Here is a 72,089-nt window from a genome sequence, read left to right on the forward strand (position 1 = left end):
ATTTATCATAATGGCAACTACCATGGTAACAGGGCTCAGCAGCCAATCATAATCAAGGTTCATGTACAGCAAAATAATACACGAATTCTTTGGTTACAATCAAATGATAATTTTTTTTAATGTGACATCACAGATCTTGTTTGCAGTTGCTAATGGGATTAGTGATCTGAATATTCAAATGCTTATAACTTTCATATTGTGTGTCCAATTTTACTTTGACTTTAATTGATGTTACTGCATGTATTTTTTTTTCTTGTTTGCTTTCACACTTGTAAGCTAACTTTTGCATGGTTTCATTCTCACATAGGACAACAAATTTTAAATTAACATGATCCCGTAACTGCTGTGTTTCTTCAATTTTTTTCCATCCTTTTTCCGTCATTCAGATTCACCAAACACGAATCGATCTAACGTTAGACCTATATTATAAACACATCAGGGGTCCTGTTGCAGAAAGAGTTGCCATAAGACACAACTTGATTGATGTTCAACCAATCAAAAGCATCTGAGTATTAATTTCAATGCAACTCTCTCTTCAATGGGCAGCTGATCCTGATCATGATTGGAAAAAGAAGGCACCCCGGCCCAGAGGCAGAGATTAGACAAGAGAAGCGCCGCCTCAAATAATCCCAGCATGAATGATGACCTCTAAAATAACCTGGTCTATTGACAAAGGAGTGTATCCATTTTTTTTAATGCTACAAGCTCTGTACAGATATTTGCTTTAGTTTTAGTGCTAATGCATTTCATAGTTCTTCAAGTTCTTCTTCAAGCTACACTGACTGCCTCCTTCAATTCTGAAGATTCTTGCAGTATTGTAGTACAGGGGACTGGTACAGGTGAAATACACCAGGTGAACACCCTACTCTTTGATGAATAGTGTATTGGTTTTAACGTGGATAAGTTGTGACTCTCCTATGCACAGGACCTAAATTTGCGTCCTTTACGATGGACTGAGTGTTTTCCAACTGCATTCACACCCGCACTGAACACAGCACTGAGGCACGCTAACACACAATGCTAGCATCAGTTTTTTTTGTTAGACGTCTTCCGGCATGCTGCGGTAGTTGAACCCACACATGTAGAGATCTTATCTTATCTGGAACAGGCACTCTAACCAACTGAGCTACGCTGCCTCCTCCTTACTTCAAAGACTATTTCAAGGCCAAGTCGATCACCAGGGGGCTGTTTCATAAAGCTATTCGTAAGTTAAGAGTGACTTTATTAAACTTTAAGAATGACTGGTGAACATTTATTACTCACTAAAGCATCGCCAATGAACCTTTCGGTGTAATAACACAAGAAAGGATCACCAGTCGTTAAAGTTGCTCTCAACTTACAAATAGCTTTGTGAAACACAAAAGCTGTTCGTAAATTAAGAGCAACTTTAAGAACGACTGGTGATTATTTCTTGTGGTAAATGATATTTTGAATTGGCGATGGTTCAACTTTAGCATCTAAGAGTTCACCAGCCATTCTTGAACTTAAAGTCGCTCTTATTTAACTCACGAACAGCTTTATGAAACGACCCCCAGCCCCAGGGGCCTGTTGCAGAAAGAGTTGCGTTTGAACGCAAGTCAAAAATTTAAGCGCAAGTCCCGAATACAGGTGCTTCATTGGCTGAAAATCAAGTTGAGAAAGATATTTTGAGTTGCGTTTGATTTTGATCGCAACTCTCTCTCTCTGCAACGGGCCCCTGGTCAAGACCACTTGTTCACTGCTACCACCCTGCCTGTGGGGAATCTACAGGTAGGACTATGGTATGCCAATGTTGTACAGAGCACACACTTAAAAAATCATTAAAATATCACTTTTGTGACCAAAATTACTAATTTCCATACAGTTGAAATCTATTTTTCATTAGTAACTTGGGAATAATTTTTGTATTCACTAGAGCACTCAAAAACTTGAATTTGGGGCATATTTTTTGTACGCCCTCTATTGGTGGAAAGTAATATGTGAAGAAAATTTTCATTTTTTGATCTCTATTTTTAAATTTAAGAAAAAAATGATTTAAAGAATCAAATTTAAATAAGGGTCAAGTTGTATGAATAATAGGTGTGATGGAAATTGTCAGTGCAAAAAAATCAAGCATTCGGTGATTCGCCCCAAAGAAAAAGAGAAAATAAGCCAAACATTGCCACCCTTATTTTGCCACACATGGAAATGTAAGTGAGAACAAGGTTATATCATAAACTTGTTCATTGGATGAGTGGTCAAGACCAGTTTTCAATTCATGGCGCATCAGTACACGGAGAGGGTCACGCTTCACTATCTCCCCCGATCCGTCGGCATGGATAATCTGCAACCTCCGATAAAGTCTAAAGAGCTGGGCCTGACTGAAGTCACTGCGGTTAGCAATGTAACTGATCAGGTTCTCTGTTAATTTAACAGTTTTAAATGAAGCAAAAAAATCTTACCTTTCATCCAGTCCGCTACGTCTTTGGCTGACCATCGAGGGATATTTATGAACTCCATGATTCCTGATTATCAGACTCGATTCAAGCAGGAAGCTGCCGACACGACGACGACGGGTTTGGATGATCTATGATACGATTTAATTCGTGCGCGCTGCATGCCTCGCCTAGCGCTAGCTACTACTGTGTGTGCGCGCGCCGGCCGAGCGCGCGGTATGCGAGTACTGTCCAATTTCATTCAGTCCAGAGGCAGAGCCAGAGGGGAATTCTAGAAAAATAATCAGTTTTATACCATATCTAGTATTCATTTTTCAAGGAGAATTGAACAACACATTTTTATAATTCATGATATATCACATATGACTTTATCATATAACCCAACGTCTCCGGAGTTATACTATTTTCTGTGATCCAATTTTTATCTTCACTTCAGTCCCATTCGTAGGAATAGGATAGTGTGTACGGCCTACTGACGCCTTTATTGACTGGATCTGGACTTCACCTTCATCAACAAACTGAAAGCTTAACGCAGTTTTTTTTTCCTGAACCGACATGTCGAGACAAAGCAGTAGAGCAACAGACCCTCGTAAAATTGTGAGTAAATCTGAAGTAGACTAAATCTCGTTGGGTTTTTTCTCCCTAATTTAAGCCCATCTGAAAAAAGTGAAAAACATTTTCATGATTTTTATCCATTTTGTAGATCTAGGGCCTAGCTAGGCCCACTCACACATTTTACGAGGTTATGTACTAACCTCGTACAATAGAACGTGTTTGACCCTCATGACCCTGGATTTCGAAGTAGTCGGCAAACATCGCTTCATTGCTAGTTGCTGAAGTAATATTTGCCGAAACTCCTTCTCGCTACGCACCGGGGCTCTGAGTCTTACCGGTGAGTAGCAATAGTTTATTAAATATGAAAATAATAATAAAATAATAATCATTAAAAAAAAGGAAATTTCGCTTACCTCGGCCTCGAAAGTTACTTCGCTTGTCTCTTCCACGGAAATACAAGGAAGGCCGTTGGTGGCGCTAATAATTTCACAACCTTGATTCAGCTCCTCGGTAATTTTATAACTGTATCTAAATTCTTTGAATGCGCAATCCTTATGATTAATTTACTAATTATGGGCACCAATGAATGAAATACCTTCAAAAACATAATTAAAGATTATTATTGGTGATGATAACACTTATTTGCAATTAATTTAAAAAGATGACTGATAAAAAAAATGAAAATAACATATGTGCCTGGCAGTAGAGGCGCACGGCCAATATTGGAGACTGTCTCCCATGAGAGAGATTATCTCCAATATCAGAGACTTTCATAAAGAATTTTGGTATCCAATTTCAGAGACAGTCTCCAGTTTTGGAGACCAATTTTCTTTGTTTACATTTGCTTAAAAAGGATTACCTTGGCGGCAAATAAAAATGTGATAAGCAGATTCCTCATGAAATATTACCCCTTTTCACCGTCTACTTTAAAAATTCACCGTCTACTTTTGTTTTTGTAAGGATTTTTGTTGTCATCCACACACAAAACAAATGGGCTTCTGACCTCAGTGGGACAAAAGTTTGGGTGGAAAAAATCATACTTTTGTTGGTGTTGTTTCTTTTGTTCTTTTGCAAAGCAAGTTTCCAATATGGGAGATTGTCTCCCTTATTGGAGAGAGTCTCCCATATTGGCCGTGCGCCTCTACTGCCTGGAAAGAAACCAGCAGTACAAGCTTTGACGAACGTCAATAATACGTATACGGTATACCAAAGTCTATACAATGAAAAGATTGGACACTTCACGGACTTTGCGTAATGCCTTGCGTCGATATGCGTGTAAAATAGTGTAGGTGCCTATTCTTTCCCTTGTCCTGTCTTTGATATGAATATAAATCGCGCGCCCTCTTCAGGAGAAAATTGATATCAACGCTGACTGATTTCTATCTCCGTGAAATCTTCACTAAAGATCAAGAAAATATACATATTTTTAGAAAGAAACTTCAAGGAGAAGTCACAGAAGGATCTAAATGATTCGGTAAGTGTCATAGCAGAATGTGATACATAAAATTTTAACTTATATCTTATGTGGGCAAAAGCCCAGCAAAGTTGAACTGCGTCGTGTGTGTCGCGTGCATACGACTGATATTCCTTCGCACGCGAGATGCTTTGAACCCATGGGTGAGCTAGGCCTACTTCTTTTCTCACTGTGTTTTACTTATTAGGCTCCTCCTTTTTAGCATACTTCCCACTTGTAAAACTGTGTGTTCTTCAAGATTAAAGGGCATACAAACCAGCAGCCTTAAAATAAAGGGATGGTCTGGGCTGAAAATATAGATCTATCTAAAAAGAGTACAATTCACAGAGCAAAATGCTGAAATTTTCATCAAAATTGGATAACAAATAATTTAATTGTGAAGTTTATCAATATTTTTAGAAAAGTTATATGCACATTGTCATGAATATTCATTTGGTGGGCTGATGATATCACATCTCCACTTTCCTTTTTCTTATGTTATTACATGAAATCATAAAATGTTTAATTTTTTCATGCATGTGTAGATGATGCGTCTCCATAATGATGAAATAAGTTGCGGCAGTAAATAACTGATGCATACATCAGTTTTAGTTCTTGGTAGAAAAATGTTGAATAAACCTAATTTCATAATACAAAAGAACAAGTGGGGATATGATATCATCAGCCCACCCATATCATATAAACCTTGTTCATTGAATGAGTGAGCCAACCTAATGAATATTCATAAAGACATGTTTCATCGGAATAATGCAAATCTTTATAATTCAATCAGTATTTGTTATCCGACTTTGATCAAATTTTCAGCATTTTTATTTGTGAATTTTACTCTATTTATTGAGATATGAATATCCCCAGCCTGGACCATTCCTTTAATAGCCCCACCTCAAGTCTACTTTGGCCAGGTTCCCTAACCATAGTGCAACATTCTGAATTGTTGTTCTGAACATTCTGAACATTGAATTCTTGAAAGTTGTAATATACAGACCCACTTGAATGATAACACACTAATTCACCACATTTATATTGCAATGTCAATGTTACCAAGTACTAAAATTTACTCTTCCTCTCAAAAAAAAAACATTTTAATTTCTTCACAGAAATAAAATTATAGGCTATTTTATTATCTGTATTACTATTAAATAGTTATCTCAACTTATGTCCATACACACAGTCAGAGGCCACATTTTTGTCACAACTTTGATGTTAAAAAATATATTTTTAAGAATATTTGAACATTTTTGCTTTACATCTTTCTACATGGCTTAAGTTACAGTCAATCAATGAACAATCCATGGTTGTGGATGCCATTTTGCCCTTTTGATTGACCTTGCTTAATGCCCAGCCCCTATTGGTTTTCCAGGAGATATAAACTGCTCTTTTTAATTTATTTTTCCCTCATTTGTGCTGTAGTACACATTCACACTTAGAAAAGTTTCCTTGCTTGTGAAATATTGGAATTTTAAGATCTTTACTTATTTTGAATGATTTGTTGTTGGGGTTAACTTGAGTTTTGATCTTCAATTCTGTCCCTAGAGTCAAGAGCTGTTTACTCTCACGTATGGCGCCCTTGTGGCCCAACTTGTAAAAGACTACGAGAGCGATGAGGAAGTCAACAAACAGCTTGATAAAATGTAAGATTAGTGAAACTATATTCCATACTTTTCCCTGCTATTTTGTTCATAACCTTGTAAATGATGAGTTTTCTCAACAGAATACTCAATGGCGTGGGGTGGGAGAAATGTATTTTGTCTGTAAATACATAGTTTGGAAAACAGAAATTTGCTCAAAAAACCTTACCAGTTGAATACTTCAAGTGCATTTCATAATTTCATATTTGTTTTAGAAAATACATGTAGGCAATCATATTTCCATTTTTGACATTACATTTTTATGGTATTAGATTAAAAGAAGTGAATTATTAATATCAATAATTAGTTAATTACACTTTATTTAATTATTGAGAGATGTCATACTGGAATGAGAAGAGCAAGAATAACAAAACATGATTTTAGAATACATCATTTTGAAATTTGACATGAAGTGTAAACAGCATTTCAAGAAATTATTGACAATTGATGCTGGTCATGCAATAGCTGTACATTTTGAGGCTTCACTTATTCATCATCTTATTCATGCGTAAACCATAAATTCTTTTATTTGTGTAGGGGTTATAACATCGGCATTCGTCTTGTGGAGGATTTCTTAGCACGGTCCGGTATTGGTAGATGTAATGATTTCAGAGAAACAGCAGATATCATTGCCAAGGTAAAGTACATGTATGGATTACCAATGTATAAAAATCAAAGATATTTGAGATGTTGTTTTGTAAGAAACTTGGAAATAGACAAGACAAATTAAAATTTACTATTGAAACATGGATGTGAAGGTGAATTTGACATCAAGATGGTTTTGATTTAAAAACAAAAAACAAGAGGATTACATTAATGATGGTTTGTTGCAATGGTAAATATCCATTGATCAGAAAATAACTGATTTTTTTAAATATATTCTTTGATTTTTAAAACATCATATTTGGCAGCTTCCCAATCTGTTGCATAATGAATTAAGCAAATTGCTTTTTTATTGTTTATAATAATGGTGTTTTTCTTGGAATCATGTCATGTTCCTGATTATTTATCAAATCATTGTCCATATTCTGAGAAATTTTCTTTTGATTTATTGACATCTTGGACAGCATATCACATGTCATGTCACAAAATCCTTCACTCTGTTGTTCTTTGGTGGCTGTTGATCAAACCCTCAGGAAAACTTCATTTTCTGCTTTTATTGAAAACAAGATAAATTCCAGTTCCAGTAACGATCTCAAAATGACTTTTTACAGAATCTAATATAATGACCACCCAAGTGTCTGTCTGTACAAATAAAAAATATGTGCCAAAGGATTCTGGAAGAAATTGTGTACTTGCTGAGAAATATGCACAAATTCGGTCACTTCTGTCTGGTGTTTACTCCAGCAATAATAATACACTGTCCCACGTGTGCCTATCTGTGTTGGTGATCTTCAGTGTGAACATTTTTCAGCGTAGATTTCAAGATTTCACAAAGTTCAGTTCATGTAACTGTACCAGATCTAGATCCTCGATATACTGACAATTAAACCTGGTTTTACAGACTTTCTCATGAAATCAGTGTTTACTGCAACTACTGGCATTTCTCTGTAATAAGCCAGTTCGGAGTTCCATTCTGCACATGATCAGAAGAAGGTCATTTCTACTGTAGGGTTGAAAACTAAACACCTACTTGAGAATAAAATAATCAGTTTTAAAGCAACAGCATTATTCAGGAACTTAACTGCAAACACAACATATCAGGAACAGAGAATAACTAACAAAGAGACCGGATCTGTAGTGTCATATCTGTGCATCTGTGTCTGTGCATTCATTAAAAAACTCTCTATTTATACCTTTGGCCTTCCTCGGCCCCACATCAAAATTGTTGCGACAGAAACATAACATTATTTAACACTATTTAAACTAACTTAAATCTTACCAATGAAATTTAAGAAAATAGCAGAACCCAACTGAGATGTAGTAATCTAATTCATAATATAAACCAATGAGGAATAAGATGAAGGGGATAAATGATGTCTGGGTGATTATGTAATAATGGCATTAGAAACTATTAAGTGAGGGGTGGAATGAGTGGAACACCTGAATAGAGAAGGAATGAAGATGACAAAAGAGAATCAGAGGAAAAGAATCCAATCTGGAGAAGGATGAATGAAAACTGAATATAATTAAACTCAAATGACCTACATGTAAGTTCAGACTGCAAGGGCAGTGCTGAAAAGAAATGCCAATGAACTGAAGTCCAGAAGGAACAGAATCAAGGTTTCTATGGTAGTTGCCATAATGACAAAGTTACAACAGTTGCAAGTCCTTTATGAAACGGCCCCAGATCATGTGCAGAATGGAACTCCGAACTGGCTTATTAGAGAGAAATTCCAGTAGTTGCAGTAAACACTGATTTCATGAAGGCTTAATTGTCAGTATATCATCTGGCCCTGGTCTATGCAATTTCTGCATCCTGCTCTGTAAGGCATGCTTAATTACTTGCTTTGAAATCTGTCTATCATGATAAAAGAAATGAAAGGTTATTTAACTAATGTTGCCCATGATGTAACCTCGAACTGGTCTATTGTCAGGATGAACTTTTCAATACCCCATAAAAACAAAGAAGAATAAATATTTGCAATCTAATGAGCATTTAATAAATTTACTATACTCATTGCCAAGTGAAGTTATATTGTATCATTGGTTGATTAAGGAATGATTGCTTTTTAACTTATTTCCTGTGAGCTTTCCATGAACTACATGTACATGTAATAACATAATAAAAAGCTATGAAACAAATGATATCTACAATAACACAATAATAGAAAATAGAATATGTAGTAAAATTGCATCCAGGTTATTTTTCATTTTGCTGTTCAACGTTGGTTATTGTCCTCGTTTGTACTAAGACCACAAAAACATTTTTTCAATTGTAGATTGTAGGCCTACACAGTATAAAATACCAATACATGCAGAGATTAATGTTTCAGGGAATTAGACACATACCTGGATATAAACCTATTTCCATCTGAAAGACATACTTCCTGTAGGTCAGACTGGGCATCCTGAGTTTAATAGTACTGGTGATTACATTAAAATGTACGTTTGGTCTCGATACATGTTAATAATTGATAGGCCTGACAACCAGATATTTAATTCTCTTTGTAGAAGAAGTTGGTTTGATTGTAGAAAATAAAGGAAAATGGTGTCAGACATCAAAATTGGATGATGCATCATGTTGTGAAACAGCATGTCATTGGCCCTGTTTTGATATGTAGTCTTCATTCGTATGAAAATCTATCTGCAAGAATCTCAACCTTGTCTTAAAGGGATGGTCCAGGTTGAATATCTAAATACATAGAGAAAATTCACGAAGCAAAATGCTGAAAATTTCATCAAAATCGGATAACAAATAACAAAGTTATTGAATTATAAAATTTATCAATATTTTGTGAAAACAGTTGTATGCACATTATAATGTATATTCATTAGGTGGGCTTTCCTATTTCTTAATCAGTTGTCAATCCAATTGTTTTAGTTCTTGGTAGAAAATTTTGAATAAACCTAATTTTATAGAATAAAATACAAAAGAACAAGTGGGGATATGACATCATCAGCCCACCTAATGAATATTCAAAGACATTCCTAGAACTGTTTTACTGGAAAAATGCAAATCTTTAAAATTCACTAACTTTGTTAAATTTGTTATCCCATTTTGATCAAATTTGCATTTTGGTATGTGATTTTTACTATATTTATTGAGAAATATTTCCAGCCTGGACCATCCCTTTGAATAATTAAAAAATAAGGATTATTTTTACCCCCTTTGGTTGGCTGGCTGTGATATGTTAGTGCTTCATCTCTCTTTTTGTCATTCAAATAAATTCAAGCTCTCAGACAATAGACCTCTGATAGACTTACATGTAGATAAAAATTTGACTTTAAAAATACCACTTGCCAGGAAATAATTTTCCTGGTATCCCATCACAATTTGCTATGCATTTTTTAATGACTGCTACATGTACATGAATACAAAATTGCTTTTGTGAAGAATTTGTTTTCGTACATATTTGAAAGCTCTTCTCTCTCAACCGGGAATGATAAGTACATTTGAGAAGTAAAATCATTACCCACGTGCAAAGCATTTGTAATCTGGTCTGAAATTTTCTTCACCATGGATGTGATTATTCAACTTATGTAGACTCAACTTTTATTTATGTTTCATTTATTTCATTTGTATTTCAAAAAAAATAAAATATGTAATCCGGCTTGTTTACATTCCACAGGCCCTTTAACTTTCAAAAGATAAATATGACGTGCATCATGTAATAGGGAGAGTAAATGAATTATATATTAATATTTCCTTTTTTGTCTTTTCTTTTTCAATGATAAGTCTGGATTCCGCATGTTTCTTGGAGTGACTCCGAGTGTTTGTAACTGGAGTCCTGCTGGTGATGAGTTCTCTCTCCTGATGGATAATAATCCTTTGACTGACTTTGTAGAACTCCCAGATGATCATAGTAACCTAAACTACTCTAATGTCCTGTGTGGTGTCATAAGGGGTGCTTTGGAAACGGTAAGCTTTGAGATCCATATGTCATTATAGGTGCTTCAGGGGGCCCATCTTACAAAGAGTTGCGATTGATCCGACCAATTGCAAAGTATGGAAAGCCAGCAAAGTCAACATATAAAATGCATGTTCAAAAACCTGTCTAGACTATATGAATGTATATCCATAAATTCATTGTTTTCTTGACAATTTGGTGTCTTCTCCTTTGTTTACAAAGGACATTTTGCAAATTTCCTATATGAAAAATTATGACACTGATGGATTTCCATAGCGTTACTTCTGATTGGATCAGTCGTAACTTTTTGTAGGACGGGGCCCAGATATAGTGAATTATCTATCATATGACAGAGGGGTTGATGTATGAGGAATGCAGGATTGGTTTATTTTTAGGTGTTGTACATGTACAGGGTTGTGATTAATTAACATTGACTGAAGTACCATGTGTATATGTAGATGTAAGAGATTCTTTTATTATTGTTGTTGTTTCATTAGAAAAAAATTAAGGGATTCAATATGTTTTGTTTCATTGGAGGTTTTCTTAAGCTTTTTCAACTTATAACTCATGTACATATATGTAGATCACCTTTTAAAAAATGAGGAAATTAATTATCATCTGAATGAGAATGATCTTTGCTACAATTTTAATGCACTTCCAAAGAGGATGGAAATAGCCAGTTGTAATTGCCCTCCCTGCTTACGATTTGCAATATTTCCTGGATTTTAGATGATGCTACATGTATTAAACAAAATTGTTAAAACTGGGATAGATCTTTCATAGTATTTCATTTGAAGTTAATAAAGGACAACTTATGACTGTTATGTGTATTTTTCTATCAGGTTCAAATGGATGTGAGCGTGAGGTTCGTCCAGGATACACTTAAAGGGGACAATCAAACGGAGATTCGTGTTAAATTCATCCAGAGGTTAGAAGATGCTTTACCAGCTGGAGAGGAATGAACCCCAAACACATCTCTTGTGTATAAAAGACTGTGTAAATATATAAATATAACCATGAAGATATGATATCATTCCGTATTATGAGTGTAATACACACAGTGAGTATGAGACCCTGTTTAAAAATTGGAAAAGCTAATGTGTAATACACACACAACATAATAACCAACGTTTATAATCATGTAGAGTTTGTAAAGTGCTCAAAAGTGCCAATTGTTTTAGTCAGTTGGCCATCCAGCACACATGTATTTTTTCAAGTAATTTATACCTGGGAGACTTTTCATAACTTAGTCATTTGTATGTCCTTGGCTGCCAAGTCAGCCTCTTGATCATATTGGTTCCTGCAGCTGACATGGCTAAAGTTGAAATCCACAAGCATATGGATGCAGAGTTTATAATTTATCAAATATTTGATTTGCAGTAAAGCAAGGGCCGCGGAACCGGGGGGGGGGGGGGGGGGCTGTGGGGGCTTCAAAACCGTGTACAAAAACATAAACTTGACCATATGATAGTGATATTTAGTATGGTCAGCCCCCCCCCCCCCCACTTTGAAAACCATTCCGCTAACCAGGAATGCACTCTCTTAATGTTAAACAGGAAAAAGCCCAAATCTCATTGAGCAAGAGAACATCTCTCCCATCGTGCATGGCTTTTGTACTGCTTTATGGAACAAAACCTTGGGTAAAATGGAGCACAATTTGGATGTATTTGTTTCTGAAAGAAATATATGCTTGGTTGGTTCACCATCCCATGATGAATGACAGAGACAGAACCCCCATATTACGTAATGCTCTATACCCTTCATAGTGATAGAAAGGTGCAAAGGAAACAGACTCATACCAGTTTACCTTCTATACCCCCTCTATAGTCTTTACTTGTTAAGTTGCTGCTATGAATATTATATTGTATTGAATTGTAGTACATGTTATGTTTGAAGGAAAGAGAAAGATAAATACTAGTTTAGTATTTATTATTTTCAACCCTTTCTGCATCAGACCCTCAAGCTCCATGAATAGTCTTGTGTAGATATCTTACACATACCACATAATGTAATTCAATGTTTTATTCAAATCATTAAAGCATAAGGGCTGATTTACGGGCAGCCTGCGCCTGTAAGTGTGAAAGTGCCGTGATGAACCACCCTGCTATGAGGGGATTAGCGGTGCCGCGCATGGGGCAAAGCGTTCTCGAGAGTCAGTCCTCCTTCTGTAATAGCTCTATGATTAAAGGTACATTGGTGTGAAGCTGAGCACAAGCTCTGTTACCTTCACATTAGGCTTGCACAATGTATGGAACATGATACAGCCTTCTGTGTTCTTTCTCTAGCATAGAGGATAGTTTTGCTAATCATGAGAAATTGGTATCTTTATATTCTTGTAAGTTGATTTTATTATAGATTTATACATTTATTTGGTATAGCAGTAAAGAAATTAAAAAGTGCAATACTTTGTCCACTCTGTTAGATAAGTCAATCTCGATAAATGATTTTGATATTTTTAGGGGATACTACATGTAGTTTCAGGTGGTGATTGTCCGAATTCAGCGAACCTTTTAGAAGAACCATCCATTTTTCCTGCAGTCTATGATTCAGAATGTTTAAATTCCATTTTTTTTTCAAATTAAAAATAACTTCCATAACCACTTCCATAACCAAATTCACGACTGTTACCATGGTTAGATACGCTATTTTATTCATGAGTCCACTGTTTTTATTCATGAGTCCACTCTTCAAATAGCGTATCTAACCATGGTAACAGGCATCACTTTGGCACAATGTGGCAAAAAATTTTATACACTCGCTAGATACGCGCTGAATTATGCATAATTTATACAGGAAATCTGCATAAACCATGGACTCAACCATGGGTTTTCAAAACCACCTTTGTGAATTCGGGCCATTATGTTTCAGGTTGTATATTCGTCCCATTTTCATTCTTGCAATCACATTCAAAGCATTTCATGGATAAACTTTATATAATCACTGGTCAAGGCAGGGTCCACAGTTCTGGCCTCTTTTCGGGCTGTGAATCAAACTGTCCCACATCATTGGATACATGTCCATACATGTATATCTCAACACAAAATGACTTCAATCCAGATGCAAGCCTATTTTTAATTGGATGATTTTGCTTGTGTGTGTTTTACCTCGACACAAAAGTTTTCAACGCTTGAAATCACTCAATCTTTTCAGAGCAGGTAAGAAAGCCTCAGAGTCTTTGACACATGTTAGATTATTGTATACAACCTGAAACATATTGATTATATGGTTTTAATTGCTTGCCTTTTACAAATTTACTTCCTACAGTGAAATAATTGGATTTTAATGCATGAGTATTGTGTTGCACAGCTACCTGGTTTAAGTTCGCCCTTCATGTCTGATATTCACAAATTTTTGTGAATTGTCCAAAATGTGTAACTTGTAAATGTTATTTTCCCCCTTTTTCTACTTTATGTTAATAACATTTTAATTTTGAACATTCTTTATAATCGTAAATAAAATATAACACTAGTGAAAGTATTTAGAGTCTTGAAATTTATTACAAGTGATAATTCAAATTTACATAGTCATTTCAAATATTTACAAAACACATCAAAATACAAAATATCTTTACAAGAAATTCTTGACACAGAATTACAATTTTTTAACTCTATAATATAGAATAACATTCCATAATGTCTGTTATTTACAATTATACATATTATCTAAAATACAAAAATGATAAATATATCAATAACTCTGTTCAAAGTGACAAGAAATATTCACTTTACAAATAATTGTAGGCAACATTGGAGTGTACATGTATGTCTATTCAGGAAATATATGTCTTAAACATAAAACATCCTAATATACAATTACAGAGTGATGCTTGCTTAGGTTGCTTTTTGAGTAGAATTGTATCTTATTCATATAAAATAACCTCCACCTCTTTCCATTTTAGATTTTCTTGACATGTTTGATTTTATCTATCTGTTTGAATCATAGACAAGAATTTGGGGCCTGTTTCAGAAAGAGTTGTAATTAATCACAACTTGACTGACACCCAATCACAACCATGTATTTGGGACTTGTGCATTACAGGTATTGTTTAACTTTGTGAGCAGCCGATTTAAAAAATTCTCAAACCAAGATGAAACATGTGTACGAGTGCATGTATTAGAACTAATAAACCATGAAAAGAACTATTTTTGAGAATGAAAAGCTAAAACTACAAGGCAAACCCCGATTTTGTAAATAGGCGTCTTATAGACGCCTAAATAGTACACATAAGTGTTCGGGATGAAATTAAGATGGTGTTTCCGGTCACTTTATAATTCAATTTTTGAAGCACTAAATAATTATTTTCGAACACAGTTTTTTCTGGGCTTCATTTTTGTAACATATCACAGACACAGGTGACAAGTGTGACCTTCTAGCTCAGATTTTTTAAAAGTCAAACCAATGTTAACCAATCACTTTAATCTTTCAGTTGCAATTAAATACAGCTCTTTCTGCAACAAGCTCCTGGAAATTTCTAGTATAATAAATAAAAGCTGCACAGTATCAATTTCATTATTGAATATCAAAAAAATAATAAGTTCATATACACAGTATATCTATGGCACCTCTCATGGAAATCTTCAATAAAAGCACAAGATGAAATAAAAGTATATTGCAGTTGCATTTGTGGTGAAAACAGTTGGTACAATTTTGCATATAATGGAAAATGGACACACACATTTGTATAAGGTGGAAATGAGGACGGAATGATAGCTAGTCAAAATTTATGTGAATCATAAATCTTTTATTCAATTTGTAATAACATAATAGGATGAATTGTCCAAGAGAAATAAAGGCACCTCTATTAAAGATTTTTTTTTTTTTTCTTCAATAAATATGATGCATATCCTTTGCAAGACAGCCATGTTTCACAGTGGCAGAATATGAAAAAGTCTTTGCACTAAACATAAAATAAACCTTTCAGTCATTCTCTTCAAGCAATACCTAATACATTATAATCCCTTTGCCTGAAATTTCTTATCTATTAGGTAATTTCCATAATCCTGTCATGGATGTTACAAGTACAAGCTTGCATGTATGTTTACAGAGTAAGAATGAGCAGTGTGCACCTTTATTACATTGGAAGATGCCTTTTCGGTGGTAGATGCAAATAACATAAAATAGCAACATAAATGAAACATTGACAAGAGCCAATGTAAGCTACATGATTTTTCAATCCAGAGATCTTAAAGACAATAGAAATCAGTTTCGAATCTGTTAAGGTGTAGTTACAATCTGCAGAAGTCATGTTGCTTGTAAGTTTGAGTAAGCATACAGCGAAAACTATTATCAAGAATTTCTCATTTTTTCTAAATAGCTTTAAATCTTGCTTGACTATGGCTCAAAGAACATAAACCTTTTCTAAACTTCAGTTTATCAAAAGAAAATGTAAATATATACTAGAAAAGTAATTCTGCAACAGATCAAATTTAAGTGTCGAGTTGAGGCTGTTTTCATGATATCTAGCTTTTTTTCAGTATCTTTCAACTCAGTTTTAGACACTGTGTAAATGTCACCTCACAGGCAATTACAATTCAAACAATTGTAGAGATTGAGCCATTTTCAGGACATCTGCATTCAAAGGCTTTAAACTTGTTTGAATCAATCCTATTGGCAGACGTACATGGATCTGAGCATCTCTGAATACACATAGATGTGTCCCTTCAAAACGTGAACATTTACATAGCGACCAATGTTGATGGTGTGGGCTCTCTTCCTTTAAGATTGAGAAAGAGAAGCATCTTGTGATCAAAGTCAATAGGAAGCTCTTCGGGACTACGGGATCGTGGTCCCATCTGGTTGCCTAGGTAACGGATGAGTTCACAGTGCTCCTCAAATTGGTCCAGTTTCTTGCGGTACTTCTTGCGGACATAGTCGGAGCTCTTGGGGTTGTATGCTGGTGGGTAGAGAAGGGAAACAACAATGAACAGAAAGATTAGTACAATGAATATTACACAGAAAGATTAGTACAATGAAATATTACACAGACTGAGTGTTGGTGATGATGAAAGTGGATCATGAATGATGATGATCATCATATGGATAATGATGATGGCGACGATGATAATTGGCATGACGATGATGATGGTGGTGGCAATGGTTATGTGGGTGGTAATTATGACGACAATGATGAAGAAGGTGATGAACATAATCATAATGAAATAGAATAAAAACAATAAAATTGGGTTCTTCTATGATGATGTCTGCCATATTTCACACCCATTATCTTCCACCATACTAGTCACACATGGTTACACAAAATGTTGCGGGAAAAAAGAGTTCATCTGTTTCATATGATTTCTATTCAAAAGATAATGAGAAAGTATGTGTAAAACAAAAGCATTTTTAAGTAAAGAGCAAAATGCGATGGTTTGTAAATGCCTCCTTTGCAAAGACATCATTTAAGAAACCACTATACATGCATGAAAGAGATGGACAAAATGCAAATACAGTCCGGAGGGTAGTCTCACCTTTGAGATGGAATGCCAGATATAGCAACGCTGATCTTGAGGGTGAGACGAAGGGGAACTTTGGTTTGAAGCACCCTGTTGCAGTAAGAGCCTTGGTGATGGCCGTTGAGATTGTTTGTTCCATGTAACCTAACATAGGCAGTGAGGTAACTAGGAGAGGGTCCTTCCTGGGTGGTAACTTGTGAGGTAACTTCAGGTTGTAGTAACGTTCAGGATACCTGAGGAGGAGGGATAATAAGATTAGATTATGATTTCACTCATGCATTATGATCATTTGAAATTAAGGACATGCTAAATCCTTACCTATCATCTTTCATTGTATGGCATACTGGCAATTTAGTCGCCATCATTATCATCTAAAACAGCAATTTATAATCACCATCAACATATCATAATCATTTCCATCATCATCATCTTCATTAGTTTCTTCAATGTTATTGTCATTATTTTCAATATCATCATCATGATCATCGTCATCTTCATCATTTTCTTTAATATCAGCCTTATCATTATAACCATAATCTTTACCTTCACATTCATGATATGATCTACTATCACACAACTTAAAGTTACTTTTCAATATTATCTCTTTTCTTTTCCTTCAAATGTTTGATCATTTCAGGAAAAATATCAAGTATTTACGGTGTGACATACCTCATGAATTTCTGCAGTTTTTCTTCAGAATCAAAGCAGTACATCCTTTCCCTGTACTCTACAATAAGATCTGGGTTGCCTGGAAGGATCGCTTCATACCTGAATGCAAAAATAAAAATATTGAACAATGAAAATAAATACAATGCAATAAAACAACCGAGAGCTGGTGAACATTTTATGAGCATCATATTTGTCATTTCCACAAATAAATTTGCTATTAGCTGATAATCAACCATTATTAGTCCTAAATCACTGACAACAAGCTCTATGAAACATATGCCTGATAAAGAATACAATGTTTGACAAGATATTCCATCTTTTGAGGGAATTAAAGTTAAGTTTAACGAAAACATGATGATCCAAGATAATATAGCAGTACATACCAACAAATTGAATAGGCTTATTTTAGTATGCTCCATAAATTGTATAATTTATTAATCATTATGTATTATGCATGCAAGAACGAGGGTAAAAATCAGGGGAACATTTACTTGATCAATAAATAAAAAAACTCAAATCAAATCACAGGCAATGTGTCATGCCATAAAATCAAATTTTTCTTTAAAATATTTTTTATCCGACTGGGGCTAAGGAATGGCAGGACACTCACCTAAGCTTCCCATCCAGGTAGGTAACAGGACAGTATCCCTGAAGCTCAATCTGCATAGGAAACATCTTCTTAGCATCCATGGCTGTTCTCCTCTTAGGTAGCAGCTCTGGAGGAGGTAACGCCCTCGGAGCTTGAGGTGGCACATAGAGTTCTGGTCTGGCCAGGAACTCCTTGACCTTCTCAGGGTTCTCCATCTTATAGTAGCGACCACGGAACTCTGCAGCATTGTCCAGGTTGATCTGTCCAGCACAGTCCACCAGCTCACCATCTTTGGCCAGACTGACTGGACAGTACTGGCCAAAGTCACCAAGACGGGAGAAGAACTCCTTTGGAGTGATGCACATGTCAGCAATGGATGCTGCTTTGCCTGAAGAGATCAACAGAAAATGGAGTACATAAAGCAAACACGTATAACTTGGGCTAGATTGTTCCCCAACAATCAATGATTAATTTCTCCTCTCACATCATCTCCTTTTTTCCTATCTTTGTTTTGTTATCCAGTCCACCTACAACTCTAGAATTGTTAAGATCATTCTTAAAATCCTAAATTGCTTCTGAACAATGTCACTATACAAACTCTAAATTAATTAAAAGAAAAGAAGTATGCTTGGCAGAATCACTTCTCAGACGGAGGTATCAGAATTCAAAAATGGTACAAGCATATATTGGGTATAAGTTTTCTTTTGTCACCAACTCCATCTAGAGTTATGAGGAAAGATTCTGACCATGATGGTCTATGATTATTCAATCAATTACCCTGAAAGCCTTCCTAAAAACTACATTATACAAAGAAAGTAACAGACCAAACTGCAATCCTAAAATATGTGTTGCAGAGGTAGTAACAAGATGTGAATTGAAGTGAATGGATTACATCTTAAAAAGAAAACATGAAATCTGTCTTGAAAGATCAAAGGAATTTAAACTCTCATGAACTGGACATCGGTGGGTATGAGGAAAATGAAAATGATGATCAAAGTTTAATAGATAAGATGAATAGAAAATGTGTGAAGATTACTCCAGAAGAAGACATGAAATAAGAAAATGAATTAATAATGTATTGTCACAAACTTGTAAACCTCATAATAAAGGGACAATGCTGACGTAACAAAATTAACAATGATATCCTTACCTTCTGATATCCTCTGCAGATAGTCTTGTATCCTACGAACGCTGTCCTTAGAATGGTCAGCAGCTCTGTTCCAAACCCACCACTTTGACTTCTCCCCCGTCACACTGACCCAGTTCTTATGAGTCTCTTTGTAATACTCCCTCACAGATGTAATCTCTTTCTGCCAGGCAGCGATCTTCAGAGCCAAGATCTGGGCACTGTCATGGAGCGGTAACAACCTGAAAAGGAGAAAAATTTTATATTTAGCAAATTGGAGTGTTAATACTAATCACGCATGGTAAATCAATTGTGAATCAGCAATGTAGTTTTTTAAGGACTAAAGATGCGTATAGTTTTTTTTTCCTTGGTGTGTCTTGTGTGCTACTAAAATTAATAAAGATAATTATTTTCTACCATACCAGAGCCATAACCAAAAGGTTCAAAGCAATTGTACGAATGATTTCAATAATTCATTGCATATAGTGGCCAATGTAATCACTTGTTTTAGTCAGCCATATGTTGCATCATTAAGCTCCATGTTACAAGGCCCAATACTATTTGGTAAAAAATAAACAAACAAAAAACAAATACTGCAAATAAAGAATAATTATTTGACAACTATCAAAGTCTTTGTTAAATTAAATTACCTGATATATGATTTGGATTTGATCATTCAGGGGATATACTGCATGGCATGAATTTCTTCATGGCATCATATAAATAATGTTTTAAAATGTTAAATGATAATTATCATGATTATAATAATCATAACAATAGAGAATACATCAAAATAACTAGAGTGTGCCTTTATGTGCTGAAAGATATGTCCATATTTACCTTTCTGAAGAATGTCTATCTTTCATTCCTCTGACCATGAGTTCTCTGCTATCAACACTAAGCTCAAGAATAACCACTGGGATAATACCATGCTCTGTCATTAGATCAACCTGGTGTTTGGTGACTGGGTAACCATCAAGGACGTAGCTGTATAATAGGAACATGAAATGGGAATGGATGCCATAATTCTAAACAACAAAATATAGATCAGCTCTGCGAGAAAGAAATGATTTATTATTGTTTTATATGTTTACAATTATAATCTGATTTTGTGACAGATTTAAAATATTATCCAGAAAAAACTTTCATATTGTAATCTCTTCCCTCTCATTTCCATGTGTTTGTCTTTTTTCCTTTGTTTGTGAATCTTTTTTTTTTTTTTTGGGGGGGGGCAATCGCCTTCAAATCGCTCACTACATGCACCCCTTCCCCCCTCCTAAACTGCAAGCACAGACTCAAATTTGATACTTTTACCATTTATACCATGTCTAGAGTTAAGACTAGACTCAAAATTCTGTCTGTGTCAAGTAAGAGAGGAAGCCACAGTATAAAGTGAATCTAGTCTCACTTCTTCAGACTCTGCATTATACACTATGCAAATTTCACGAAAACCAAAGGTCTGGGTTTGCACAATACCCCCCCCCCCCCAGTACCTGGACTGTTCAAGTTCAAGTTCATTTAAGTTCAAGTTCAAGTTCATTTATTTCTTTCCACAACCAAAATACAATGCATACATGTACGATATCAATAAGGTTAAAAGAAAAAAAACACAACAGGAATAAAAGCTTATGGACAATGAGCTAAAAAGATATCGAAAATATGGGAAAGAGGTGGTCTGTATAGAAGCAACGCTTGTTAAGCACAGATCACCTTTGATACAACAACAAAATATGTATGATACAATATAAATAAACGTCTGCATTGAAAAAAAAAGCAGATAAGAAGCAAGAAAAAAAAAAGTATATATACATATATATACAGTAATAACATAAAAAAGAACAACTAACTAGAGTAGGGTAGAGGAAGGTAAGTACACACGACAAAACAGGGGCGGGGGGGGTACTAATCCAGTTGTCTGTAGTAAGTATAAATGAATAAATAACAGATCTAGCATTAATACTTAAATATCGCTATGAGGATTTTTTTAGTTAGACACTCAGAATCAAGAGTTGAAGAGGAGTTTAGGCCTACAGAGGTTATATATATAAGTCTAAAATTATACATTATTTACATTACATATATAAATCCAAGAAAAGAAAAAAAACAGTCTATAAATAATCCATATACTTGTAGTAGGATATAGAAACAGAAGAAAAGGAAAGTAATATCAATAATGCAGCATGACATGTAGCACGAAATGTAGCACGAAATGTTACCATCTGTTACCATCATCACAATTCCCAATAACGCTTTCCTTTCTCCCTCTACTCACCCTCTGGTCGATGACCTTGTATCCAGGAGATTGACCTCTAAGGCTCGTATGGCAAGTTCATCAGGGAGCGGGATACCCTTCTTGATCTGAGCATTGATTAGTTTAGCTAGCTGTGTCTTGGGTTGTTGGGTCAAGATAAACCTGACTGCTTCACCGATTGACAGTCTCATCATGCCGTAATCTGATGCAAACCGGTTAGCCACTGAACAGAATTGAAGTTGGAGGAATAGTGGTTTAATGGATGCTGATATTAAGCTAAATGATCAGTAAAGCAGTAAAGCAAAATTGTAAAGATATGCTCCTGACAAAGAGTCTTATAAGGGCTTGAATCATTAAGATCACCAATTCTTCTAAGAACTATCATCCATAACATCACCCAACAGTCTTCTTGAGGACCACGTTTCAAGGTGAAAACAAACATTCATCATCTAAAATTGCACCATGTTTCACAAAGCTTGGTACGAGTGACAAGTGCTATGATATTGTCTGAAATATGTTTTTTGTCAATAGGTTCATTTCAGTAGCTTATAACAATTATAACTTAGACATAACAACTCCTACTCACATGAAGTTTTTCCAGACTTTGGTGGTCCAATGATGGCCATCCTAACCGGTACTACAGGCTTGGGAGAGGGTTGCTTCAGATACTTCAATGGATGCATGACAAACTCCTCCCTAGCTTGAGGGGTTGACATGAAGTAAATGTGCTGACGGTATACCGCTGGGAACGTTGGGTAGGTGTGACCCTGCAATTCAAAACCATTCAACAAATGCCGATTTAGTTTGTACCACAACAATGAAATAACAAACATGATGAATAGAAATTAGATTTGTATTCATTCATTTCCAACAGAAAAATCATCAGCGTAAATTTGATAGCATAACTGAGAATTAACATTATACACATGTGTGCAAACCTTGATTTGTATGTTGCTATATAGACCAAAAATCTGAATACACGTTGTAAAAGAAATAGCTGTTACTGTCTGTGAAAATTTAAATGTCTAAATTTTGTAACATGGCTACATGTCTATTACAAAATGTCTACATTTTCTAGACTGAAATACTCAAACTTAGATTTATAAGTTTGTATGGTTTATTTTGAATTGACAAATTATTTTATCATGCTCACATTTTTGCAGTACTTCACGAAGCACCATCATTTCTCAATGACTTAATATACATAAGTTGTTATTACATCATGCCCCATACATCTATTTAATTCTTTTAACACTTTATAAAAGGGTAGGCACAACTTATACTGAGTAGCTGCTGGTGATGAGAAACTTGGATTTTACTGATTTTTTTAAAATATTTTTTCAAAAGTATTTTGAAATTTAGTTTTCCCAAGATATATACATTTCAACTATATGATCCAAGCCTACCTGCATTGGTTGTATACAGTCTCCTTCCAGCAGCTTAACAGGACACCATCTTCCAAACCTTGACTGATGTTTATAACCAATCTGAAGCATCTTCCTAGCTACCATCTCTCTGATGGGATACACCTTCTCAAAGAGACTCTCTCTGAACTCCTGGACGGGTCTCAGGCTCTGCTCAAGGGTGAAGCGGACAATGTGAGGCTTGCGACCTCCGTTCAGTTCCATCCGAGGGATCATGATCTCTTCAAGAGTTTCCTGTCCAAAACAAGAAGAAGAAAGAAAAGATGAGATAAAATCATTTTCATTGTTTCTGGTGGACAATTACAGTAACTCTACAACTCTCACCATAATGAATATCTGCATTAACATTTGAGTCATCCTCCCTCAATCTACAGACAAATTCTATCTCTACAGTTATTTCTTCAACCATTTTCTTTAAGAACATGACTCTACCCCAGCACAATGAAGCAGTCACCAATGTCCATTTGTATGTGTTCCTCAATTTCAAGTATATTCTGATTACACACGATCCTAATCAAAAGAAGTTCTCTTGGGCACAACGTTCATAAAAATGATGGGTATTTTATGAAAATTAATAGGACTGATTTAAGTGTGATCTGAAAGTTTCAGTGAAATCTGGTTTTGAATGAATGAGAAGCACTGATCTCTGTTACAATGATTTGCATCCTCTGGAAATGTTATATATACACGTGTATCCAATTATTATTTATCATTGATGTTATTATTACTATGGTAACTGTCGGAGAATGACAACTTGTCAGTGCTGTCAAGCTTCATAAAGTGGTCCCAAAACAGGCATGTCAAATCAAAGGATTCATCGTTGTGTGATAAAGATGTATAAGGGGTATTATCAAAACAGGTATGCTTAGTGTTTTCTGCATCCAAATATTGAAAATGAAAATGAAGAAAGCATACTTAAAAATAAGGACAGCAATATCATGAAGGGATCACCACACTTTCCATTTTGTAAGAAAATCTTTTTTTTTTACTTACCTGTAAACCTGAGATGCGACTTGTATCATCATCATACACCTCGCCAATCTCATTCTTCAGTCTCTCAATGGCGTCTTCTTCCAACTCCTCCTCCTCTTCCTCTTCTTCCTCCTCCTCTTCAAACTCTTCAGCCAGCATAGCCTCGATATCTTCCTCTTCCTCATCATCAAACCCTTCTTCATCTGATGGTTCGGAGTCATCGCTGTCTCTATCTGCTGCTCTCTGAGCCTGATCAAATGCAAGCAAAAATTAATGCATTGATATACTTACAAGGAAAAAAAATATGAAAGTATACAGATCTGTCATCAGTACGCTATTTTGATTCATACATTTCCAAATTCATTGGTGTGTTTTTTTTCATAAAACACAGTTTATGGAAATTTCATGTGAATATTTTTTTAATCATATCAACATCTCCACATTTGTCATGGCACAGTTGAATCTTGTGGTATAACTCTTCCCTTTTTTTCTTTATTTTAACAAATATTGTGAACCCAAAGCAAAAGAACATTAATATTTAAAAAAAAACATGTCAAATACTATTTGCAAAGTATAGGCTTTCGAAAATTCTTGGTTAAACTCTTCATTTTACAGGATGGTCATTGATTGGGATTTTAGAGAAGAGAATTGAATGAAAAGGTGTTTTCTAAAGCAAAGCATTCAATTTTTAGGCAAAAAAAATCAATAAACCTGAAAGTGAGTAAATGTTACAAACTTCAAACTTCTAGAAAAAAAACTATTAAGCATTATGGATTGTGATTACAAATTATTTAAAAAGCAAAACAAGAATCAAACATTATTTACTTTTCACTCCAATACTCAAGCAATTAAGGCAAAGCAAAATCATTATTACATCATTGCAGATATTTTTACATTTATGATAATTAGCAACATGTATTGTACAGAACATGCAAAAAAAACATCAATGGGGGTTCTGGACAATCAAAAACACAAATAAAAAGATGGGTGAGAATGAATATAATCAAGATATGAGCAGAATTATCATAACCAGGCACTTTCTCCCAGTATGGTAATACTACTCTTGAATTGATATATATTAATTCTTTGTCACTTAAGTGCAAAAATACTGGGTTTTTTTACTATTCAACAATTCATCATTTTTATTACCACCCCCTCCCCCTCCGGAAAAATTATCTCACGAGACTGGGTTAAAATAAGCATTCTGATTACTATTAGTATATTATTTCTTGCTTAGTTAGATTTAAAGCTTGCTACATTTAGTGTTAAAGCTAGCTAAATACTTAGGTAATATTCCATAATTGATGTATATGTACATCTGACCCCATATAATTTGGACCTTCCTGACATGATTTGTCTGAATTCTTTAAAACAATTCTTTAAAATCATCATAACTGGAATACATGTAGTTCATGAAGTGAAGTAAGAATGGAGGAAAATGGGGTTGGTCTTACAAAAAAGGTGTATTTACATGTATTTCTACAGTTGATCATACTTTTAACTCTACTGAAGAAAATAAACTATTAAGTTAGTCAGTTTAATGCAAGCTTGTGTTTCAATCATATGTTTCTAAAAGTGTTTTTTTGGGGGGGGGTGCTAGCATGTTAACACGATTAACTATTACTAGTTTCACAGCTATGGGAGTCATTCATTAATGTAATTTTATTTCTGCTCTCTTCAGTCTATTATACTTTTAACTCTACAGTTCAAACAGATACTTGTATAGTTAGTAAACTTGAAGCTTGTGAATCAAAATAGCTTTAGGATTTTGTGAGCATGTTAACATAATTGCACATTAGCTATGCTCTTAGTATGTAGTTCATTCATGTCAGAGAAGACCTCTATAACAATAGAGATATTAGTTGTAAGGTTCTCAAAGCATTAACTGCATTGTTAGATTGTTATATTGTATCGATCTACTTGTTAATTAGTCTATTCAAATGCGATTACACAATTAAGGTTTATTAATTGTTTTGTCAAGGTGTACTGGCCTAATTGTGATGTTAGACACGATTTTATTATTATTGCTTTCAGTCTCTATGTATAATGTAAGCGTGATTAATTATTAGCTCTCTTTTTTTCTATTTTTTATTCATCGATACCCCTTTCACATTTATCTTGAAGTACACATTCAGCACCAGGGTGTCTCAAAGTTATAATCCAGGTGGTCCCAGATTAAGATTAGCCCTAGATTGAAGCAGGAAGACATCCGAAACTGCAAATTATCCAGGATAGACTGTACCTGGGTAACTTTCCTCAATGTGAAAGGGGCAGTCAAAGCTTAGGCTTTCAAAGAACTTTGTTAATAATCTATCTATACTTTATATGTTATTGGTGACACTAATATAAAAGTGTCAAGATGTTGATATGAAAACCTACCCTTAACTCTGCCTGCTCGTACACAATGATGAGAATAATAGAGATGAAACAAACAAAGGTCATGAAACAGTGTGAAACAATAGCACATGTTTAAAACAACAATGAAACAAGAGAGTCAAAAATTTATATGCACCATCTTAAACAACCAATTAAAAGAATCAAAAGAATTGGGAAAGGGGTGCACATAATTCTTTGTCACTGACATACAGAAAACTGTAATAAAAACAATGGGTAACCATAAGATAGATAATGAAATAAACTGACTGAAAGGATATATATAAATGAAATAACATAAATAGACATTGACTGCATATTGCTGAATTTGAGAGGAACAAGATAAATACAAAATCTTGGACTTTACAAAAAAAATATCAAAAACAAAACAATATGCAAGCTCTGTTCTGCTAGTACACAAATAATACACATTATCAAGGGATAGCAAGAATTACACACGTGAGATAACTTTGAAACTATTCTAACATGCCCAAAACATAGACGTTTGGACTGTTTCAAAGGTAACAAGTGTAATTACTCTGATGCCCAAGCAAAATCATATGTATTATTTGTTTTATAAGATGTTATGGATCCTTATCTGACAAACCATCCTCATCTCATACCCATGACCGGTCAATAGAACAAGTCATTAGTACCAGTCATTAGCAAGTTTGCCTGTTAGCTAAAAGAAATGACTGGTCACATGATAGATTTCAGTCAATCATGTGATAAGGATCCATACCATCATTTTATAGAATTCATATCTAATGGAGATAAGAAGCAGTGTACCTTGTGAACACGCAATGTTTTCGCCAGAAACTTCATAATAAAACATGATGGTGAACAAATTGAATACATGGAAAAAATAATACTAGTGAAATATTATTAATACAATAATGGTGATGATGATAATGAAAATATATAGGGGAGTGAGATATGTTTGTGTGATCACAAAATCAAATGGCACAAAATATGAAAGGTCTTGGGATAAACAATAAATTTCTTATAGGAATGGAAATAGGTATAGCAAAAATATATCAAAATATTCCTGGGGTAACTAATAACTACTAAGGTGTTTTATGTTACTACATTTCAAAGATGGATACGGATATCAAGAGTATGTTGTGTGGTGAATCAAATGATGTAAACACATGAATTATTGACCAATAATAATAGGCATGCAAATGAAGAAGTATCCCTATAAAACTGAACAAAATCCAAATGAAATCCCACAAGTTTGTCTTTGAGACAGCATAATGTCATACACAATGTTTATCAATTAAATCCTAATTTCTTTGGTTAGTATTTCAAAGGGATGAATGAATAACTTGATCAATAAAAGTAGATATCATGTTTTCATATGGCTGACCGCAAGAGGTGACCAGGGTCCCGTAACACAAAGATTAGCAATTAATTGTACACTTCATTTTCACAATTGGTTGTACATTGAAGTCAATGCAATCAATCATAGAAAATTGTTGTACGTTCATTGCTAATTTTTGTGTTATGGGCACTTGGGCAGTGTTTCATGAAGCATCTAGTCAGTGATTTTCACTTACAAATTTGATCTGAGCCAGTCAGATGCAAGGATTTCAGTAGCTTATAACAATTGTCAGTGAAAAACACAAATTAAGCATTCCAGGGAATGCTCCCTAGAAATGTACATTGCACAATCTCCTACCTGTCTCTTTGCTTTCCTATCATCCGCCTCTGAGATGAGTTCTTGACGTCGCTTCTTGATCGCCTCCTCTCGCTCCTTCTTCTTCTTGGCCTTACGCTTCTCTCTCCTGGCCACCCTGCGATCCCGTCGCTTGCGCCATTTCTCCAGCTTGGGCGGGAGCAATCTGCTTGTGATGTCTGAATCTTCTACATTGAGCAGGATAGCAGCGTCCGGGAAGAGACCGTTTTCAGCCATGAATTGAGCTTCCTCAGAGGTGCGAGGGAACCCTTCTAAGATGAAACCAGTTGATCTGTACAACATCATACAAAAATCATTCATCAACATTATCAATATATCACAATAATTAATCGATCCATTTTAAGAAATGAAATTCAACGAATAGAAGGCATATATCAGAAAAGAAGAGTAGAAAAACAGGAACCCCAATGCACCAACCAAATTTAAGTTTTCATAATGCATCAATTAAGTGCAAAACCTATCACGCTAATCTAATAACAATTTGCTATAAACCATAAGATGGCTATTAATTGACATTAAAAAAAAGAATTGAACATTACTTTTGGAAAAGATTATTTTTATGACTTTCCAGCAAAATTTAACTGTCAATTTACAAAATTGCTTTCTTTTTTTTTTGCTTCAGGTAGAGTAATTTGAATTCCTGAAATTCCATGACTGCAAGGGCCAAACGAGGTAAACTACATAGGATATATATTTAATCACAAGAAGAGGTAATCAGTCTTGCATCAAATCATGCATAACTTACACCCTGACTTACGAAACGAACCCCAAAACTTACTTGTAAGGTTCTAGATTCCACCAGTCTGGTATAATCTTCTCAAGTGAGTCTATGCTGAGTGATTCATCACCCATCAGGTTACCCTTGATGTTCTCTTCAAACTCATTCAACTCCACCTCCTGCTCCTCCTCTCCCTGATGGATGGATGGATGGATGGATAGATAGATAGATAGATAGATAGATAGATGAATAGAAAGAAAGAAAGAAAGAATGAAAGAAAGAAAGAAAGAAAGAAAGAAAAAAAAAAAAAAGAAAGAAAGAAAGAAAGAAAAAATAAACATCAATGTACATTAATATGACTAGTAGGTAAAGGTGTTGTGGTTTGGTGGATAAGTCTCTGCACTTTGAGCTACAAGGTACCTGGTTCAATTGGATGCCACAGCACTAATTTTCTTTGGAAAGACAGTAATCTGTATTTACCACACTCACAATGTGGGTGTACGAATTCTGAATTTCATATTGTTCATACAAATGAAAGTGCTCATTACAATCTTAACAAATAAATCAATAAATGTAAACCATGAATCAACATGACTTCAATACCAGATTAGAAAAATGATTTAGCATGACTTACCCCTTCTTCATTGTCCTCCTCAGTTTGTTCTGCAGCAGCAGCTGGTATCATAGGGACAGAAAAGAAAATATTTTACAAATAGACCGAAAGACTTTAAATAACCTGCAGTCAATACATGTATTTAACATTGAAATTATGGATAATAGAAAAACTGCAAGTAGCAATAAGCTGCCATCCCATTGCTGATGAGAATTTTTAAAGGAATTTAGTGATTTTTAAAGCAACTACTGGATGAATCATTGAATTTTTGAGGTTTGTAGCACAAGATAATCACTTTGCAATTGACTGCACAGGTCACAATGTACAATCAATCATTAAAATCACCAATGTATAATCATGTGTTTATGTGGTGAAAAAAAGTCAGAATAATGAGTTTTCTACAAGTCATCCATCACGATCCTTGGGAATGTTTGTTGGGGTTTTTGGGGGGAGGGGATGGTTGAAGCAGAGCATTTGTGAAATATTTTTTTTCATTAAATGATGTTTATGATGAAAACATATATTCAGAGTATTATTTATATCCATCATCATCCTTGGATATTCTTATTTTTGTATCATTAGCAAAGCATTCATGGCCTGGCACATATTCCACTCGGTGATAAAGATGCAACCATTAGCCAACGTAAGAAAATATTTACCATCATTTGGTTCTGATACAACTGGTATTCCATCCTTCTGTCCTTCTTCTGGCTCTTCCTCTTCTGGCTCCTCCTCCTCCTCTTCAAACTCTGGTCCTATCTTCTTCTTGGTCTTCTTGATGATGAGTTCCTGGAGCCGATCTTTGAAGCTGATGTGGAACAGGCCTAGTTTGTCTGCCATAGCTCTGGCATGGAGGGACTTGCCTGCACCCTTGGGGCCAAGCATTAACAGCCGAACTGGAGGAGGCTGAACAATAGAAATAAAGGTACAAAGGAAAATGAAGAAACTGTGATACATGTACATCTCTGTGGATCCTGGGGGCATTTTCCCCGGGCCAAAATTAAATGACTTACTTTTCCTCTCAAGTTCTAATGAATGGGTTAATGTACTCTGTAACAGGTGATCTTTCATTACTTTTTTTCAGAGTGGCCCCAACCTGTACAACCTACATCTGCAACTGCATCTTGCAAATATCATCCTACAAGAAAATAAATATCACATTATTGAGTTAAGTCCCCTGGGTGTATTTCATACAGATCCCTTTGATGGTAACATATTTCTCTCAAAATACTTACAAAAGTTAAAGCATGTCCAATTTCCCATTCAACAAATCAGGTCTTATTTCTTTCTTTCTCTTTTCTTTCCCTATTTCTTTATTTACTTCTTCACTGATTTATCTTCCAGTCTTTCTCTAGGCCTTCCTTCCTTTTTGTCCATCTGGGTTCATTTTTATCCAATCTTTACAGGGAACATAATCTCACTATTCACTCTCTTCACTTTCCTTCAAAGCGTCAACACAATCTCACCTGAAACGGCCTTCCTTTAGCCACAAACGTGGTTGGTTCAGCAATGAACTTATCCCTAGCCTCTGGGTTGGAACAGTAGTAGACCTTCTCCCTGTACTTAGCTGCTATCTCTGGGTTACCTGGCCAGAGAACAAACTTCTCCTTCAGAGCTACAGGACAGAAGTGCTTGGTATCACCAAACTGCTTCTTCTTATTCTTAGTGACTTCTTCATCCTGGAATAAAACATAACATCAATTTAAAACAGGACTGCCACTCCTACAACTTAAACAATCACGAAAATATAATGTGTAATATTTTCTGTAGCTCACCATAAAATGTTTTTTTATAATCAATATAAAACAAATTTAAAACATAATGATGCAGTGTCTTTGACATAGAAAAGCACTCTCCAGTTTCCACATAACAGAGCAAAAACTGGTTCAATTTCCCAATTCCCCTCCCCCCCCCCCCCCGGAGAAAAAAAGAAATTGAAATAAATCTAGAATATCAGTTTGAGTAAAGGTTTCAGGTTTACCACTACTTCTGCACCCTCATAAAGATCAGATGAGATTACATTTGAGCTCTACAAACAACTAGCCTTGGCAACCTGGGGGCCGTTTCATAAAGCTGTTTGTAAGTTAAGAGCGACTTTAAGAACGACTGGTGATCCTTTATTGTGGTAACGGCATATTTATTAGCGATGGTTACGCGCGTAAGAAAGGATCACCAGTCGTTCTTAAAGTCGCTCTTAACTTACAAACAGCTTTATGAAACACCCACCCGGATTGTACCACTGGAAATTTTGTTCACTATCATTATCATAGAAACAAACAGCAAACAAAAGTAACCACGTATAATTATATATGAAAGTCCACATGAAATGGAGAACAGAGCATACCCCTCCCCATATCCATCATCTTACCTCTTCTTCCTCCATCTCATCTCCTTCCTCATCAGCTTCAGCCGCTGCATCTTCATCCTCTTCATCCATATCAATACTACTATACTCCCATGGTCTGTAGGTGTATGGTTCTATACAAAGAACAAATAATATATCAAAGGTATCATTATGGTTCTCATTTAAATAGACAAATATTAAGAACTTTTTTCCAAAATAATAATCTATTATTGACAATTGCTCCAACACACACACACACAAATCAAAAATAATAAACTCAGCCTTAAAAAAGTACCTATTAAGGTCGAAAGACTTTAGTTTTATCATATAATGGACCAATTTTCACCACTGTAATGATATAAACAGTGAAGTTTATTAGAGGATCAAACTGGCCCTGTAACACAATAAATCTTCCAAGTTACTCTGTCATCAATGGTAATGACTAAGATGATGACGTGACTCTCAGCCAAAGGAAAAGAAAAAAATTTCCATGGCAGTTACCATAAATTGAAAAATACATGTACCATCAATGGTCAGTTTGACACAAGAGCATGGCAAATAAAAGCCTAGCAGATCACTTGAACAAGGTGATGAAGGTCACAGGTAAAATAAAATTAAAACCCTTCCGTAGCTGAATTTAGCGAGAAGTTTATTTGAATGCATTAATACGAGAGGCAAACAAGGCAGTTCTTCTCACCCATAGCTGGATGTATAATTTGTGAGAGGTATGACTTACGTTCCACCATGGTGTGTGATTCCTTGATGATATCCTCGGTCTTCTTATTCTCAATCTCAATCTGGATTGGTTCAAGGTTGATAGTCCCTGTGAGAAGAGCTTGGATGGACGGCCACTCCCTCTCAAACTCATTCCTCTGATCTTTGAACTTGCTTGTCTCTGGACCATCGGGAGGTAGAGGGTCTTCTTCAGGGATGGGGATGGGAGGAGGTTGTTCCTCTTCCTCCTCTTCTTCCTCAGTCTTAGCTACAAGAATAATCAGGGGTAATTATATCATTTTGATATACTAGACCAGTCAGCAATAATAATTACATTTGTTTGTTGTGCACACGACACTAGTTTTATAAAAAGAACAAGTGAATCTACTTCATTCAAACCTCTTGTGGCCACAGAAATCTGTTCGTCTTAGGAAAAAAAATTGAAATAGAAGTAAATAGTACAATGTACTGCGTAATCTGTTCTCAAATGAAAATTCAGGAAGAGTTAACTTTGCATAATTTTCTTTCATATTTAAGACTGTATTTTCCTCGAGAGGTTATACATATTTTTTTTATTTTTGCTGAATCTTCCCTTGCAATTGTCATTTTTGGGGATATTCAAGTAATGTTATTAAATCAGAACAATACAAGGAATAACATTTAAGGGTTGATAATGGTAGAAAATGTGTGTGAATATAATAATTAGAGCACGAACAGATTGACAGAAAATGATGAAAAATTGCAAGCTATATTTGTAAATATTGTGGAATTCTCGAACTGTAAAAAGAATTCAAAGTTTGCCAAAAATTAATTTGAATCCTCAAGTTTGAGAAATCATACACATTTGATTCTTACTGCATTCCTCCCCTTTATCAGGCGGAGATAGCAAAAATACTAGCAATATAATCACACAATGACAACAACTCTGTATACCTTTCTCTTCATAAGAAGTTACAGTAGTAGTAGGGTCTGCATCGGTTGTGGTGCCTTCTGTATATATGTAGCAGTGTGTTATGCAAAGCAGGTATAGTTTTCAGAGGGATAGATGTTCGGAAGTTTGATAAATCAGGAAAGTACATAGGCAAGTGTACAATACAGTAAAATAGAAGTGTGAATACATGGTGTAATTACAAGACGGTGCAAAGGATGGCAGTATAGATAGCGGCATTTATGTGAAATGTAAGTCATGGTAGTGTTAGTGACAAGATATTGAGAAGGCAAAGGATTTGGTTTTCAATGAACATGGTGGATATGGAAAGTGAAATAATGTGCATACTCAATACAGTCAAAGCAGAAAATATGTGAAATGAATACATATATTACAAATATGCAATATAAAGATGAATACATGTATACAGTGGATAAGATAAGATTGAAATGAATATAGGAAAAGGTTGGTGAAATGAGATGAATATGGGAAGGATAAATAATATAAAGCATTAGCATAAAACAATAGATATTGCATAGCAACTAAAAGCATACTGGTGAGAGCTATGACCTTCAGAATTCCACTATATAATTTTACATAATATCGAGTCAGGTACATGTAAGGCATATGAACTTATTTCCAAATGTGAATCTTTTATACTTTGCTATGGTATACTTTTATCTGCATTCTAGTAATTCAAAGTATTATGCTACAATAAAATTCAATACTGCGTAAACTACACAATTCTTGCATGACGTTGACATTTTCATACATTTAACAAAATAATTTTCATTACACTATAAATAATATACTCTTACCAATTTGTCATCAGTAATGAAAAAAAAAATTCTTACTACAAAAAAAAATCTACAAATCTTCAAAGTACTAAGTAATATATCTTCAAAATCAACACCCTCAAAATGATCCCAAACACCTAAAAAGACACAGCCACACCCAAATCTTATCAAAGAGGAATTCCACGAGACCAAAATTTCATCTCAGAAAAAAAAATCTTTAATCACAGATATAAATACTCCTCACTACAAGATCATAAATATATATTTGTAATGGCCTAATTAAAATCACTGCACACGTGTTAGTAGGCGCTCTACCTTTGGGTTTTTGTTCGCCATCAGACACGCCCGGTGCTGCATCACCCTCCACCCCTCCACCAGAAGTGGGAGAAGCTGATTTAAATTCATGAATATTCAGCAGATTAGTGATACATATCTTAGAATGGGTGTATACAATTGTTAATAAAGCAACATGCTCCAACATCAGTCATACAAAAGATTGCTAAACATGAACAATGCCATTCACCAGATAGATTTAAGAAACCGCACAACCCAGAAAACAAAATATATTTGACATATGCAATTATTGTCTCAATTATGTTCTAATATGTATATTGGATGGGGCAACACAAAACTTTATGACTCAATGATTCAAATTTAAGGTACACTTGAAACGTAATAACACATATGTCATCAATGAAGTGAATACAGAAACTCAGTGTCTTTTTAAATACATTCTCAAGCTTGAATTCATTATATTTGTATCATTTATTTTCAATCTTTCTTTCCCTTTTCTCCTCACATTCCTTTCAAGCCTTCCCTCTTTCTCTAACAATAAATAATGTTCCACTTCTTCCCTTGTTTTTATCTTTTCCTATTTTATTAACTTAATATCTGATTTTGTTTCCCACATTTTTTTGCTTCATTATCTAAGAATAGATATTCAACTCATTTTTCTTTCAAAAATACAAGATCTCTTTTATTGATTGTATTTTCTGGTCTTTATGTCTCTTCCCTATTTCTTTTCTTCTTCCTGTAAAATGAAAGAAAAGAAAAGTTAGTATTCTGAACAAGTCCCATAAATGAAGCACAGCAAACAAGATGAATGATGAACAGATTCTACCTTCTCCTTCCTCTCCACCTCCTGCTCCTCCTTCTCCAGCTGTCTCTCCATCCTTCTCTCCATCCTTTTCTCCTTCTGCTTCTCCTCCCTCTTGGTCTCCGTCTTCTTTCTCTCCTTCAGGTTTCTCTTCCTGTGTTTTTGCTGCTGCTTACGGTAATAAATAGTGTTTGGGTCACATTACAAATTTTATTTGACTGGTAATATATTTTTTGCATACTGTGACACAAGTCTGTGCAATATACAATTAATATAAAATATATCAGTATTTATTAACGGTATGCATGAATATGCTTTTGTATGTGTCCATAAATTGAATCTAGAGCTAGATAATAAAAGTATTTGGAATCGCTACAGCTATAATTGCTACTGCCATTCTCTTTCGCTGCTGCTACTGCTTCAATATAGACTGCCACAACTTGCAATGACCATTACCATCACCACTGCTATCCCTGATATTACCACTACCACACTTCTACTACCACTCCTACCTACTACTATCACTACTGCCATTGATTTATACTATCACAACTGCTTCCATTTAGTACCTCTACCACTACTACCACCACCACTATCATCATCATCGTCATCAATAGTGCAAATATTTTTATACTTTATCTTCAAACGCGAGCTTAAAATTACTTCTTCTTTTTTCATTCAATGCATGTTTAAACATGCAGATGAATTGGTGCGCATAACCATAAAATAGCCCAAGATTTATATTTAAAATGTTAAAAATCTTTTAAATCTAAACTGCCAATATCAACAACCACTAAACTACCATTACAACTCCCATAAAAACACCAACTACTATTACCACATTGACTACTTCTGCAAGTACCCCAATATTGTAATTTCTCCAACAACCTATATACTTTTAAGAGAAGATTTTGATTTAATCAAAAGCAACTAAAATTTAGATAACCTTTTTTGCAAGTATAGAAGGTAACATGAAAACTATTAACAAGATTACTGGTTGCAACATAATACACATAAACTAGTGATTATATAAATAATGTAATACTGTTATATGCATTTGTGATATTCTTGATATTTTGGCTTCATGCAGGAGCTTGATATATTAAACTAAATATAAATATATTCACATGTAAAATACAGAACTTATGTGTCTTGCGTGCTAGGAGGTGTAAAGTATTTTATATTGTGATTCTGTCCTGTCTATTTGTCTGTACATCTGTGTGTCATTGTGTCCATCAGTCTGCCTGTCTTTCTGTCTTTTCACATAACTTACCATCTTCATCACCACCTTCCTCTGCTGCCGCTGCTGCTGCTGCTTTAGCCGCTTCTTCTTTCTCAAGTTCCTCTTGTATCCTGTATCGATATAAATGTCACAAAACAAATTACATTTGAATGATATGGGATTTATATTCAGCTCTCAAGTGTTTGAGGTTCTTCAAATAGGCAATACTGATGATAAAGTATGTGTCTCTTCACCTTCTAAATAAAGCAATTTTCAATGTTTAAATAAAGACTTAATTGTGAACATGAATAGCAAAGAACAAAAGTGCAAAAATGAGAAATTAATAATTATTTTCAAAAAAGGTTCTGAACTGACTTTGCATATGTTGACAATTCAACAAATGCCCTCTAAAAATATTTGAGATGTCTCGTATTTTTGTTATTGTTCATTAAATTTTAATAACCCGAGTAACTAAAAGAATTGTGTAAAAGGCTACTGATTCTCATTAACTCATAGTCAAATAATTAATTGGAATGTGAAAAGGATCTATTCATGCACCAAATTTCAGAAAACATCAACGAATAACCAGTGAAAGAAAATGGAAATGATCATTTTAATTCCAATCCAAAAAAAAAGGACAAAGAAATTAAATTTCAAAAAGTAACTTAATATAAAACTAGGCCAATCCATAAACTGCAATTTTCTAATTGTGAATAACATTCAAACTAATCATGAACTGAAAATTGTGTACACAGGCTGAAAAAGGTCCTCACTTTGACAACTTGAATATGTGTTCCCCTTTAAAGATCTATGTGTGAGACCTTCAAAACATGTGCATTTAGAAATACTGACTGCAACAAAAAGAAGGCACAATATGTGCAGAATTTCTTCTCATGAATTTCAGTGAAATGTGTTGAACTAGTGTTGAACTAAGATGACAATGAACGTGCAATATCACAAAAATAGAACTCCAGAACTCTTTTGTTTCTTTTTTTTCATGTGTGATTGTATTGGATGCTACAAAAGAACATTGCTATGTATGGATGAAAACAATGGCCTGTATTCAGCACTCTTGCTTAACTGAAACTATAGTCATTTAGTACCGGTATGTGCTTTAACTATGGCTAGAGATTTGGCACATTTCATACAAACTACTATTAGAAAGTCTGAAGAAAAGTTCTTCAATTGTTTGGGATGGTTACCAATAAAGCATGAGCAAAGGAGCAAGAAGCATTTAAAAGGACACATACAGATTTTTTTTTTTGTATACAGACATTTTTGGTCACGAATAGTAAAGAACAGAGCTTGAGTTAGAGTTCAGAATACAGACCACAGTGATTGCAAAATGGAACACTAAATTGAAAGAATGAATGAATAAAAGAACTGCAAAGTGAAAATGAATGGTTCAAATTGAATAAATTTGTTTAAAAAAAACAATAGAAATATGAGTGCATTGCTTTATGAAAGGGTAACTGCTATATTACCTGTTGAGTCCAGTACTACCAGTAGGGTCCCTAGATGTATTACTTAGATTAGAAGAGTATGGGAAGGAAAGAGGGATGATTTTAAGCACTGATAGACAGAAGGATTAACTTGGTTCCAAATGGAAATTTGAAAATGAGATTTAGCACCAATTAGTCACATTATGCTCGCTGAACACTGCTGTCCACATAAATGGGAGAGGCAATATAAACAATTCTCGTATTAAGGAACATCACAAAAGCTTACGAAGAAATCACAGAAATGGAAAATGGAGGATGAATATTTTATGATACTGTGTTGAGTACTACAGAAGCAATAGAGGCATTTTAAATATGATTTTATTGGCAATAGGTATTTTAGTGTAAGGGAACATGTCACAGAAGCATAGTGAAGAATCCAGAAAGGACATAGAGAGCACAAGCTTCAAAAACGGGGGAAAGACGAAAAGTTAATTATGAACTATCACAATTATATACATGTATAAACAAGCATATAATACACCATGAACCAATTATCACCCTTTGACAAGCAGCAATAAAAGCAGATAAAAAGTTTGCTTCAAGAAAAATATGGAGAGTATTTATTCTCGTGGTACAATATATAAGCCAATGATATTGAAACAGGACTTGATGACAAAAATACAGATGTAGTTAAAATAAGCATAGACTCTGAAACCAGTCACTTTCTCTTACCTTGCATCTTCTAAGACCCTTTGTTTCTCTCTCTCTTCCGCTTCTTTCCTCTCTCTCGCCTTGGTGTCCACCTCATCTCTGTTGAGTCTGTACCATCGCTTCATCAGGTAAAGACCGTTATCGCTGCTGTCCTTGAGGCATATGACTTCATCAGGGGCCAGACCACGGTCAAGCAAGACTGTCCAGTGGTCCCGGGATTGAGGGAAGTTATCAATGATCCATCCACCGGCACTGGACAAAGGTAAGAAAAATTGACTTATGGTAAATAGGTCTTGGAGATAATGAAATTTCTCCTACAGCATAATAATTGGCAAGGAAATATGAGGAATTTCATATGAAATATAAAGGGACAGATTATAGAGCTAAAAAGAATGGACTGATGATTGACAGTAATTAATGTGGATCAAAAGGATTCTAGTCTCAATCTGTATTTTTCAACATTATCAAAATTGTCAGGATCTCTGTTAACATCACTTCACCACCATTATATTAATTTAAAAGGGACTTGTCGCGGAAACAGTTCAATCATATGCAACTCTGAGACCAAACACAACTTGATTTTTAAACTAACCAGAAGCGCATATTTTGAGCTTTACTTACTTTACTTTTTGGTTGAGATAAAACACAATTTTTTGTGCAATGGACACCTAGATCTCCCAACCTTTCTATCTGAGAAATATAAATAATTTCAACGCTTGAGAGAAATGGCATTGCCACATGAAAAGCATGTCGATAAATTATCAAGAAGAATTGATAAATCATCTGGAAGACCTTGAAATGATCAGATTCTTTCCAACAAAACTTAGAATGGTTTGGAGAATAGGGATTGTTTCATGATGCATCTTGTCAATTTGCTCTAAGCCAATCAGATGCAAGAATTTTGGTAGCCTATAACAGATAGTCAGTGAAAATAGCTGACAATTTCACGACTTGCTCCACTGGTATAAACTCACCTAGGTCCATTGGGATCTTTCTTTCTGAGTTCTCTATGTATCTCAACTACAGCTTCTTCTACACAGTCTACATATTGATCAGCACCAATGGGGTAGGAGAGCTTCTCAGCTTCCTTCACTGCAGCTTCTACCATTTGGATTACCTATGGATCAATGATTTACAGTAGTTGCAATTATGTTATAATTATAATTATTAGATAGATAGATAAATGGTATTTATTGTGATAAAAATTCAATTAGCAGCCAAAGGCTGAATTGCATGAATTTGTACATAGTAAAATCTTAGTAAACAAACAAGCGAAACAGTAAAAAAAATAACAAAGTATGCTAATGTATAATACTGGAAAGGGGATACAAAAAGAAAAGCATAGAGAGGGAGAAGTAATGTCAAATACAGGAATGGGGAAAGGTTAGGAGTAGACTAGATGTATATACCTTTAACATAATGCACATTTTAACATAAATATATATTTAACCAATTTTGAATGAATAACAATACATGTAGATTGAAGAGAGGATTGTATGAAATTACTTGCTTTGTAGAAAAGAAAAAAAATAAAGCTATTAATTGGGTGGAACTGAAGGAGGAAAACATGTATAAATATTATAAATGATACAGTAATCTGGGTTGGGATTGCTCTCGACATGCTTGATAATGATTCTAAATAAACACTGTGTTGATGGTAATAATAATAGTTAAGGGAATCGGAGTAATGAATGAATTATCTCAAAAGAAATTTAAATTAAAATAAGAGGACGTGGAAGTAATATGATCTGAACAAAAATGTAGGTGTAAAGTGGGTTATAACATTAGCCAGTGATTTTTCGGAAGAGAAAGTTGAATGATTACTGCAGAAATTAACAATTAGAAAAATATTTCAAAAGTCAGTTACAGTTTAAGAGAAGCTACAAATAAAGCAACAAAGGTATAAAGACATAGTTCTTCACAGTCCATGTGAGTTTAAAAGTCTCGTAAAGAAGGGGACTGGGCTGTTCCTGTAGCGATCAGTTCTACTTCTAGGTTCGATGCATATTCTTCTTTTTCTTAGTGTCCTTGTATTTGTGTTCCTATCAAACCATGGGCACCCAGATTGAAAAGCTTTCCGAGCAAATTGTAAGCAAAGTTGATCACGTCTACTTCTCAAGGTAGGCAGCTGTGCTGATTCGAGAGCATTCTCATATGAGTGATATTGAGAGCCGAGGATGATTCTGAGGGCTCTCTTCTTATAATCATGATTAAAATTGCAATTTTATAATTAACATGATGAAATAAAAAAAATAATTACACATTTTATTAGCAATAGGTATCTTTTCATTTTGGTATAAGCTCATCTTAGAGCAAGCCCATCATCACATTTCCTGTTATTTCCCATTTTCTAGTTGGATTTGCCAAGCATCTCACTAGAAGTTCCTTTTATTTTGCTTCTCTTTTTTGTCTTCGATGTGACAGTGATAGGGTCACAAGTAAAAAAAAAAAAGGAGAGGATGAGAGAAGGTAAGAGGCAAATAAACTTGTGGAATCAGGATTATTAATCTACTTAGGATTACTAATCTACTTTAATCTACCTCTGGGTGGTTTTCATCCACATCTTCAGATTCCTGTGATACAGTAGGAGCAACCCCAGTAACGGTAGACAGGTCTTCGGTGGGATGCTGTGACGCAGCAATGGTCTCTGTACCGTCTCCTTCAGTCACTCCTGTTACAGAATCCTGGGCAGTGGTTTCACCTAGAATGAAACAGATTACAATAATTATCATAATAATGAAAATGTCATATTTATCCAAGGGAGCCACTTCAGTTCAGGAAACTGTTTTCTCAATGAGCCCTGCTTAACATGATAACCTAAGATTGCATGATGAAATCATCATAAAATACTCTATATTGAACTGCAAAGTATATAAATCATCATAAAATACTCTATATTGAACTGCAAAGTATAAAAATCAAGGTCTATTGGTTTCAAGTCAGGCCATTTTATGAAATGATTTCCAAAGCAAGTTTGCAGAAATCCCTCAGTAAGCTTTTCAAGTATATCACACGTATCTTTTAGTTTGTTGACAAGATGGATCAGTGCACGTTTGACAACAGAGCCTAAAGTTTCTGAAGCAAATTGGTTTCAGAATAGGTCATACAGTGTACAAAAATTGCTTACAATGTCATTAAAGCTGCAATAATGAAAATTCCATGTCTGAGTCAGTTGAAAGTGCAAATATTCTAAATCAGTTCATACCTTATATTCCGACACAACCATGCTCTTACATACAGATCTTAACAAATATTCCAAGATGAATGAGAGACACACAAGCATTGCTTTACGTCTCAACACCCAAGAAAATTTAAACCATCAAATAATTAGGTAAATCCCTATTTGGACTGATAATCAACAAAACTCATGCTGTCCATACCTTCTTCTTCTTTCTCCTCTGAAGCCTCTGCCTCTCCTTCTTCCGTTTCTTCAGCTGCCTTTATTCTTGATTTCTCTGTGCAAACAAAAAACACTGGTATTAGCCAACTTGAAATGATACGATCTCAAGATTCAAGGTCACTTGACATCATATAATAGTCACATGATGGATACAGTCACATGATATAGTTGCTTAAAATAATAGTGACAAGAACATCCATTCCAATGGATCAAGTACAAAGATGATAGTTAACAAGGTTAAGTTATTCTTAAGTATAACTTAAGTTATACCTTGTTATACTAAACTTATACTTTGATCCTGATCATCTGACTGACTTGTTTTAACAAGAAATATCCTATGTGAACCAAATAGAGTTTGACACAATTCAAATTTCTATGCAAGGAAATTTTATCAGTCAGCAAACATTCTGATGAAATAAATTTCTATCCTATGTATTAATTCAGGTAGTATCACACATTATTCTATTAGTGACAATAGTTAGTTACAATGAATGGTTATTACGACAAAGGTACATACAATTGTACATGGGTTAGAGTTAGGTATCAGTGATAGAGAACATTTATTAGTCACTGTCAACATATTTATGAAGGAAAAAAAAATTAAAACATACTTCTAGTCTACCAAAGCATCAACTGGAAGCTGATAGCACACATTTGACATTTTTGTCCATACAAAATGGCAGCTGTCAAGATTTTTTTTCTTTAAGTGAGATAATGATGACCATGACAGTATACGTATATAAGGTAATCAAAGTATATATCAAGAACACTACTGGCTCATGATTTCTACAATGCAGAATGATGTAAACAATATTTGATTGAATAACTTTTTTCAGCATTTCTCATTGCTCACTAAAATATTGCTTCTATGAAGTGAATTCCTCAAAAATCATGAACATTCCTAAAAGTTGTTTTGAACGGTTTCAATAGAATGCCTTCATTGTAGAGATATGATATTTCTATTCAGGGGGCAGAAAATCATAACAAAAAATAATATTTTGTGTAAAAGATCCTATACTACATGTGTTGCTTCAAGTTAAACCTCCAAGAGATTTACTTTGATATTTTGCCTCAAACCAGGCATCCTTCTTAAAAAGAGAGAGATTAAAGGTTAAAATAGAGAGATCAAAACCAATCAGATGAGTGGAAATGAGGCAATTGTATCATAGTAGATATCACAATGTGGTTAGTTGAATACAGAAAATAAGATATTTCTTTTGCAGCTGTAAAAAAGGGAAAGTCATTGAGCAACACAGAAATGAGAAAATAATCACCACCACCAAGAAATACAAAAGTTCAGAACCAGCAAATATGCACAAGGAGATGTGAAATACCAATACTATATGGAAAAGAGGATAGTTCTCTTGTATCACTATACTATGGCACCATGAGGGTTTCACAAAACCATCCAAAGACTAAATTTTGTGGACATCCTATTCAAATTTCATTTGTATGAGATGTCCGGAAACGTAGCCTTCTGAATGTACTGTAAAAGTGAACCTCGTAAAGGATGGTGAGGATGTGGAAGGCCAAATCATAGAGTTTTTGTGAAGAGAGAATATTGATAGCAGGCATGAAAGATAGATCACTCTCAAACATAATACCTCCATCTTCTTCTTCTCCTTCTACTCCTTCCCCTGCCCCCTCCTCCTCCCCCTCCCCTTCCGCTCTAGACTCCTCTGTATCTGATGTCTTCGCTTCTTTCTCTTCTGATGAGCGGCAATAGGGGAAGGGCACAAGGGAGGACCAAGAGGGTGGGGTCAGTCCAAGGTGAATGGGTATGATGTGTGTGTGTGTGGACCATGATGAATGGGGGAGGGGTGCAACCATGATAGGAGGGGCGGTGCAATATACATATATATGATGTATGGGAGTGCCGATGCGTCGAACATGCAAAGCGATGGAAGGAAGGGAAAACAATAAAATGGAAACGTTAACACAAACTCAAATTTGCAGAGTACCATCCCATTGTACCCACATCATTGAATAGTACAACAAATCTTTATTTTTTGTGATGAATACTATATTTTTGAAAATTTCAAGCCTGTATAGAAGCCCCAAGATATATTTACAAACAAAATTATATTTTCATTTTATAATTATTCTTAAGGTAGACTGTGCATTAAAAAATACAAACGATATAGTTATGAACTTGTAAAGCATGTGCTCCCTTTGATTGTAAAAAATCTGAAATTTGTGATACAGTGTACATTGAAAAACAAAAAGTGCAATCTGAAATGGTATACTGTAACTTTGAAAGAAAAAAATATGAATATCTTTTGTAACCACTTCCCTGGAAACATAAACATGTTTATTACTGTTCATCATGAATTAAATGAAATACATAATAATGTGATAAAGTATTTCATACTAAAATTTTGAAATGTATAAAATCAAATTTGTTGACATGATTAAAAGGCTTATATTAACATGCCTACCTGCATATCAAATGATTTGATAAGCACCAACTTATCACATTCAAACACAATACAATCAATTTTGAACTTATATAACTCTTTGTTAGTTTACAACTGACATGTCAACAAAATTAAGTGCATCAACTACACTGTAGACTGATGATGAAAATATATTGTTACTGACACACGTACAGATCAATAAACTGGACCAGTTCAGCAAAAAATACAGGTGTACGTTAAAAGTAAATCAGAACATTATGCATGCCCACTTTAGGTTCATCTGACCATAACAGAAATTCTATTTGGTAAGATTATACCCGCATTTTGCAGACTTCATCAGGCGCCTGTTTCATAAAAGACTTGCAACTGTTGTAACTTTGCCATAATGGCAACTACCATCAGTACCATGGTAACAGGGCTCAGCAGCCAATCAGAATCAAGGTTTCCATGGTAGTTGCCATAATAGCAAAGTTACAACAGTTGCAAGTCCTTTATGAAATGGGCCCCAGACCTTTGTCATAGCTGGGACAAATCTCCAATGCACAATCCTGTTCAAACACTTGTTTATCTATCACTGGTAAAAGGTTTTCCCAAATAGATTTTTTTTCCTCTTTTTTTCCTGATTATAATTTTGTTTTTCTACTGGGCATTCTGTTGAATATTAAAGCATGTATAGGTAATTGAAACCAGCTAATTTCAATAAGCTTGCACTTTCCTCAAAAGAATAATAGAAACAAGGAAAAAAAAACATTAATAAGCCATTTCACATAAAATGTCATCTCTCAACATACAATAAAATGTATTAAAGACAAACATTTCTAACCAAGACTACTACTTGCAAAGAAAAGTAAAGAATCCATCTTAAATGTGTTTGCTAAGAAAGAAATTTCAAAGAAGAAGGAATTGCTACTCTTGTATCAAAAGTGACATGCTACTCTTGTATCAAAAGTGACATGTCTGATTGACACCAAGCAATCACTGAGTGTTAGTCCATGACATGGAGCACCGGGTAGTTTGCAATGTGCAACACTAATACTACAGGGATGAGGCAAAATGGCGTGGTGCTGTGGGCGTGGCACTATGAGTATGATTGACTGGACATTTGGGATACTGGTTGAAAGGTGCGAGAATAAGGGTAGGGGTGGGTGCATTGCGCAGGAGATGGTGCACATAATTCTACCTTCAGGGGCATCATCGTGATCATCAGGACCATCCCCTTCCGATCCAGCTAAGAGTTTGATCGTAAGATTGTGGGATAGAACAAGAATATAGAAGAGTTCCATTACACCCTGCTAAGTTTGCATACTCTAGAGCACGACAACACAGTGTACAAACCTCCTGTGATAGAGTCCTGTATCACAAAGCTAAGCCATTGATCAGACGATTGATATTCAAGATTGACTGTACATTTATGGCCAATGCAATCAATTATAAATTAAGTTCTATGATCAATCACTATTAAAGCTTTGTGTTACCAGACTCAAATTTTCTATAAAACAAAAAAGAGGAAGTTGCAAGGGTGGTTCATATGAATACAACTTATCCTTATTGACAATCTAATGATACGGATATAAGAAAACATTTCATAGTCCATTCTAGACGGTGAAAAGATACTTAAAGCATATATTCGGATATTCAGACATTCCTTTTCTTGAAGATGTATCAATTTATGTACTATATTCTTCCTTGGAAATAAAATAGAGTGAGTTTTTAATGTGTGATTACTGATAAATGTGAGAAAGTCTGTGATTTTCAAAGTGTATCTTAGCATCAATCCCAGAACATACAAAAATAAGACAAGGATTTGAAACTGTATGATAAATCAACAACAAAAAAACTAATTTAATATCAAGAAAATTTGGAGCAATTTGTATAGATTTGAAAACAAGATATTTGAAAAACAGCCATAGAAAGTAACACTCAGGATGAACCCCTTAACAATGAAAAAGTATGCAAGTGAAAAGTATAGCCATTCGAAATCACATACACTAATAAAAGAGGAGAATATATCCCCACAAAATCCCCAACCCCTCTTTCTTCAGAATAAAGATCACAATTACAAGATTGATTCAGGGATACGAGTACACAAAATATTATTCTAGTAACTTGCCATCCAAAGGTAACTTCCTTGATTTTGATTGGCTGTTGAACACCAAATTACCATGGTAGTTACTTTTGGAAGGCAAAATTATCACAATAGTAGTTTCATGCAACAAAGCCCTGCTCAAGATGTCTGTACATGTATATACTGTAACTAAAAGTACATATTTACATGTCATACAGTGTGTATAGTGTTTGCTACATTCAGATAACAACCTTCACTGTGCTTAATAGGGAAATCAGTCTGAGAGAGAAAAGTTGTGTATTTACTCACTTTCTTCCTTTTCTCTGAGTTTGGCTTTGATTGTCGCTACAGCTGACTCTATAGCTTCTTGTTTAGCTAGTTCAATCTGTTTAGCTTTGTGAGACTCCATCCGTGATTTGATTAGTTCATTCACATCTAGTACCTAAAATACAGAGTGAGATTGAACAAATGAAATAAGAAATCAAACAGAATTGAACAAGAGTCATGACCACAATAAAAACAATAGGCCTACATATTCTACCTGTCATGATGATAACAATAAAACTGAAAATCGTTCAGGGTGGTGATGACTACCATGTGACAGCGATAATAATGATGATCACTTTGTGGTGGTGGTGAAAATAATGACAGCAATTGAAAAAATGATAAAGACTATATAAATGACATGAATATAACAAATATCATCATCATCATCATCTTCATCATCATCATCATCATCATCATCATCTACATCATCATCATCTTCATTATCATCATCATCAAAACCACCACCACCATCACCACCATCATCAACATCTGATGGTGTTGATGGTGGTCATCAACATCATCATGTCATGATAATCATCATCATGTCATGATAATCATCATCAATATCATCATTATAATGCAGGCCAGTGTCGATTTCAGTGATTACAATGGTGACGATGACAAATGCCACACTGGTCAAAAAAAAAATCAAATCCCTCAATGATACTGACCCTAGCATTGAACTTGTGAGAGAGCAGATGACAAAGTGACGTCTTCCCTGAAAGAGGTGGTCCTACTACGCACAGCTTACAAGGTGGTCTGGGCTGAGGACTAACTAGGTATGGACGAGGGTTCTTCAAGAAGGTCTCCATGGCGTCAGGGCCTGACATTACATAGATCTTATCCAAGAATCTGTGAGTAAAGGGAGTGAAATAAAATTTTATTGTCATACAAACACAAATTTCATCTCAATTCACTCTTAAAAAAATTATATTGGACAACTCTTGTTCAGAAAGACAAAGGTTTAATGGTTGCCAAGAGGGTAATTTTAAATAATTTTTTTTGTTTCAATGCTTTTTATTTTTTCTAGTATTCTTATTTTCTTGGATAATCCATAGAATTTGTTTAATCATTATTAACATATTGCTACAGGGGATAAAACAGGCCCCCATTTCACAAAACCATTCATTAGTCAAGAAGCATTTTAAAAATCTCAGAATATGTACAATTGAGAAAACACAGTTTTCTCTGTATAGAAACTTTACATTTAACAATCTAGTAAAACATGCCTCAGGCTGATGTGAGACAAGGAATGAGAGATCTTACCCAACTGCGAATTCCGGCTTTCCCTGGACAACATTCCCTTTCTGCAGCTCAACAGGACACGCCCTCGCCCACTTGCTCCTCCTCCACCTGTATCTCGGGGCAACCATGTTGGTCCCGCCCAATGTCCTCATGAGTTCTTCTGTCTCAATATCATCAGGGATGTCTTCTTCCTCAGCGTTCTGGAGGCGGATTGGTACGGCAGCCCGACGGAGTATGTAGGTATTGAGTTTGTTCATGAGTTCTCTGAAGAGGAAAGGAGCCGTTTTGTTCCCGTCCATCTCAATCAAATACTGCTGATCATGATCTGCCATGTAATCCTACATAAAAATAACAAATCAAATTAATAAAGGATATCAACACATTTTCATTGATACATGAATAGCCCATGCATTACAAAATTAAACAAAAATTTTTGGTGATAGCAAAGACTGAAATTCCTTAGTCCAATGGCTGAAGGAGACTTGTCAATTTGAGAGTGAAGTTTACCCTATAGCGGCTAGAAGGACATTAATACTCATAAGCTTTACATTAACTTAGTAGTTGCATCTTAGTTAACACCCTTCTGCTTTCTGCACTCCAGTTAACGTCCTTTACCGAGGGGAAAAGATGAAATATCTCTGCAGTGGAAAATACCTTCAAGGAAGTTCAATGATCATTAAGCATGTACATCTCAATAGAAACATAGAATAATCCATACCTCAAACATCTTGAGTAATTTATCTTTGTAAGCATTGATACTCTCAGCAGCATGGGGCTTCAGATCTTCAGGTCTCTGAACCAATCTCTCAATAATCTCCATCGTCAATTCTATCTTCTCTTCCTCTCCCTGGTAAAGAGATCAAATCAAACACAAATAAGTAGATACTCACCAATAATTTAACTAAAACCATATCAGTTTTGAACTGAAGGTCTACCTTCTGTCTTTCCATGCCTGAAAAGGCCCACTAAATAATTTGAAAGGAGCTTTGCATTTTAAAAGGAGAGAGGAGTGTGTATCAATCCATGCATTCAATTCATACATCCTTTTTAAAAGCTGACACATGTGCAGTTTGACCATATACATGTAAAAACGATTTTACATAGATGATATCACAAAGCCACATTATCACTTGATGACAAAAAATACAAGACACATACATTTCTCCTTGTACATTTGAGTTGAGTGAATACTGTACAGAGAACTCACAAGTGGACTTTAAATATCCCAGTGAAGCTATAATACTGAACTTCTAATAACCCCAGGGGCTTGACCATTGATTTTGAAATAGGTAGAGTTAAAAGCAGGATTAAATATGTCTGCAGAGTGACACCAGCATGTAACATAGATCTCTTGCGCACTACACAATTGTAACAATAACATGTAAAATGTCCCACTATCTCATATTGCAATTGTGTGGTGCTCATGAAGTACCATTTGCAGATGCATGAAGCGGGATAGGGGATGACTGACATATTCATATTCAATCACCTTGACTACAGCAGAGATAAATGCAAAATATATCATATGGCCACAACAGGAGCATGCAACTGAAACAGGAACTCGAGAATGGGACTTTGATTCTAGTATCTAATGAGCTAAAAAGATTACAGTTTTCAATACATACATGTACATGACTAAAATTATGACTTTCTTTTTCTTTTTTGATGGCCTGCCAGTGCAATTTCACAGACATGGGTGAACATATCAACCTGCTACAATCAATGTTACACTTACAGATTTCCTTCTTTTCAGTTTCTCAAGATAAAGTTTTAACTTGAAAGTTGAAATGACAGTAAATGAAAGAGTCAAATATTGCAAATTATAAAACAGGCTAGATACATGTAGTTAGTATTTGAAAAAATAGTAAACACGAGTCAGGATAAACATTAACTTGTCATACGATTGGAAAATGAGGAGAGAACAATGAATATCTGTGTTATCTATTTTATTGAGCACCAAGCTTTCACTATCAATCAACAAAACAGAGTTGATGCATATTAAGTACACTTCTCTGATTAAAAGGGATTAAATAATATTTTGAATAGATGATCATTCACTTTGGAGTTATTCACTTTAGGACCATTTCTATTGAAATATAAATCTCATTCAAGCTTTATATGATATTACAAAAAGTAATATCACATAAAGTAACAAAACCTCAGAAGGATTATTCTACAAAAATCTGACCAAATATTCTTATCTCTGCTTTGAATGCTATTCATACTTAGCTGCATTCAAGGGACACTTTAATTGTAAAAATAATTACAGTATTTATTAAAAGGGTTTCTCACCATTTCAGGGTCTAGATTCATTTCTGGTTCTTCTTCCTCCTCCTCTTCTTCCTCTTCCTCCTCTTCATCTTCTCCTCCACCTCCTTTCTTCTGCTGTGGTTCTGGTTTCTCAGGGTTCCATACATCCTGTGCATACAGTGTGTTGTTTAGTGAATCTACTCGTTGTCCAATCCGCCTCATCTCAAGGTCTTCATCAGGTATCTGCAGCAATAAGAAAAAACGCAGAGCTTCAGAGTAAATTCATAATGAGCGATGATAAAGTTACAATATTGTGCCAATTAAACATAGAGGAACAAAATAATCTCTGTATGCACATCCGATTTTACAATGATGATCAGCATTTTTGTTTTGTAACACTCTACAGAACATTCTTTAGCCTGCATGTAATCTGAATCTGAATGGTTGGGTCAGCAAAATGTCATTGATGGAAATATCCACCTTATGGATGCAGAAAGAAACCAAATCCTTCTAAATCAAACTCTTTGGAAAGTCAAAACGAGCAAACTTTTATTCACATATATGAAAAGGTTAAGCAAATAACAATACATTATGCCTTCAAGTCCTCATAAACGATTTTCAATATGTACTGTTTTACAGCACATTTTCATTGCACAAGATACATTTATTTTACTTCATTCCTCTGCTGGCTATCCTCTTTAAAGATCCCACAAGCCTTTCAATGATTATATATCACATATCTCTTTGAATCACAGAATTATGTCACAGAGAAAGTAATTGATATTTCAAAGATATAGACCTACCCTTAAGTTGATGATGAAATCTGGTTTAAGTTTCCAATTTTTGACAAATTCTAGTTGATCTGAAACATTCATGTACTCTTCATTTACACAGGGGAAATCATCCAAGACATAACCTGAATAAAAAAAAACATACAAAATAATCAGAAAACAGTGATCTGAATAAGAGTCATGTTTTCAAGGCTTTCACATAAATCCCTAACATCATATTCATAAAAATTCTGACTTAGTGAAAAGTGAAAATCCATAATTTATTGTTCGAAATAGACATGAAATGAAATACTCCGAAAATTTGCTTTGCCCAATTGATCGTGGGCCCGGCAGCTGCTGTGCAGCGCCAGATCGACGAGGCTCTATCCCTTTAATCCTTGAACGCCAAACAAGGTAGCAGCAACTCCCATCTTTTAACGTCTTTTGGTCTGACGCGGCCGGGGTTTGAACCCCCGACCTCCCGGTTGTGAGACGAATGCTCTACCAACTGAGCCAACACACCGGTTACTAATTGAGGCCACTTTATTATTTTTCTAGGATTAAGCACAAGCAGCAAACAAGGATTTTTAAAAATCACAAGAATAAGTATTTCATTCCAACTGGGATTGGAATATGACCTACTATTTACAAATTTAAAGTGGACCTTCAAGGAATTAACCCTAAAAAAATGTATAAACGTCTGAAAAGAGACAATGCATCCCCCTCCCCGAGTCTATATAGTCACTGTGGAAAGACATGAACCTTGAATGAAAATAAATAAGCAACATCAGTAATTCAGTACACAAGCAAAGTCATGAAGTAGTTTCAAACTATAACATATATTTGTGTAACATACAGACAGCGGACTAAAAGCATGTCACCTTGTTCAAATTATTCCTGTAGCCCAAACAGAGAGATTAAGGAATGCTTCCTTAATAATCATAGGCTCAAGTGGAGTTGAAGAGTTTGAAAAATTGAAACAAATAAAAGATAACTTTTAAATTATTACTGTTCACCCACCATGATGTGCCACCTCTGGCGAGTTTATCTTATCCTCTATCAGCTTGACAGCAAGCTCCTCTGGGACCGCTCCACCTTTATGAAGGATCTCCTGGAGTCTTACACCCATCTCCGTCTGGAGGTCAATATGCTGGAGCATCAACTCCGTTACATTCACCATCTGACATCTCCATGCCTGGGCTAACCTCTTGGCTAAGGTGGTCTTCCCTACCCCTGGTTTACCCAGGATAATGAAGCATGTGGGCTTAGAGTGGAGGAAACGAAGCTCAGTCTGTGGATAGAAATCAATGTCAAATTTAAAACTTGTTGTGTAAAAAAACACATGTATGTGAAAATCGCACATAATACAGTTCAATAATACAATGTATATTCCACTGTGCAAGTGATAATGTGAAAATAATTTGTTTCTTATGATCCTTTTCATCTTTACTAAAACTAAATGTAGAATAATTCTCTAATCCTTTTAAATTTATACCATGATCATCTGACACAGAATCAGAAACAACTTGAGATGATCTGTATTCAAATCTTGACATGACAAAGTCTACTTTTTTTGCCTTTACAAGCTGAACTGTTCTGTCTGTGCAAAACAGTCAAAATTTTCTCGATATAAATCGAGTCTACAACTTCCATGACCAAAAAAATGCAAAATGATTGCAATTTTCAAATAACTTAAGATTTTTTTGGGGGGGTTAATCAGTTTCTTTAGCTTGCACCAGGGATTTTGTTAAATTGCAGATAGAGTTAAAAGACTAACTTCAAGCCATCATGACAACCTGTAAACATTGATTCTTGTTTATTTGTGTGTGTACAGCAACTCACCTGGTCTTCATCAAAGGGATCTTCCTCCATACGTTTGATCATATCCGAGATGTGACTTTCCTGGGCATTGCTTCCACTCACGACACTCAATGCCCTACTCACAGCACCGCCTGCAGGATCTAGCCTACTGGCTCCTCTATGTATACCTTCTGCAGCTGCTGGCGTCACTGAATCCAGCAGAATGTGAGTGTTTGGACGGGTCTCTAACATGTCTATTGTGACACTTGGGGTTGGGGCCCCAAACTGGGGTAAATTTGTTTCTTCCTGCAAATGCAAAAAACAAATCAAATTGTAAATACATACATACAATGTACAGGTAGAAGTATATTCAAAACCATGTAAAGGAATTCAATGTTGCTGTAAAAACAACTTTTTTCTTTTTAAATCATGAAAGTTCAATTCTTTTTTTAACGCTTGCACACCAATCAGATGAACCTTTTTTATCACAGCTACTTGTTCCAGCAACCCCTCCATTGTCCATGATGAATTGAAAATAGTAGCACAATCGTGATTGGCTGTGCATTTTTATGCTCATGCTGTGATAGGAACATGACGAAGAATGATCGATGGAACCCGAGACCGCCTCGTTGGAATTAACAATTTTTTAAATTTACATCACATATTTCAAGAAACTGGTAAGCTGATTGTTTTGTTAAAATGTTGATTTTCATTCATATGCTTCGTTTTTGCCGTCAAAAGGGGGAATTAAGGAGTAGTCGAAGAGGGTGCAGTAGCGCACCCTTTTCTCCATAACGCTGTAGTTAAGCGTCAGTTGAACCTCCACTATTACGAGCCAATGCCTATGGCCAACATCTGTCTGTGTAGGATGACCAAAAAAAGTCAGAAAATGTAAAAAAAAATCCTCTGAAGCAGCGGATATATCAGTCTGCATGTTTGGATGTGTGAATGAAGCGCAAATGAGGAATTTCTGGTAGCCACAGCCAGGCATAGACACTATATGCGGTGTCACAGATGGGCACAAAATTTTTAAGTGCCTGTCGGTTCGCTTGTCAATTCGTTGATGCCAATATTGCATAAGGCAATATCACAGCATATCACTAACATTAAAAATCAAGTCCACCCCAAAAAACGTGGATTTAAACAAATAGAGAAAAATTAAACATGAATAACGCTGAAAACTTTATTAAAATCGGATATAAAATAAGAAAATTATGACATTTTAAAGTTTTGGTTATTTTTCATTAAACAGTTCTATGCTCCCAGAAATAAGAGAGTCGATGATGTCACTCACTCACCATTTCATTTGTTTTTTATTGTTTGAATTATACAATATTTCATTTTCTTACGAATTTGACAATTAGGACCTTGCCTGAACCAAAAAATGTTAAAATAATGGAATTCCACGTGTTCAAGGAGGAATGAAACTTTGTTTTCTCATGACAATGAAAGGAAAACAAAAATATTTTATATGACAATACAAAAGAAATAGTGTCATCGGTCCCCTCATTTGCATACCCAACAGGGCATGCATAAATGTTTTGTGAAATTAGAAAATTAAAAAATATTATAACTTTGTTATTTACATCCGATTTTGATGAAATTTTCAGCGTTACTGTTATGCTTGTTTGAACTTTCTCTTTCTGGGGTGGATCTTCGCGACCGATCGCATGAGATGTTTTGAAATCAGCTGTGAATAATACGTGTGAGGAAAAAGAAATTGGCCCAAAATCACCAATTTTGAGGATAACTGTAGGGTGGACACGGATTAAGGGTGAAGAGTAGGAAATAAAGCCATTTTTCTTTCTCATTATATTTTTTGTATAATTTTTACAATAAACCCCCATTTGATCCCACCTTTGTCACCCGGTATATCCGAACTGGTTCACCGTCCCGAAGTTCGGGTAGGTGAAGCGTAGCGGTAGTGAAGTGGAGTTGAGCCTGCACGAACTTCGCCCAAGGTAAATTTCAACTAGACCAAAAGCTTCGGTCCTGTTATGGTTGTTCAGCTGAACTCCGTTGGCTTCACTTACCAAATACAGAGACCGAAGTTCTAGCGCGATCTGTACAGGGGACTCAATGGCCATATGTTTATGTACTTAAGATCGGATAAAACGGGGAAGTGAATTTGCGCGACAGGCGAGGTAAGTCACTGTTTTGTTCCTTTTAACTTGATGTTTCTCCGTTTTTTGGCACTTAATGCCAAGGCCAGGGGGAATTAATTTGCATTTTGGTCGCATTGATTTTCAAAATTTTTATTCATTAAAGACAAAAATTGAAGAGCCCTGACACAGGGGGATTTTGCATTGCAAGTCCACTAATGGTGGCTGCACGATAGTGAGCCGTCTGTGTACGAGGAGAATTTTTTTTTTTTTTTAATGTTAAAAAACTCCTCGAAACAGACGGCTGCCAGCTGTCTAGATTTCAATTCAACCAGAGTTTGATACCAATGGCTGCAGTTAGCTTTGAAATCCACATTTTTTTTCATATCTTTTAAAAAATTGTGTTTGAATGGGACCAAATTTAGTGTTTTCGAAACTTTTATTGTTGAAGTTTACGTGTGTGGCCATAAAACGGAAAGAGGGTCGGGGGGAGACTACAGTAGCTCAGACAAGGCTTAGCGAAGTTTGAGCTCAGCTTACGCCCGGCCCAGCGCGCCAGCTTACTGCCAATGAAAACCTTCCCTTCCTCGGTCAGTTTTCTGTCGTTTACGTTACAAAAACTCTACATTTTACATAATCAATATTTATTCACAGCACTAAAAAATCCACATCCTAACACACACTAATGTTTTCAAATCGAACATAACTACCAATGTTTCGGACATACTTTCTAACATAATATAAAAGGGACAAATGATATGAATTTATTACCTCGTTCTCCGCCATAGTTTCACGATCTCCATGGAGATTTCAGCAGCGACGTCCGCGTGTGTCGTAATTGCGTGTGCTCATGCGTGTGCTCAATGCACTCACACGCTATAGTTGACGCGCGCGTACGAGTGCTGAAGATCATAGCGCCATCTTGAGTTATATACCTTATAACACTGATCTGTCATACAATGGTCAACATGGTCAATAGGTATAATTTGCCCATATATATCTCTATGCATTTGCCCAATCTTTTAAAAGGGGCTCACCTTTTGACCCCGAAAATTATAGAGGGATATCTGTACCCCGATCTAAGTTGGTAAAATCTTTACTTTGTTACTTAATAAGATTTCTGAAGTTAGTCGAGGCGTCTGGCTCGGCGTCTGGCTCCATTGGAAGTGAGCAAGCTGGATTTAGACACAATTATTCTACATTAGATCATATATTCAGTCTCAAATCAGTTTTTTACATTTATTTGAGTAAGGAAAAAGCTCAATTGCACTTTTATTGATTATCGGAATGCATTGATTGACTCAATTAATAGAGTCAAACTGTGAAATTAACTAATTGCTTATGAAATTAATGGCAAAGTCCTATATGTATAAGAATGCTAAATCTTGTCATAAGTCTAATTCTCATATCAGAAATGTTTCCTTCCGTGACTGATTGGTGTAGGACAAGGTGACAACCTAGCATCACCCATCCTTTTTCAATTTATTTGAATTACCTTGTATGAAAGGACTCTCTTCTGAAATCTTGTAAAGGACTTGCTATATTGTGTGAAATCTAGCATAATGATCTACGTAGAACTGAGGATACAGTTTTTTATCTAAACCTTATTTTTTAATGCTGACGATACCATATTCTTAGCAGAGTCAAAAGAAGATATGCAAAAATCCCTAGATATTCTTTATTTTTATTATAATGACAGGGATATAAATAACATTTCAAAGACCAAAACTGTAATCTTTTCAAGAAGCAAAACGAGGACCAAAGTCGCTCATTGATGGCGTAAAGGAATACGTTTATCTACAATGGTAATTCCGCTTAATGAGTTCAGAAGAAATTGTACGATCAAGCCAGCAAAGCTATGTATTCTTAACAGCCAAATGGAGGAGACTTGCTCTCCTGATCGATGTTCAACCAGCCTTTTTAAAGGACAGGTCCACCCCAACAAAAAGTTGATTATGAATAAAAAGAGAAAAATCCAATAAGCATAACACTGAAAATTTCATCAAAATCGGATATAAAATAAGAAATTTATGACATTTTAAAGTTTTGCTTAATTTCACAAAACAGTTATATGCACATCCTGGTCGGTATGCAAATGAGGAGACTGATGACATCATCCACTCACTATTTCTTTTGTATTTCATTATATGAAATATGAAATATTTTTATTTCTCGTCAGTGTCATGCTGTAAAATGAAGTTTCATTCCTCCCTGAACACGTGAAATTCCAATATTTTAACATTTTGTGCTTCAGGCAAGGAGATCCTAATCATCGAATTCATAAAAATTGAAATATTGTATAATTCAAACAATAAAAAAAGGAAATAGTGAGTGAGTGACATCATCGACTCTCTCATTTGGAACTGGCTCGTTCATATAAGCGAAACTTTCTTATTTTACATCCGATTTTGATGAAATTTTCAGTATTGTGCTGGTCTGATTTTTCTCTATTGATTAAAATCAACATATTTCTGAGGTGGACTTGACCTTTAACAGTCTAGTACTTACGTTACGGTTGTGAGATTTCAAGTTGGGACTTCTCTCAATGCCTTCTTGCTGAAAAGCTTCATTTGAAATTATGTAAGATAGCTCTGAGCTGTAAATTATCAACCCCGCGCCATGCACTTGCATGGCTGTGGGCACTTTCCAATAAAAAATACAAAAATGCAGTGAATGGTGAATTTCTGGGCTAAAGTTGTACAAAAACGTGAAAATATTGCATTAACTTTGTCTATACTCTCATTTTCTAGATGGAAAGCACTCAAGGCTACCAATCAAACTAACTGAACTGTGATAGAGGAATTATTATAGATTGTGGTTTTAATTGACAGTTAGACCTAAAAATGGGACACTATATTTTGGGGGGAAATCATGAAAAGGATGGGTAGTTGGGTATGCTCCTACATCAATAATGCGGCCTGGATTCTGAGCATTCTAAGTACATTTATTTCATTATGGAAGTCAATAATGCGAGCGCGAAGCGTAAGCTGACAAAAAAATGATATTCCGATCTGAAGAAGGGTCAATTTATGCACTATTTCAAGCACTGTGTAGGGAAATTGAAAAGTGGATATGGATTGCAAAGAACAGATGGTATGAGCTGATATATTATTAGTGTTATTTTGATATAGGACCGGGGTGTTTTAATGTCATCTTAGATGATGACTATCTTCGTAATCCTTTTTCTAAGCTCGACATGAAACTTGTCGATATTCCAATCTAAAAATCGGACAATTTGATTAATATAAATTCGTGGATATAGTTATCATCTTATTTATCAATCTAATAAGCATAATGAGAACGCGAAATTTGTTAATAACAAGGTTTGAAAACTGGACATTTTAAGCACTTTTATAACTGTGAATATAGGATGCATGGATTAATATATTTTTAATAATTGATGCGAGCGCAAATCTCGAGTCAAATCTTTTGATCAACTGTCATGGAAAGGGTTTTTCAGTAGTTTGTTAGAATTTAATTTAGATATATACATAACTCACCTGGATCCGCCTATGGAAAAGGGGGCTTGCCATTTTCTTGTTTATTCATTGGCAGAAAATAATCCTATGCCTATGATTCCTGCGTAAAAAATAGGGCCTACCTTAATAAAAGTTGCAATGATAGATGGAATCATTTCCCGCGCAGAGCGCGCGGAGAATCATGATTTTGTACTGTACTATATATAGATGTAAAAGATAAATTTAAAATTGTGTTTGGTTAATCTGCTGATTTCTGTATAACATTGCATTTTTGGCATTTACGGAATTATGGGGGGCAAATCGATAGGCATGCCACCCCAATATTTTCATCGGCCGGGTGGGGCGATCGCCCCCCCCCCCCCCAAGATCGACGTCCCTGCCTTATTCCCCATCATTCCTACTCCTCCCAAAGGTTTGGAGGGCAAGGGTTCATTGCTTTTGTTTTTATGTGTGTGGTTTTTTTTTGTTGGGTGGAGGGGGCTTGGCCCATGGAAAAGGAGTCCATGTTTTAAATCACCTTCGTTTTTGGAGCAAAATTCTTATTTTTTTTCGTAGTTGTCATTTTTTTACGAGCAAAGTCGCCTTCATTTTAAGTGAAAACCTTTTTTTTTTTGCTTTCATTTTCCAAAACCAGCACCACCTCACAAAAAAATGTACCAAGTCCCGGGAGGGGCACTTGTGTTATGCCGATTTGTTGTTTCATTCTAATAATAAATACAGACCAAAGTGTCCTTCTCGGTTGATCATTCAAAAAATATAATCTCTATATCATTTCAATAGGCTTTACATTCTCTGCAGGGTCATCGGAACGATTTTTGAAAGGGGTGCTGGTTTGGTAAGGAAAATTTGACAGGCCCCAAAAAATGATACAGGTTTTCGCTCCAAAACAAAGGTGATTTGAGTAAATTTCTACTTTTTAGAATACCAAACTGATGTTAACCATATAGGCAGTACCCCGACCCCCCCCCCCCCCCGAGAAATCGTCCAATCTTCCAGGGTCGCTTCCCTGGTCCGCGATTCTCTTTCTTTCTCTTCCATCTTCTCTCCTCCCCCCTCTCGTGAAGGCTCTCTATTTTCACTTTCTTTCCTAGTCATTCTTACTCTGACGCAGTAGTGATGTTTGGTCTTTATTATCATGATTATACGTATAAATTGTCATAAATGTGATCTGTTAAAAAAAATTGAGAATGCTCATACCAACATGCCTGAAAGTATTTATTTTTAAAGATTGATATGCTGCCATCATTCTTTTTTTTTTTTAAATCTAAAATCGATTATGTTGTGAGACTATATTAAAGCCCTATACACGATCGAACATTGTATGGGCTTGATGGGTAAGACTTGTGTGGCTTTGATCTTGTTGGTGCAAAAATGACAGGGGTAATAACGGCAGCTCAAGAGTTAACCTCAAGGCTTGGTATATGTTCCCATCAACATGATCAAATCGATTTACGATGGGGACCACCATTGCCCAAATCTCTCTCGATGAGTTGTAGGCCTATAATGATGCGGAACAAGCTCATTTCGGCTACCCATATGAAGCCATATTTATAACAAATATGTTAAATACTAAATTTCCAGTAAAATGCCAAACTTGTTTCTAGAATGCCAACTATCCCAAGTCTTCAAAGATTGACTGTGCCATATGCCATTTGGGACTAGTGGACCAAATTTTCATTTTACCATTACGATTGAATGAACACTTTTCATTTTGATAATTAAATGATATATTTGTAGTTTGATATGAAAGTTCATTAACCTTTGTAGAACTAACATTATCGTCATACACCCTATCATTAGCTGATGTAAGACCAAACACAGCAAAAACTGTAGTGTTAACCGGTGTACATAGAGGACCACACCAGTTATTTTACACCGGTGTTAAATTGGTGGTGTTAGTTTTACACATATAGGTGTTATTACAACACTTTTTGTTGTTACATTTACACTCTCTCTAGGGTGTAATTTTAACACCTCAGGGTGTCGTCCGTCCTCTATATGCACCAATTGGTGTCAGTTTTAACACCGCAGTTTTTACAGTGAATGTACACTGTTAGAAAATTTATCCTTAAAATAAAAGAAGTTCCTGCAGCAAAGTCTCGAGAACACCTGTGATCTTATATTATATCATGTAAAATTACAGGAAATTAGTATTTGGTATATGAAACCTTACAAATTTCCTTAAATAAAACAACATTTTCCCCTTTTTAAACAGATCTGTTCTGTTGAATTGTAGAAAAATTCATGTTTTATGAATTTGCAGAATGATTTTGTTATTGCTTTCTGCAAAATCTTGGTTTTCTGTAAAATCAGGGTTTTTATAATAGTATAGGGCCATAATATAAAACCGCCCGGGCGCGCCCCCATCATATCCCCTCCTCTGTGCGATTTTCAAATAGTAAATTAAAAAGAAAAGATGAAAGAGAGAAACGAGATTTATGATAAGAAAAGCTAGTATCATGTTATACTTCCCCTATCATTCAATTGATAAATGACGTCACTTTTAGGTCATCACCCCCCCCCCCCCCCCGCACACACACACACACCAAAAAGAAAAAAAAACTGATCAATACTGTACTTTGGTCATGTTTGTGCGTGCAGTATATACATGTACCACACAAAACATGATACCGTCTAATACGAGAGAAAAAAAAACACTATATATGGTGCAAATTATGTAATTACGTGTAATGACAATCTTCTGTTTATGAATGGGTTTGCAAATATATGTAGTCATTATTTTTCAATGCAGGAATATACTTCTTTATCATGTGAACTGGATGAAATAGAGGTTTATACGCAAACAGAGGTAGGGTGAATAACAATTAATTCATTTTATTAAGAAAAAAAATGCACATCGACATGGTCAGTATGTATACGTTGAAACAATAATGTTTGTTATCAAATTTCCTTTTCGATTCAAATGATTAAATATAGCGATGCTACATCATAATAATTTTCATGATCGTATTTACTCGCTATAAAATTTCTTCACACATAGTTAAACAATGTTAATATAATTATAATAGAAATTTTGGTGTCCTACAAAACATACCTTATACACATATTCATTTATACAAGGCATATGAACGCAATATCCTGTTAAATGACCTTCGGACAAGTGCCTGAATCGAATATCAAGACTACTATATTACAACTCACCGTATACATATTTCTTCAAAAGAACGTCATAAACAAAAGCAACAGTATAAAGATGCATGATGCTTTCTTTATGTGCGATTCTGTATTGCAGCATGGCGTTCAGACCAGGGAAGTTCAATCTCCCTGGTCAGACCGACATCAGTGTACGTATTCAGGTCCAAAATAATTCATGGCCATACGGAAATGGTGTTTATCGTTCGAGAAATAAAGCACAACCGAAAATATTAAAACAGACATTCCTTATGAAAGAATCAAGAAACGTCCATGGTAAATTCAAATTTTGAAGATATTGATATTTTTCACGAGACGTCCTTATTTAGGTTGTTTGTTGTGTCTGTGGCCGTTTCATAAAGCTGTTCGTATGTTACCATGAATATGATGAATTCATGAACGACTCTTCTTGCACTAAATCAGATCTACAAGATTCCCATTTTATCATAACGGAGTGAGCCTTCTAATAATTCTCATCAAAATACATGCTTACAATGAAAAATGTATATAATAAAAAATCGGATTTGAAATTATTGAGACATTGAGAATAATAAAAAGCACAAGAAAGGGTTCGTCACAAGTCATTCGTAAAATCATCCTCGACTTTTGGACAGCTTTATGAAACACCGACCTAGACGTAAACATGGAAGACCTAATTTCTGCTATCTTTATTAATCTTATTGATTCTGGTTTCTTGAATATCGTCGAGACTTCACTGTTTCAGAGGACTTTGTAATGTTCAGTTTTGAAGTAAAAGGGTATCTCGGACAGCATTTCCATTGATCGCTATTTTCGTCAATTCCATCCTTCACTATAACTTTATTTAAAGTTTGTGATATTATTGCTTTATCATTTTCTGAGCATATATAACCAATAATAATCAATATTATCGTTATCATTACCATCTTCCTTTTTTCTCTACTATTTTTTTCAGCTTTCATTGTTGTCATCATAATTTTTATTCATTACAACATGTATGTCTTAAATTATTTTGTGTTATTCTCTTGTTATTTTCAAAAGTATTGATTGATAGATTCGTCTGTCATTTTATTTCCTCTATACACACAGTAAATTTACAGAAAGCAAATTCATCAGAAGGGATAATATACAATAACTTAATCTTTTGACGACAAAAATCAGATCTCCTTTACACTGCAAAAACTCCGGTGTTGATTTAACACCAGTCCGGAATCTATATATGTCCACACAAGAGAAGTATTGAATCAACACCAGTTTGGAATTAAACCGATGCTGTTTTAATACGAATTGGTGTTGTATAAACACCTATATGTTAGACCAAAACAAAACTGATGTTGTTTAACACTTCTCTGGTGTGGACATATATAGATTCCGAGGCTGGTGTTAAATCAACACCGGAGTTTTTGCAGTGTAGTCGCTCACCAAGTTAATGAAGAGTGGCATGATAAAGGTGATAATTGGTGCATTAGTGCAAATGAGGATGAAACCGAATGCCTTTTGCTATATACGAACAAGCATCCATCGACATTATCGAGTTATCTAATAATTACTCTTTATTAGGAGCAGGTACTCCGTAATTAACCCTGAATGGCAATTACTGGATCTCATTCTTACATCCCATCACATCTACTTGTCTACCTCGCTTGCATTTTGTTCTTTGGAATGTTTACGAAACATAATTTCACGCAGCGTGATTGAGGGACAGAATGATTGTGAGTGGAAATTCGAACAAAATTCGAATCTAACATATAATTTATCATATTCAAAATTATAATCAATCCAATACCAATGTGTACTTCTGATCTTGTGATCTACCCTAAGGATTCTAATGAAAATAACCTCCATAAAATTCAGCCTTTTTGCCCAATTTTAGCGAATGCCATAATTATGTCTATTTACAATTATGTTTGCGAGGACTCATGGGGAAATCATCACCAGACTTTACGAAGTAATGTTTGCGGAAAATAGATAGAGACAATTTGATGGGTGCTTGCAAAGTACAGATTGCAAAGTGCAGTCAGTGTCCAAATTCAGAGGAATTCCCTCTGATTGAAAATTTTCTTAAAATTTCCACTGATGTTCGTCTACTATGTATATACTTCCTTGCATTTATGTGTCACAGTTAGAACAGAGACTGATTTGATAATGTTGTCTCGTCCCCGGATATTCTACAAGCTCATTCAGAAGCAAGGTCAGAAATTGTGATAATTATCAGCAATCCTTGATCTTAAACCAAGGTCTTCCAATCTTTATAACTTGGTGTGATATTAATGAAGGATATATGAAACTGGGCTTCCTTTCTCCGCTTCTCCCACTCAGTCCCTCCCCCCCCCCCCTCCCTCTCTCTGAGATATATATTCCCTTATACCCTATCCCTTATTCCCTATTAATCTTAGCTAGCAAAACTAAGTGGGTTATATAGTGTTACAAGTTACAAGAGATCAAATGCAAACGCTTTAAGTTTTAAACTAAAGAAAATCTATTCATACTTTTTTCGAAGGGAAAGGACCAGCAATATATTCACCATGGTTGAACAAACATTCTGTAGCATCTATCGTTGTTTTCAGTAATCAATTACATCACTTTTTGAGGGACTTATACCACATTAGCGAAATATCTATCAAATAATTTACATTGAACAAAAATATACAAAACACCTGAGGTTCAAAGGGTGTGAGGTTTTGTTTGCAGTGGGGAACATTGCATGCAACAACAAAAGTGGATAGACAATTTATTTTTTCATATATACATAAACTTTGAAATCTATATCATACAGAAATTTATACAATATACATCTCCGAACACAAGGCCAGTTTTTAAGCATGTAACAGTTTCAGTCTCTTCATTTATTGTATGTTGCTTCATTTTGCGACAGAAGAGCCTATTGCACTTGGATTGGTGCCCTCAAAGCTACTGACAGTAGTTGTCCATTTCTTACTACAAACTGCAGCCCGAAGTGCCTTCCGGTACTGCTTGCTCTTGAAGGCATATATGAAAGGATTCATACAGCTATTACAGAAGGCGACCAAGACAGTGAGATGGTAGTACCACTGGTCAAAGTCAAGGTTCCAACCACAGTTGTACGCGAAAAACACGAACTGGTTCGGAGCCCAACAGATGGCGAAGGTCACGACAACTACGGCCAACATCTTGACAACCTTCTTTCTGGCGCTCAAGAGCTCCAGAGACATTGGTCCGGACTTGCCTTCTCGGGTCTCCTGACGAAGCTTCCGTGCACTGGCTTGGAGATTGGACATGATCAACCAATAGGAGATCCCCATGACTGTGATTGGGATGACGTAGATGACGCAAAAGTTGGCCACGCCTACGAAGGTCTGGTAACCGACGTTGGGCCATCGGAGCATGCAGGTCCCGTCATCATTGTAGAAGACATACAGCATGTAGCTATTCATGACGAATCCAAACACCCAGACACTAAAGATCATCAGCCCGGCCTTCCTGGCCGTGAAGACAGCATCGTAATGAAGAGGATGGACGATGCTGAAGTATCGCTCCAAGGTCACGCATGTGAGATTGAGTACTGAAGCTGTGAAGGCCGTCCAGAGAGGAAACTTGGACAAGAGAAGGCGACAGAGGGTGTTTCCTCCTGCGCCATCCGGAACTGGGATGTTGATTCCTGAAAGAAAGAGAAGAAAGAGAAAATGCGTTCTGTGAAACTGATGAGGGATAGTAGGTGAATCAATATCATTGCAAATGAGCTGCTTTGGGAATTCAAGTAATGGACACGAGAAAACTTGGGCAAGATAATTCGACACAGGGTATCGCGCACATCTGGAGCTGGTATGTCGATTCCTGGAGAAAAATACAGAAGACAAATGTGAAACCTGTAATTAAGAAGAAATGCTTTGGGGATCAAAGGCGTGGACAAGAGAAAACTTGGTCAAGAGAAAGGGTCTCTACTTTTGAGTCATTATTCACATGTAATGTTACTGCCCTGAATACATAATCCCCGAACAGAAAACTGAAGCAGACAAAGCCAAACTTGTTCTGTGAAAGCTATTAATGAAATGTATGCAAATTCCAAATCAGTTTTAGAGAACATCGGGAAAGGCAATCAAAGAAATGGATAAAGGAGAACATGGCGGCTACCTTCAGAGTATAGATCCATCTGGGGGAAAGGGGAGATTTCACAAATAAGAACACAATTCTAAGTATATACACAGCGAGATCCGGTTACAGAGGTATTTCGACTGTGGTAACACGGTAAGGAGCACGTAGTCAGACGCGACTTTCAATATTGGAAATACTTGGGCATTTTATTTTTTTATCCCAACAGAATGGAAAACTACGTTTTCCCCATCCATTGGCGGCGATCTCACCCTATTTTCGAGGTTTGTACAGCATCCTACGGGATAGGGTCGTTTTGTTACCCCCAGGCGTCTCCCCCCCCCCCCCACACCGCTCTCTTCCATATATCAACCCAAATCTCACGAAATCACCGCCTTTATGCCTCCTTCCATAATGTTGACAAAATTGTAAAATTTTAAGTATGGTACTTTTTAGCTACTTTTTGAAGGATGAATATATTATGACTTATTTTGTTTTAATGGTCCATATAAAATATAAACAAAGATAAACCACGTTATCGTTTAACTAATATGGAATTTATATTGAAAAAAATATCATCTTCAATATAAGAGCACAAATCGCTACCATTGCGACATCATTATTTCCTTTACTGGCCTTAGGTGCCTTTAAGAGAAGCTCTGTTGGTAATCATAACTACATGTAATTACAAGCATGCATGCTTAATAGCAAAGAGGGGGAAAACATACAGAATGTTCAATATGCTATTTATAACGGTATGATTACATTTTTTTCCTGAATTCATTTTATTGGCTTTTCAGGTTTTTATGACAAGCTACTTTGTAATGAAACCACACATAACTAATTACTATTAGAAGTAATGAACATAAACATAACAAAATTGGTAATATCGATACAATTGAAACTCATAATATAGACCAGAATATTTTTACTCAGAGCAATGGTGTGATAGAATGAAACGTTTGAAACATATCAGGATTATGAAAAGACATGAAATGAATAAGAAGTGAAAAAAAGACAAGTAAAGCAAATCTTGTCAAAACGTTGGCCTCTGGCCAAATGTTAATTGTTAATAGTAAAAGCAGTTGACTTTATTGAAAACATTCTCGCAAATAGGATATGATATAATAGTAAATGATACCGAAGAAGATGAAGACTACGAACAATTATGTTGGGGGAGGGGAGCTACGGGGGTACACAGGAAAAAAAACCCAAGATTGAACATGGTAAGTTGACCATGGTCATGATGGGGACATTGAACAATTCTTAGTTGTATCAGTATCGCCAGATCTATCCAACAAATGTCGTTTCCTTTAAAATATTACTGGAATCAGTTCAATTCAATTCATTTCATATTGAAATATGAAATAATTTAATTTCCTAATTATTTTCATATTGAAACGTGATGTTGCATTTACTTTCCACAAAGCAAATCAATTAAGCTATGGCTACTTTAATCATACCCAAAATACAAATACACAACGGATTTCAACTTATAAGTCGGTTTTCGTCTTGAGCAGTAAATTTATTATGTCAACAATATTCAATGTTTTCCTGATGTCTATCATCTTTACAGCACTCGGCATATTGGTTAGGCATTGCTGAGAGACAATTCATAAAACGACTCGAGGGACGGATATATGCTCCTTTTTACACGCCCTTGAACTTAATATAAAGCTTCCGTTGCAGATAAGCCATAAAAAGTAGATTTTAAACGCAGAGGATTTTATGTTTTTATCGTCACCGAGTCAGTTAACGTACAAAGGGCAAAGCGAGAAAATGACATTTGGCAGTCGTGGTGCATGGTTTTAATACAAATTCAGACATCTTAATTGAAAACAACTCTTTGTCGTCCTTTCTCTCCGTCTCCCTCCCTCTCTTTCCCTCTCACACACACTCTTTCTCTTTCTTTCTTGTCGTTCTTCATTTTATTTCCTTCTTTCTTTCTTTCTTTCTTTCCTTCCTTTCTTTCTTTCTTTCATTCTTTCTTTCCTTCCTTCTTTCCTTCCTTCTTTATTTCTTTCATTCTTTTCTTCCTCTTCCGCCTCCACCTTTTTTTTTCTTCTTCTTCTTCTTCTCCTTCTTCTTCAACTTTTCATCCTTTATGTCTCCATCTTCTAATATTTCTTGTACTACTTTTGTTTTCCGTTTTCTTCTTTTCATTTAATTCTCTCTTTCTCTACCTCCCTCTATTTCTTTCTCTTCCCTTATAGTTCTATTTTATATTCTATCTTTCTTTCTTCTCGTCTGATGATATTTCTCCCAATGTATGATCTAAATTTCATAACTTGATATGTAAAAGAGCTTGTAAAAAGGGGATGGCGACAATAACGATCACAGTGCATGAATGTAATCAGAATTCTGAAATAGAACGAAATACTTCAAAAGTTTTGCTTGCACGCCTACTTCAAAAAACATATACCAACATAAATGAATTACGTGTACCATGAATACAATTTGCACAGCCGTAGTTCAGCAGGTCAAGATCATTGAAAAACATCGCTGAAAAAAATTAAAATCAATAGTGGCGCATGAACATATTTGAAAACATCCGTTTATTCTAGCAACGCGTGGTCAATTTATAATGGAAAACGACATTGAAACATGTTGGCGCAATCAATTTTTGATGTATAATCTCCAGAACAGGTTATTGATTACGTTTTGGAGAAACAACATCCTGTTTTATGATAAAAAAAAATATGTACTGGCTTCCAAAAAAACAAAGTAAAGGATTGATCTATAGAATTGGATCCAAGGAGCCAAGGGTGTGGCCATGTGGATGTGTTATTTTATTGAACTTTTGTAGAATTCTAAGTTGACGTGGTCATTATCATTGGAAAATCAATCAGCCAACGAGAGGCCCTATATACCTTCCAGGGAATGGATATCCAATTCAAAGCTTAGCAATATAAATCGACATTGGACTTGATCTACAGGCCTCCTAAGATATCGTGTCATACCTTAAAGGGACACTAAGGGTGAAATAACTATCAATAATTATGATAATAATAACAACAACAGCAGCAATAACTATCAGGAGATAAATACCCCGCCTCCGCAGTTACCATGGTAACAATTTCCAACACATGAAAAATATGTCTTGCCCATCTTTACCCCAAGACATATGTGTGAGCAACATATCATGAGAATTGGTTAAATACTGATGAAGTACTTTGAGCCGCAAGATTTTTTTTCCTATTTTTATATATATATATAATATATTGTTACCATGGTAACACGATTTCCGACACATGCAAAAATATGTCCTGTACATTATTAACTCAAGACCAATGTGTGAGCCAAATTTCACGAGAACTGGTTGTAAACTAATCAAGTAGATTAAACCGATAGATTTTAACCTAGTTTGGGGCCTATAATATGTTGCGACCATTGCAACACGATTTCCGACATACGCAAAATATGTGTCTCGGACACTTTCACCTCGAACCCAATGTGTGAGCCAAATTTCATGAAAATTGGTTGAAAATTGATAAAGTAGTTAAAACTGAAGTTTTTTTAGCCAAGTTTTGTCATAAAATATGTCGCAAGATTATGTCTTGAACGTCTTTACATCAATACTAATGTGTGTACCAAAGTTTATGAGAATGGGTTAAAAACTGAGGAAGTAGTTTGAACTGCAAGATTTGTACCTTATTTTTGCCAAAATGTACATTTACCATGGCAACACAATTTCCGCCACATGCAAAAAGTGCGTCTTGCACATCTTCAACCCAACACCAATATGTGTTCAAAGATTCATGAGAAGGTAAATTGCCAATTCGTCTACTACCAACTCGTCCACTCACCACAGGGTCTACTTTCATTTAGTCTAATGCCATTCCGTCCATCAACATTTCGTCCAACGACCATTTGGTCCATTAGCCATTTGGTCTAATCATCACTTCGACTAATCACCATTTCGTCTATGACCATTTTGTCTAACAACCAGTTGGTCTATCAGATCCATTTTATTTTCATTCATTTTGCACAATGAACACTTAATCCACTTAGGCCAAGTGGTATATGGACAAAATGGCTATTGGACCAACTGGTTATTGGACGAACTGGTGAGTTGACGAATAGGCAATAAGACCATGTGGATAATTGACGAATTGATGGTAGACCAAATGAACAGAGACGAGTTGGCAATTGGACGAATTGGCATTAGACAAATCGGAAGTAAACCCATGAGAATCGGTTAAGAACTGAGGAAGCAGATCGATGCGCAAGATTTGCAACCGACCGACGGACGCTGATTCCTACATACCCCCTTCAAATTTCGTTTGGCGGGGGTATAATACTAACCATAACAATAATTATTTTTATTATAACAATAAGTCCATTTATATTACGCAGCTACTATGGGCATATACTCAACTGCGCTTTGATACTTGGTATCATATTTTTATATCAGCGGCTAAAGCGTCAAGGAATAAATCCTACCTGATACAAATTCACCTCACCACAACATGGGTAGATATCTTGCTGGTTGGGATTCGAACCCACGTCCCTCTGATTGCAAGACGAGAGTTTTAACCACTAGACCACGACGCCCTCCCCCCCCCATTAATTATAAATACATGAATAGCCGCTACTCATAAAACGGAAAAGTTATCATTATTCATAAAGGCATAACGACTGCAGTCAGTCTTACTCGCGAGCAAAGGCCCTACTCCAGGCATGCCAGGGGTATGGGCTACACCGAAATTTTTGGATTGGTGAAATAGAAGTTGACAACAGTTACAAAATAATTAAATGTGAACTTGTCATTTGCATCCTGGAATACTTTATGGTTTAGAAGAAATTTTTAATATCCTTGACTTTTTTATTATCATTTGAAGAACATAGTTCATTCCTTGCACTGTAAAGACAGAAAGAAAAACAAACAAACATACATGCCACAGACTCAATTCAAAGAGCTTCAAGCCGCCTGGGAAATCACTGAAAGAGAAGTTGTATGTGATCGTGAACCATTTAATCAAATTACACCACGCAAGGAGGAATGGAAAGGAATGTTAGCGATCTAGGTTAGATGTAGACTTATAAGTGAGTGCACAAGGCCCGTCTTACAAAGAGTTACGATTGATTAGATCAACCTCAAGTACATAGAAATCCATCAATATCATAATTTTTTGGGAGTTAGGAAATTTGCACATTGTCCTTTGTTTTTCCTTTGAAAACAAAGAGAAGCATACTGAAATGTCAAGAAAACAGTGAAATCTATGAATATACATATCTAGGAAATATTCTAATTGAACATGTAGGCTATTTTAGATGTTGACGTTGCTGGCTTTCCATAGTTGTGGTTGATTGGATCCATCGTAACTGTTTGTAAGACGGGGGCCTGGAGTGTTTCCTCTCTAATTCATCATGGTTTGAAACCTTGTGCAAAGGTCATATTAATGTCGATGTGAATAGATGAGAGGAGATTAATTACAGGTTACAATGTATACCAGTCTCTCGATTGTCCATTAAACGTAGAAACACTATACTGATATAGAGGAGCATTTCCTATTATCACTAAGAAGTTGGAAGGTGTATCACTAAGCATGCTGGCAAAAAGGGTTGTGTATTATGGATCGAGCCAGGCGCGGATCCGGGGGGGGGACGTGCCCTGCCCCCTCCCCCCTTGAGAAACAGAATTAAAATTTGTAATGTAAAAATGTCATTGAAACCGAGGTATGCCCGCTCTTTTGAAAATGAAGACCTTTTTTTAAACAAATTTTGCGGGTACGAAATATCCTTAATTTGTGGTTGAAAACCTTTGGGGGGAGGGGGAGGGCTTGTCAAAATTTTCCTCCGAAAAAAATTGCCGCCCCCCCCCCACCCTTTGGAAAATCCTTGATCCGCCATCTCTTGGTCGTTTCTGTAACGTTTATTACTATCTCTCACTTCATTTCCACAAGGCATGCATGTATGCCTATACTGATCCAATGGGAGAAAGGCGCAGGGGACATGTACACCATCCCCGTCCAAAGTCTTCGGGCAATACCATAAAATACCTTTTTGTACGCCCGACCCCCGTTTTCTTCAAGTTTTACTTTACTTCATAAACTGACCACGTCATGGTCCTTTCATAGCACTACAGACTGTCAAAAGAACAAGAAATCGGAGACAGAAAATTTCATGAAGGTCCCACATATAGGGGGTTGGACGTACATATTTTATGGAATCGCCCCCTTTAACAAGTACTAATGTCCCTTCTTGCATCCAGCCATGGGTGAGAATGGCAATGTCCATGCTGGTTCCCTTTTAATGCAGACCTATTCCATTAGGCCTATTTACTTATCATTTTCCTTGGCGTCAATTGGG

At 35.5% G+C, this 72,089-nt stretch overlaps 3 protein-coding genes across 11 annotated transcripts; 1 reads left to right on the forward strand and 2 right to left on the reverse strand.

Moving 5' to 3' along the window:
• Positions 1–2,905: 2,905 nt before the first annotated feature.
• Positions 2,906–11,839, forward strand: LOC121413508 (trafficking protein particle complex subunit 3-like). Its single transcript, XM_041606332.1, has 5 exons — positions 2,906–3,011; positions 5,977–6,074; positions 6,609–6,708; positions 10,411–10,593; positions 11,425–11,839. Exons 1-5 carry the CDS (start codon positions 2,970–2,972, stop codon positions 11,542–11,544), a joined length of 543 nt encoding a protein of 180 aa, XP_041462266.1. The 5' UTR covers positions 2,906–2,969; the 3' UTR covers positions 11,545–11,839.
• A 4,228-nt stretch (positions 11,840–16,067) lies between these two features.
• On the reverse strand, positions 16,068–55,955 carry LOC121413509 (adenylate kinase 9-like). Of its 9 annotated transcripts, none has more exons than XM_041606334.1 (38): positions 55,870–55,955; positions 53,039–53,302; positions 52,217–52,487; positions 51,230–51,342; positions 50,469–50,669; positions 48,895–49,023; positions 48,198–48,514; positions 47,603–47,783; positions 46,914–47,046; positions 45,720–45,767; positions 43,727–43,831; positions 42,103–42,177; positions 41,263–41,423; positions 39,697–39,839; positions 38,744–38,974; positions 38,054–38,095; positions 36,621–36,700; positions 35,372–35,515; positions 34,567–34,641; positions 33,460–33,516; positions 32,549–32,794; positions 31,837–31,946; positions 30,935–31,147; positions 30,128–30,374; positions 29,490–29,530; positions 28,916–29,049; positions 28,120–28,408; positions 26,445–26,456; positions 24,087–24,314; positions 23,076–23,327; positions 22,256–22,436; positions 21,691–21,892; positions 20,259–20,405; positions 19,443–19,660; positions 18,314–18,680; positions 17,704–17,802; positions 17,050–17,267; positions 16,068–16,475 (listed from the first exon to the last, which is right to left on the reverse strand). In XM_041606334.1, the coding sequence occupies exons 1-38, from the start codon at positions 55,882–55,884 to the stop codon at positions 16,258–16,260; spliced, it is 6,207 nt and encodes a 2,068-aa protein (XP_041462268.1). In that variant the 5' UTR covers positions 55,885–55,955; the 3' UTR covers positions 16,068–16,257. The 9 variants fall into 9 exon arrangements, with proteins under 9 accessions (XP_041462268.1, XP_041462267.1, XP_041462271.1 ...); XM_041606333.1 differs by having other exon boundaries at positions 35,372–35,518; XM_041606337.1 differs by lacking the exon at positions 45,720–45,767 and having other exon boundaries at positions 35,372–35,518.
• An 8,615-nt stretch (positions 55,956–64,570) lies between these two features.
• On the reverse strand, positions 64,571–65,838 carry LOC121412843 (substance-P receptor-like). The gene is made up of 2 exons (XM_041605604.1): positions 65,820–65,838; positions 64,571–65,346 (listed from the first exon to the last, which is right to left on the reverse strand). Exons 1-2 carry the CDS (start codon positions 65,836–65,838, stop codon positions 64,571–64,573), a joined length of 795 nt encoding a protein of 264 aa, XP_041461538.1.
• Positions 65,839–72,089: the final 6,251 nt, after the last annotated feature.

Source organism: Lytechinus variegatus, chromosome 4, assembly GCF_018143015.1.
Source record: "Lytechinus variegatus isolate NC3 chromosome 4, Lvar_3.0, whole genome shotgun sequence".
NCBI lineage: Eukaryota > Metazoa > Echinodermata > Echinoidea > Temnopleuroida > Toxopneustidae > Lytechinus > Lytechinus variegatus.

Bases quoted from the DNA above. Each gene is read 5' to 3' on its own strand.
- LOC121413509 (XM_041606333.1), bottom strand. The intron at 48,515-48,894 runs GTATGGATTATT...ATTTTTATGTAG, and splicing joins AATTACTCAAGATGTTTGAG to GATTACATGGCAGATCATGA. The intron at 17,803-18,313 runs GTGAGTGTCCTG...TTTTGCATTCAG, and splicing joins TACCTGGATGGGAAGCTTAG to GTATGAAGCGATCCTTCCAG.
- LOC121413508 (XM_041606332.1), top strand. From the start codon at position 2,970: ATGTCGAGACAAAGCAGTAGAGCAACAGACCCTCGTAAAATT. The intron at 6,709-10,410 runs GTAAAGTACATG...TTCAATGATAAG, and splicing joins CAGCAGATATCATTGCCAAG to TCTGGATTCCGCATGTTTCT. The intron at 10,594-11,424 runs GTAAGCTTTGAG...TTTTTCTATCAG, and splicing joins TAAGGGGTGCTTTGGAAACG to GTTCAAATGGATGTGAGCGT.